This window comes from Camellia sinensis, chromosome 5 (genome assembly GCF_055761805.1).
Source record: "Camellia sinensis isolate YWXY chromosome 5, ASM5576180v1, whole genome shotgun sequence".
In the NCBI taxonomy this organism is placed as follows: Eukaryota; Viridiplantae; Streptophyta; class Magnoliopsida; order Ericales; family Theaceae; genus Camellia; species Camellia sinensis.
Genome location: NC_138965.1, coordinates 200,183,963 through 200,256,051, shown reverse-complemented (window position 1 = coordinate 200,256,051; position 72,089 = coordinate 200,183,963). Strand labels below are relative to the sequence as shown.

Below are 72,089 nucleotides of genomic sequence, written 5' to 3'. Positions count from 1 at the left end.
AAGTTAGAGTTTGATTTGAGGTTATAAAAAATAGGGGTTTTTAAATATTAAACCTATGTGTGTACGAGATATTGAAAAATGAAATTGTCGTTGTCAAATCGATGAAATTGAGCCTTTGGGCTAATATTGAGAAAAGGGGAAAAGTGCCCTAATTATGTTGAATAATTAGTTTGAATAATTAATTTGGGAAATGTGAAATTGAAGTGAAACTCATGAAATTGGAAAATTGTGGGAGTAAATGGTGTAGTTGGATAATTTAATCACTCACCTATGAAAATGTCGATATTTTATCTGTTGATAAATTTATTATCTATTTAGAGATAACTGCTTTGGGCTATCGATAGAGGACAGTCTTGATTGTTGTAGACATTGTATAATGATTAGCGAAAACTGAAACTAATCACATTGAATATGTTATTGAATATGACGGTTAGAATAATACAGCAAATGTGTGTATTGATTGATCGTTGTATATGATAAGTGTTTAAATACATTGTATATGTATATTGTTTGGGAGGAGATAGGGGATGTACTCCATGGTTTGAGAGGAGATAGGGGATGGACTCTCAAACCTGTTTGGAAAGAGATAGGGGATGAACTCCACTGATACAACAAATCTGTGTATCACTTGAAATATGGAAGTGTTTTAATATGTGTTATATTCTCATGTGAGTTGTGAAGTATGGAAGTGTTTTAATATGTGTTATAGTCTCATTGAATTGTTTGGTCAGGTTCTGAGCCATAATTATGAATCGAAACTGTATAAGTGAAGAAAACTGAAATGAAAAAAGTGGATATACTTGATGTTGAATTGGAAAGTGTTGTAAGTTGGTTTATAAGTGTCAACCACATATCAAATGCTATTGCTTTAGTTATTTCTCATACTTGGTTTAGTATATCTCTACTGGGTATTGGCTCTCCCTATATGAGACATCATTTTCAGATTCAGGTGATATGCCACCTCCAAGGACATAGCTTGGGAGGCTTAGAGGCTGAAGATCCCTTTTTGTTGTTTACCTTTTTGTGTATTACATGTAAATTCAAGTCGAGGGCTTAATGTGTATGAGTTAGTATTCTTTTTTTTTATAACTAAGTGTTGGCTTGGAAAGTTGTAAGCCCGTAGGGCATTTACTTTTGTTGTCAACGTGTAATACTTTTGTGATAAATACTCTGGTAAGTAGATGTACACTTTATTCTCTTGAATATATTGTCAATTTTCTTGTATCATGAATGTATGAATTATGGATTTATTTTGAGGGCATTACAGTTGATGTTTAGCTTTAGCTTGTAGCTTGATGTTTAGCTTTTGGGATGGTGAAACAACTTTCAAAAGAGTTCACGAAATCCCCTCTTACAAAATAATAATGTTACAACAACCCTTAAACACACACACCATGACAAAATTAAAATGAAATCACAATATAGGCAAAAATGTAAACTCCATACACAATACATCAAAAAAATATATCACACCAAAAATAAAAAAGACTAAATGGTTTAAGAAAAAACACTCAGGATTAACTAGAACTACATTTACCAAAATAGAATTTATGAGTAATTTTTCGTTATATTATTATATGTGTTTAAATATGTCTAAAATACACTTTTTCATTAAGTTTAAAATATATTTTTTACGTTAGTTTTACTTAACAAAAATAGACAAATAATTTATATTAAAAACAAATAAAAAAAATTAAAATTAATAAAATTTAAAACTCATGATTTATTTTGTTGAAATACTTAAACCCTAGTTTTTGGACCAAAAGCTAGCTCTCTATATGGGCCTTTCATACATTGAAGAAAAAATTGTAATCAAACAATTATGTAAATTTTTTTTTTTTTTTTTTTTTTGGGGCATAAAATTTATTTAGGTATATAACAAAGTTCACAGTTTAAAAAGAATTAAAATAACCTAAACTTAAGTATCAAATAAAAAGTAAATAAATTATAATGAAATATCACTTAAACATCAATTGATAATCAAACTTACATATTCCAACTTATCAATTAAATCTTTTTCAATAAATAAAATTGTTAATTCATTCAATATTTCTTGTAACATAGTTAATTGGAGATAAGATTTAATCAACTGTAAACTTGAATTTTTTTTTTCATAAGCAACTGTAACTTATATAATTAATCATATTCTATACACAATACATATATTTGGAAAATCCATTAATCTCAAATAATTCACAATATTATTAAGTTTCTGATTTTCTTCTAGTAATTATCTATTAATTTTAAATAATTCATCACATTAACTATTTGTTATTTTTCAATATTCACTAAACTTTGTTTGGGCATTTTAAATATAGTTGTTTTTTTTTTTTTTCTCTTGTGAACAAATATAATAGTTAAAAACATTTCGAGGCTCATTTTTTTAATCAATTTTTGAAGGTCCAAAGTTGGCCTCGGATAGTATTGATAAGATTTCAGTTTAGAAAATATTTATTACTTTTAAAAAATGTGAAAACTATTTTTTTTTGGTCTAAATAAATTTATTTTTTATTAACAAAAAAAATAAGCTTTGAGATTTGGGCATAATAGAGAAACAAACTATTTTCTAAAAGTTCTGATAATCGAATGGTACAAATGAACGGGGCCTGCTAGCTCAGTTGTTACGGTGTCGTACAAATAACGCGAAAGTCGCAGGTTCGAAACTGCATGAGTTAATTAATTAAATGTTTTTGCTTTTTTGAATGGATTAATGTGCTAACGGTCTTTATCAGTTGAGGGTTGCGTAATTTTGATTTTTGACTTTTCAATTATGATATATTTAATTTTAGATTTTAAATATTATTTTAAATAAAAATAATTAAAAATATCATTGCTTATTTTTAAGGGTAATATTGTTCATTTGATAAAATATAAACTAATCTGAAAAATAAATATCAAAAAAATATTTTAAAATTTTTAAAAATTATTTTTACCAACTAAAAATAAAATTATATAAAATTGATAAATCTTTTAAACTTTTATTTATTTATTTATTTTTATCAAATTAATTTTTATTATGTGTTTGGAGGATGATCATGGGTGGCTATTTTTATTTTCATTAAATTAGTTTCTATTTAAAAATAAATAAATATGGTGACTACTTTGATATCATTATTAAATCAATCCATTAACTCAAAAAAATTGAAAACTAAAAACATTTCATATATTAAATATACCGATTACATATTAAAATCTTAACAATCACTAATTAAATGATCATCATTCAAACACATAATAAAAATTAATTTGGTAAAATAAATAAATAAATAAATAAATGAATGTCTAAAAGATTTATCAATTTTACATAATTTTATTTTTGGTGGGTAGAAATAATTTTTAAAAATTTAAAAATATTTTTTTAACATTTATATTTATCAAACTAGTTTATGTTTTATCAAATTGAATATTTTGCCTTTGAAATTAAATAATAGTATTTTCAATTATCCTTATTTAAAATAAGATTCAAAATTTAATATTAAAGGGTTGTTTGGAATGACCTAAATAAGTGCACTTTTTATTTTTTTACGAAAAGATATACAGAAAAGTAGAGAGGTGATGTGATGGAAAAAAGATAAAAAAATGGATTATTTTTGAGTTGCCAAACTTGGCTTTATAATTGAAAAATCAGATACTAGAATAAGCCTCTGTTTAGGAAGTGGGTTGACTTTTTGGTTTTTTTGGCTATTTTAGCCTGGGCTAAAAAGTTTAGTTTGAGAAATACTTTTTGACTTTTTTTGTGAGAGAATAATGTAGGGTTGTTTTGGGAAGATGGTAAAAAGTGGCTTTTTGGCTTTTAACCAAGCTTTTGGCTTTTTTAGACAAATGATTTGGGAAGTTGGAAAAAGTGACTTTTGACTTTTTTGATTAATATTTGTTTATGATGTCAAATCATAATAAAATGACTAAACTACCCCTATTTATTTAAAATATTTACAACTGAACCTATGTAACACATTGTGACCCATGAGGGGTAAAATTGTAATTTCACCGTTGGCTAAAAACCAACTTGCCAAATGAAAAAAAAGCCAAAAAAGCCAACTTTTGGCTTTTGCTACTAACCAAAAAAAGTGACTCTTAGCCAAGTTCCCAAAATAGCCCGTAATAATTATGGATTGGATGTGATGTTTTGTTTGTTGTAACTAAAATAATCTATTTTATCTTTTATGACTAAAATAACCACAAACCAACTTGCCAAATGGAGTGGTTTCAAATAATAGCAACGGTTAGCGTAATTCATTATTTTTGAATTTAAATTCGAAAGCTGCGTAGGCCTCTTACTGCAATTAATACTTTGGATAAATTACAAACACACCATTTGAGATTTATTTAAATTATAAATTATTATTTTTATTCTAGAAATTATATTATGCCTTCTAAAGTTTCAAATTTCAAAACAAATAGGTCATTTTATTAATAAATTATCAAGCTAATTAATAATTTTTAATAATGTTAAAAAAAATTTCCAATTAATAATTTAAATAATTTTAATATTATATAAGTGAACAGTTAGAAATTTCACTTTTTCAATTAGTTTTGTCAAATAAAAAATTTTAATAAAAAAATATTTATAATTTTTTAAATCACAAAAAATAACTCATATTTTAAACAAATCTCAAAATATTTATAATTTATCCTAATACTTTTCTTGATTGTCTTTTGACCCCCACTTTATCTTTTGAACTCCACTGGGTACTTCCCCGAGGAATATTCAACAATACGGTACTATGCATTTATTCTCTTTTGAAAAGACTATTATGGTAGACATATGTATCTTAGTAAAAACAATAATGATAGAGATCATTAAGGGATTATTTAGAATGAGTTAAATAAGTATATTTTTTATCTTTTTATGAAAAGATATATAAAAAAGTAGAGAGGTGATGTGATGAAAAAAAGATAAAAAGATGGATTATTTTAAAGATGCCAAACTTGGCCTAATTTTGGAGTTTTAAAAAGATCACTAATGACATGGCACTCAATAAAAAAAAAATACAATACTAAGGCCAAAATATCAAATCATTCATGGTGGGACCTACTGCCACATCATTAGTGGTAGCACTAGTTAGTGTTCCCACTCATTTTCCTAGCAAAAAATAACCCCGCTACAGACTCCCAGTGAATTCCGACCCGCAGTGACCCCCAGTGACATGGCAGATGAGGTGGCAGCTGATGTGTAAACATAGCTGTGGAAAAAAAAAATCTGGAAAAAGAATTTTTGATCATTGAAAGAATTTTTGTAGACAAGATCGAGAGAGAGAGCACTGCGATCAACCAATTTCCTTCCTCTCCTCCATCTCCAGCGTCTCTCTCTCCTCCATCTCCGGCGACTTCCTCCATCTCTGGTTTCTCTCTCTCACGAGCACTGCGATCAAGATCGAGATCGCCTGAAAGGGTTTAAAGTGTCTCCGCCTAAAGGGGTTATGAGACTTATTTCCCATAAATTGTTGCAATTTAAATCTCAAATGCATCTTATACTTGGTTTGGGGTATCCTAAAAAAGTGCACTTTTTGTCTTTTTACGAAAAGATGTGCAGAAAAGTAAAGAGGTGATGTGATGAAAAAAAGATAAAAAGATGGATTATATAGTCTATGCCAAACCAACCCTAATCCTTAGTATTTTTATTAGATTATTTTGAAATTGCTATACATTGGCAAATGGGTTTGCTATAATACACTGGTATATAATATTAATGAGTTTTTGATCTGGCTATTGTTGATTGAATTTGTTGAACTAGTGAAGAAAATAAAAGGAGAAAGAGAAGCATAGAAAAAAAGAAGACAAAATCAAAATCAAAATCAAAATCAATTCGCCGAAAGTCATGGTATTGCCGACATTTATGTTGACTGTGTTTGTTAGTTGGATCAACTGGTGAGTGTTGAAATTATGGACAGGGCTTCCATGGTGGTGGCAGTGGGTCTTGAGTCAAGGGAGAGAGAGAGAGAGCCGGGCGTCCTTTGTAGGAGTCAAGGGAAGGAGAGAGTCGAGTGTCCTTCGTCGGAGTCAAGGAATGGAGGGAGAGAGAGAGATAAGAGACCTGTAATGAAATCAAATTTTGAATGACTTTTGAATGATGAGAGAGAAAGAGAAGGTGCGTGTGCTGAAGGTGCATGTGAATATCACATGATTATCCACGTCAGCTGGGGGTGGGTGGAGGTCGGCCTTACTGGCGGTCCGAAGCATTAGTCAGAAAAAATGGCATACTTTTATAATTAAATATTAAAAAGTCATAATTAAATATTTTAAAATAATATTATAATTAAAAATAAATTAATTATAACTAAATAAAAAAATGACATAACTAAAAATACATATAATATAAAATGTGTATAATAAAATTCTCCCATATTTCTTACTTATGTTTTAGTTCGGCTTGTTTGTCTCCAAGAACAACTCTGTTTTTTTTTTCGGACTCAAAACCAGCTCGAGGTCCTTCTATATGTTTTTTTTTTACAAATTGTAATTAAAAGATTATACATCTATTTTTTTTTAACATAAAATTTATTTAAATATATAACAAAGTTTACAATAAGAAAAATGACTAAAATATTCTAAACTTAAGTACCAAATAAAAGTATACAAATTGTAACAAAATATCACCTTTCTCGCATTTTTAGCTGCAAAATTTTTAATTAAACATAAATAATCTAATTTATAAATATTTTTCAATGAATAAAATTACTAATTCATTCCATCTTTGTTGTGATATAGTTTACCAAAAATAAGATGTACCTCCGTTTGGGAAGTGGGTTGATTTTTTAGTTTTTTTGGCTATTTTAACCTAGGCTAAAAAGCCTAGTTTGGAAAGGATTTTTTTATTTTTTAACTTTTTGGTGAGGTGTCTTCATGGTAAATTATCAAACTGCACTTCACGTGCGTTTTACATGTCAACTCATTTCTTTTGATCCTCTCTGTCAGCAATAAATTGGATCGAAATTATTTTGTTTTTTGGTTTTTTTTTTCTTTTGGGTTTGGATTTGGCGTATTTTGATTTTTTTTTAAAATTTATTTTTTTGTCATTTTTCTTTTTTTATACATTAATTAGTTCTTGTTCTTTAATTTACGTTTTTTTTCTTTTTTATTTTTATTGGTAAACAATAACTTTTTTTATTTTTCAAAAATGAGTTTTCATGTGTTTTATTTATTTCTAAATTACGTCGCGAATGGTAATTTATATATATATATATATTTTAAAAATATTTTTGAATGAGGCGTATTTTTCTCGTTATTTTTTTTAATTTACGTTTTTGTCATTTTTTAATTTGTACACATTAATGTTTTCATTTTTTTTTGTGGGATTAGGCGTATTTTTATGTTTTTTTTTTTAATTTATGTTTTTGTCATTTTTCTTTTTGTATACATTAATTTGTTCTTTTTCTTTAATTTCCGTTTTTGTCTTATTTATTTTTATTGGTATACAATAATTTGTTTTTATTTTTCAAAAATGGGTTTTCATGTGTTTTATTTATTTGTAAATTACGTGACAAATGGTAATTTCTGTTTTTATTTATTTATTTTTGGATGAGGGGTATTTTTCTGATCCTTTTTTTTAATTTACGTTTTTGTCATTTTTATTTTTATTTGTAGACATTAATTTGTTTTTATTTTTTAAAAATAATTTTTCATGTGTTTTATTTATTTTAAAATTACATGGCAGCTTCTAATTTCTGTTTTTAAATTTATTTATTTATTTATTTATTTTTGGTTGGATGAGGCGTATTTTTGTGGTTTTTTTTTCATTTACGATTTTGTCATTTTTTTTTATTTTTTTCAATTTGCTTTTTTTTTTTTGGGTTTGGAAAAAGCTTTTTTATGTTTTGTGTTTTTTTAACACGACGTTGAAAATGTAAATTTGGGTGTTATGTTGTTGTCTTCTTTTATATATATATTAATTTGTTTTTTTATTTTGGAAAAGGCTTTTTCGTTTTTTTTTTTGAAATGACGTGGAAACTGCTAATTTTGGTTTCATTTTATTGGCTTTTTATTTTGTTTAATTTTTTTTTTTGAAAAGATTTTTTCTTGTTTTTTAATTTTAAATAACGTTGACAATACTTATTTCAGTTTCATTTTAATGTGTTTTTTTGTTGTTGTTGTTTATTTATTTATTTTTGTTGGAAAAGGCTTTATTATGTTGTTTTTTTTTTTTCAAATGACCTGAAAAATGATAATTTCGGTTTTTTTTGTTTTAATTTGTTTTTTTTTTGGAAAGGGATTTTTTTTTATGTTTTTTTTAAATGACGTGAAAAATGCTAATTTTTGGATGAGACGTATTTTTGTGGTTTTTTTTTTTCATTTACATTTTTGTCTTTTTTTTTTATTTGTATACATTAATTTGTTTTTATTTTTCAAAAATAGGTTTTCATATGTTTTATTTTTTTTAAAATTACATGGCAAATGCTAATTTCTATTTTTAATTTTTTTTTTGTGTTTTTTTTTTAATTTACGTTGTTGTCATTTTCATTTTTATTTCTATACATTAATTTGTTTTTATTTGTGATTTTTCATGAGGGGGTAGTTTGGTAAATTTACCTTGAAGTGGGTTGTTGCCAGTCAATTGCAGTGGCTTTTTCTCCATTTGGCTACTTTAGCCTCTTTTATCCCGTAGTGGCTATTTTAGCCCCAATTTGCATTGCCAAACGGAGGCTGAATCAATTTTAAAATCTGTTTTTCTCAGGAAACAATTGTAATTGTTATAATTAATTATATTCTACATAAAATTCATAAATTTAGAAAATAATCATTCATTAATTTCAAATAATTTATCATATAAATAGGCTTTTTGAAAAAAAATTTCCTAAGTAAAAATAATCATCTATTAATTTTAAATAATTCACCATATCAATAATTTATTTATTTTGAATTTCCATCGAATTTTGCCAGGCCCTTTTAAATTTAGGTAAATTTTTTTATGGACGGATATAATAACTGTAAGGTAAACTACAAATATTTCAGTGCCATTTTTTGATCAATTTTCAGGAGTCGAAAGCAACGATTTTGTGACTTTGGGCCAAAGCCAGCCCTGACTCCCATCACGTTTGACTAACCCCCACTGTTATTGTAAGTAGGGGTGTGCGCGGTGCGGGTCGGTGCGATTTGAGAGAAAATAAAAATCGTATGGTGGGCGGCGGATTGATAAAAGTGTCACTAGAATTTGCGATTTTCCTTATCAAAAACCGGCGATTTGGTTGGCAAATAATGACGGATTTGCCTTGGCGGTTCGGGCGGATTGGTGGTTTATAAAAAATATAATTCAAATTACAAAACTTAAATCAAAGAGTAAAAAAAAGACGAGAGATACTGTGATGTTAAGTATCTTGCGAAGCTTTCTTTTGATGCAGCAAATGTAGCAACAACATGATAATATCAACAACTATGCCATCAGTTCATTACAAGCATTTGTGAAAGTTACAATGATCAAATACAATACATATCATTCAGGGTTTACAATATTTTGAAAATGTTTACTGTTGAAAAGTATTTAGATTGAAAAGTGAGCTGATTCAAGTTTGCAACATGGCCAGAAAAAAATAAGATTAAAAAGTGAATTGGAATTCAACTTTATTTTGGATTACTGACATCTTGAATTTCCCCCGAGCAGTAATGAAATACTATATTCTAAGGTATAGAACAACAAACAAAAGTAAAAAAGAATTTTTAGAATCTTATAAAACATGATTTAATAGCGGTGCGGGTCGGTGCGTTTTGGAAGAAAAATAAAAACCGACGGATTGATAAAAGTGTTACTAGAATTTGCCATTTTTCTTACCAAAAACCGGCGGTTCGATTGACAAATAATAACGAATTTGCCTTGGCGGTGCGATTCGATGCAATTTTAACGATTTCGACGATTTTGACGGTATTATGTACACCCCTAATTGTAAGCCAATCGCCATCACGAACCATTAACGATCTTCTAATGAGCTATGATTACTTGCTAACGAGCTGTAGTGATTGAAGCCGATTTTGGAAACGTAAATTAGAAGTTAAAAAGTTAATTTTTAATTCATTTTAAGTTATTTTATCTCACATAAAATAATAAAAAAATTAAAAATATTAAAAAAATAATTTTTAATCAACTTTTCAAAATATTTCTAAACAATTGCCATACATAACCTCCAACCACGTTCAGCAGCCCTTCAACCGTCGTGCAACTTCTGGCCACACTTTGGCCACTAACTGTTGCCCCCACTGCCAATCACCACATTCATTCATCATGGCCACCACCTCTATCAATTCACCAAATAAATTTTTCAAAAAAATATATTGTTTGATTTTGATTTTGATTTTATTTTTTAAATTTTACTTTTTTATTTTTCATATATTTTTTTATTTTCAATGAATTTTTTTAAATATTTTAAGTAATTTTTGAATTTTTATACACACCTAACATAAATATATTTAAAAAGTATAATATTTATGAAGAAATCTTTAAAAAATTACTAAATACCAAGAATACAAAAAAAAAAAAATGAAAATTCAGTATTTTTTTCGTATTTTTGTGAATTTATTAATTTTTTAAAATATTTTTTTACAAATATTTTACTATTTAGATACATCTAAGTAAGGTGCATCTAAAAAAGTAAAAAAAATTACTTAAAGTTTTAAAAATATTCACTAAAAATAAAAAAATACGAAAAATAAAAAATTTAATTTCTAAAAAACTTAAAGCAAACACACTGATACATTTTTTTGCTTTTTACACACATCTCTTTTTTTGATTTTTTTGTAAACAGAGTATAATTGACAATGTTATCAAATGGAACCTAGATTTTTTCCATTTCTTGTGTTGTTACCTTTCCTTTTGAGCATTCACCCAAAAACCTTTCCTTTTGAGGCCCACCGAGTAGAATAGGCTCAACTCAAGTTGAGAGCTGGGACAAGTTTGTTTTTATTTTCATGCCTTCCACTCTTAGGCCCACTAAAGAGAACAGGCCCAGGTTGGGCTGGGTGATATTTTTCCTTCATGATTTTCCTTTTAAGGCCCACTAAAGACAGCAGGCCCATGTTGGGGGGGGGGGGAGAGGTTCCAATTGGTCTCAAAATATGTTTATGTTTTAAGTCAAAAAATTTAGTCCAAAAGTATATATAGTAATTTATCGCTAAATGTTTAATTTTATCTCGACAAATATAATAATAACACTTCTCGGTAATAAAAATACTTTGTTCTTAAAAAGCTATTTTGTTCCTAAACTTTTGTCTTTGGAACAGTAATTTTTTGTTGTGAAAATATGTGAATTCTCAAATCTGTAATGGAGGTTTACAAGTTTATTGATTAATCTTAATTTTTATAGAAATTGGAATAGCTAAGAAAAAAGAGAAAGGAAAAGTTGGAAAAAAATAGAGAATTTTAGCTTAAGTCCAAATTTAAATACTACTTGAATTAGGAATTGTGTTAAAACAAGTGATGCTTAAACTAAAATTATAAACAAAATTACGAAGAAAACAAAAATTTCCCCCCCAAATATAGGAAGAATTGGCATTCGGCACAAAATGACATGAATATTTAGCATGTCGCGTAAGATCAAACAATCAAGTTTTAAGTAATTTCGAGCACATTTCAATTTCGCCAAGTCAACATCAACAATCATATTTCAACTTCTATATTTTTTAACATTTTTTTTTAAACTTTGCTCGTTCTAACTATCTTAAAATGTCATTCGACTACTTATCTTACATTAAAAAAGAAATTACATTGTGATTTGACCGGCCTCTTTTGTACCCAAAAAAAAAAAAAAAAAAAAATTGCATCACATAATTACGTGTGATTCTAATCTAAGTATCACATTTAATAAAAAACAATTACTCATCCGACAAGCCAACTCTTGACTTCAAGCAAGACCCCCAATTATTCCATCCACTATTTCATCGATCTATGTTGAGTGCTCCTACAACTCAAAAAGGAGACATTCGAATTTCAAGTCTATCTCTAATGTCTCAGTTACAGAGAACAAGAAAATTTAATTTCTTGATCAATCTAAGAGGAGGGAACAAAAAAAATGAAATGACATGTTGATTAGCTCCTCAATTCCCATCATCCTCTCTCTCATAAAGCTAATTATACAGACACACAATGATAGCCTTTTGAGGGGAGATAAGATGTAGTTCAATCTTTAAGAGAGAGAGAGAGACAGAGAGATGGAACAACACATAAATAGAGATAAGACACTTTATGATCTGTATAATTCCTTAGAACTCATTAAGATAATAGAGCACTCTGTGTGTACCTAGTTTAGCCACGTTGGATAACTTAAGTCAAATGTTTTTTTTTTCTTTTCCTCTCATTCGGTGATTGATCACCTACTTGACAATAATAAATAAAATACATTGATGATATTACTATGATTATCCAATTAATATAATTTTTTACTTAAGTCATATACTCAAAAGATTTGAAGTGAATTCTATAATAAGTCAATAATAACATGATTTAGTTAGGTCTCGAACTTAAGACAAATGTTTTTTTTTTCTTTTCCTCTCTCATTCGGTGATTGATCACCTACAAATACATTGATGATATTACTATGATTATCCAATTAATATAATTTTTTACTTAGGTCATATACTCAAAAGATTTGAAGTGAATTCTATGATAAGTCAATAATAACATGATTTAGTTAGGTCTCGAACTTAAGACAATCCTACATCAATTTAAATTTTTACCATACATTTAAATTTTGAAAAACTTTTTAAAATATTTTTCTATATCAATAAAATTGATTTTTAACTTTTAATTTTTTTTTGTCTTTTTTAGAGTTGCGATCCAAGCATATCCCCAACTTCCCTCATGTTCAAGTACTAATTCCATCTTCTCATTCATGAGCCCTAAATGGGGGGCACCCCATTAGAGATTGCATGTGTGTAAATGACCATTATGCCTTTTTTTTTTTTTTTTTTTTTTCCTCAATCTAACAAAGAAATAACAAAACATATATAGTGAGTGTTTGAGAAGTTATTATTTTATAAGGCTATTTTAATTTTTAACTATTTTAGTATGATAAAATTTTTGTATTTGGGAAGATAATTGTATTTTTTTGTAGTTGAATGCGATATTTATGAGAGAAAAAATCAAATGATTATAGATTTAATGTTACATTTTATTTTATTAACTATTTTAGCATATTTCATCTTTTTATAAATTTTAATATAAAAAAAGTTAAAATTTCACTTCCCAAACATGACCATAATGACACCCTTCAAAAGCTCTTTCTGTTTTATTTTTTTTTAGATTCATAAAGCTCTTTCTCTTCGTATCTTCCTGAATAAGCTAAAAGAGACACGATTTGATGGCCTTTTTGGGATAAGATGTACCTAGTTTGTTGTTTGATTCATTAAACATCACATGTATGCAGCTCACAAATGCATTATGAACTATTTGGTTCTTTTAATGCCCATAAAATGGTTTTTCTCAAGAGATATACTTGGGTCGTAGAGCACTATGTGTGTAGCTTGCATAGCCACGTCTCCATAACTTGGTCACATATAATCTAATCTAATTTTAAATTGTAAAACAAAAGTGGTTTTTCAGTCCCCATCTCTCTCCATCTCTCTCCATCTCTCTCTGTCTCTAAGTTTTAAATATCTGTGGATAATGATTTTAGACATTTGATGTGAATTTTCATCTATATATCAGTCAATATTGTGTGCGTTTGATATAATTTCTTATAAGTTAAAAATTAATAATCAGAATGTAAAAGTTAAAAATACTAGTCTCATTACTTTTTAATGATCTTTTTTTTATCTACACATTTGAGTTATTTCTACATTATATAAACATAAAATGCATCAAAAATTCTGACACGGAATTCAAAAAAAAAAAGAAAAGAAACTATAATTAACCCCATAAAATACACCAAACAAAGCCACTGTCCAATATTAATAAATATATAATTATTATTTCAATATCAATATATATATTTAAAATCATGCTCACTTCACCATGGACTACATATTTCAGTTCTGATTTGATCTTCTTGTTTGAAAAGAAACTAGTGGCTCACAAACCTTAATGGAGGGCACCTCAAATAGAAATGACTTGTAATGGCTTCAAATGGGTGACAATATTGGTGGACAGTTTAGGGAATTGTCAAATACTGTCTCAACATGAGGCACAAGGTTGGGGCCCTTGGTACCCTAATCAACACCAATTTTAAGTGATAAATTTAGCCAAAGTTGTAACATTCTAAGCTAGCCACACACAAGCAGTGGTGGTGGACTTTTCTTCTTCTGGTTCACATCTCTCTCAAAAGGAAAAAAATAATTAAATATTTTTAAAAAATATCTTAAATTGTCTAGGATCCACTTTTATTTATGAAAAATTCCCTTATAAATCTTATCTTGAGGAATGGTAATCCATTTAGTCCTAAGGATTTTCTTATAGACCAATTAGTCTTATTGATTTTAGAAATGTAGATTTAATATATTATTTAAAAATTAAATTTTACGATTATATCCTTATTTCTATTATTTTTTATTTTTTGTGTTTTTGCTGCTAGAAAAGTAACGTACACAATATATGAGAATCAAATTTTAGATGAATTTTTATATAATTTTTTTTTATTCGGAAAACATTTCAAAAGGAATACAAAAATGACTTAAAATATGAGATTCTTCAAACATTTCAAAAAGAGTACATAAACTACTTGGTAAATTTTGGCCAAATGTATAATTTTAAATTGTAATACTCTAATATAACACTCAAACGTAACACTCTAATGTAACACTCAAAAAAATAAATAAAATCTTAGTGCAATACCCTAATGTAACACACAAAAAAACTCCTTACTGTACTTTTCCCAGGCGTAACACTCCAATATAACACTCCGAAAAAACTCCTTAGCTTAACACTCTAATGTAACACATAAAAATTCCTTATTGTAACACTCTAATGTAACACACAAAAAAACTTCTTAGTGTATTTTTTTTCAAACGTAACACTCTAATATATCACTCCAAAAAAAAACTCCTTAGTGTAGCACTCTAATGTAACACAAAAAAAAAAAAAAAAAATCTTAATGTATTTTTTCCAAATATAACACTCTAATATAATACTCTAAGGCCATATTTGATTCACAAGATTAATAGTGAAGGTATTAATAATCTCATCAAATCAATGTGGCATTCACTATGGATTAGTAGGATAAATTATCCCATATCCATTGTTTGATTTGCATTGGATAAGAAAACATATGAATATAAGATTACAACTATATTTATTTTCTTTTCTAATCTTACTCTCCATCAATATTTCTTCACAATCTTTACTTTATCAGAATTTCTTCATAAACGTAGTTTTGAAAAAAATTATAAATAAATAAATAAATAAATAAAAGCAAAATAAAAATACAAAGGCCATGTTTGGTTTTTCTTTTTTGTAATTTTTTTTTAAAAATATAAACTAATTTGATAAAATAAATATCAAAAAATATTTTTAAATTTTTAAAAATTATTTTTAGCTTTCTAAAATATAAAATTATATAAAAATAGTAAGTGTTTTAATTTTTAGTTGAGTGTAAAAGAGTCTTTTTATTTTTTTCCTAGCTCAGGATATATAATCTCACCCCTACCCCATTACTAATAATCTTACAAATTTATTGGATTAATTATCCATTGGATTAATAATTCTGAAACAAAAATTTAAAACAAACACAGGATTATTGGACCCACGAATTAATAAGTTCAATCTTATGCTCTAATCCTGTCAATCAAACATGCCCTACAAAACTTCTTTAGTATAACACTCTAATGTAACACACAAAAACTCATTAGTGTAACATTAATGTAACACACACAAAAATTTCTTAGTGTAACATTTTAATGTAACACACAAAAAAAAACTCTTCAGTGTAATTTTTTTAATGTAATGCTCTAATGTAACACACACACACACACAAATCTTAGTATATTTTTCATAAACGTAACACTCTAATGTAATATTAAAAAAGAAAAAATGTGAAATTCTTCAAACCATTCCAAAAGGAGTACAAATATCCCTTAGTAAATTTTTGGCAAATGTATAATTTCAAACTATGAGAGTTATATTTGGAAAAAGTACACTAAAGAATTTTTTTAGTGTTATTATGTATTACATTGGAGTGTTACATTTGGGATTACACTGATTGGAGTGTGTTAGTCATAGAATGATTTTGATGATTTTGTTGTGATTATGTTTTGATTTATTTTGAGGAATTGATTATAATAGAAAACCTTATTGTTTGATTAAATATTTGTAATCTACATTCTCTCTATGTTAACAAGGCTTTTGGAGGCTAAAATGAGCTTAAATAGGTCAAAGGGTCGACAATAAGACAGCAAGGATTGACACCAGATTTCAGTATACAATGCTTAAGTGTTACAACAACCAAGGGTCGACACCAAGCCTTGTAAGGGTCGACACCAAATTTCAAAATGTTAAGGGTCGATACCAAGACAAGAAAAGGTCAACACCAAAAGACAGCAAGCAAAGTTTAACCACTTCCAACAACAAATGGTTGACACCAAATTTTAGTGTACCAAGGGCCGAGACTCATTTATGCAAGGGTCGACACCAAGAACACCAGGAAGTTAAAGCAAAAAAGAAAAGAGACAAATCTTATTCAAGTCAAAAAGGATTTTGGGACAGCAACTTTGGACTTAGTAGGAGAAGAATTTTCTACCTATACCATTCCCAAAGCATGGAAAAGCAAAAAAACATGGAGACAACGTTATCTCCACCCACCAAGATTTGAATTTCAAGCATGGGCATCACATCTTTTGAGGAGGCTCCACCTCCAACAGTTAAATGACAACCTGTACACACCCATGCTCTGCTCCAACAACTAGAAGTCTTCTCTTATGCCCAACTCCAATGGCTAGAAGACCCATTTGTGCTTCTTCTCCAACGGATAGAACATTGAAGGCTATAAAGGGAAAACTTCTCCAGATTTGAAGAATTAGAGAACACCACTGTAATATTCTAAGCATTCAAGTATCATTCTCAATCTCTAATGTTCTATTGTACTTTCACTTTCATATATGAGTGTATCTCAAGACCCTCTCTACTCTTACACTTTCATATCTATCTTTTGAGAGAGAAATCTTGTAAAAGAGGACAATTATACCTCTTGTTCTTATTCCTTATTTTATGAGTGAAACACTTGTGAAGTAAGGTATTTAGTTAAGAGATCCTCAACAGATAAGAGTAAGTCATTTTTAAAAATCCACAAGCTATGTAAAGCTTGGTGGTGTGTTGATTCGATTTATAGTGAAGGAATTCTCAAGGAGGTACCTTGAGAAGTGGACGTAGGCCGATGAACCAAATCACTATAAATCCTTGTGTTTGAGCTCTTCTTCACTTCTCCTTTATTTTTTGTTTTATTGATTGCCTGCTAAAATTATTTACTTAATTAATTACAATCAATTTTCTGTCCATATTTTTTATTACCCAATTCACTTCCTCTTGGGTTGCCTACTTGGGGTAACAGAGTGTTACGTTTGGGAAAAGTACACTAAGGAATTTTTTTTATATTTTATATTTTAAATTTTTTTTGTTACATTAGAACGTTACGTTTGAGAAAAATATACCAAATAGTTTTTTTTGAGTATTACGTTATTACGTTTGAGAAAAGTACATAAAAATCCTAAGTGATTCGTGATTAGATTAGGATTTAAAATATTCCAATTCCCAAATATTTAAAACACTCAATCTAAATCATCAAGCACTTACGAAAGTGATTTAGATTGTTGCTTTAATAATAAACAATAAATCGACACAAACGATTTTTAAGTGGAAAAAAATCACAATTGAAGAACCTTCAATTGTAATAAAAAACCACGGGCGAAACGTCACTAATCAATCCACTACTGAAGAAAGAAATATTACAAACATAATACACAAATTACCCAACTCAGTCAATTTGCCTTCGAATCTTCTATAACTTTTTCACCAAGCCTTCGTCTTGAAACTGATCCACCTGAAGTTGAATCCACAACTTCACTTGTCGAATTAACGACTACGTACAGAATCAAACGCCTTTTGAAACTCTACGTTTGAATCTCCGGAATCCACCGAAGAACAACACTCTTGTATGTATTCGATCAACCTCCTTGATATCTGCTTCTCAATTCATGAGTTGAATACTCATTCAATGTTATCATGGAAAACTCACAAAAAACTCTCCAGAAGAAAACCTCAGAAAACCTCAAAGTAGATCTAGAAAAGTAATCCTAGTTTTTGGAGAAAACCAAGTACTTATAGAAATTCCGATTTTGAAGCTCGCTCGAGCGAAGCTTCTCTCGCTCGGGCGAGAAGCTTATCTCATGTGATTTCCATAAGTGCTTTCGCTCGAGTCACGAAACCTTTACTCGAGCGAACAATGAACACTTTTAGGTTTTTATGCAGACGCAGTTCTTTGCTCGAGCCACCAACTCTTTGCTCGAGCGCACATTCAACTCTCTCAGGTTTTTGCCAGACGCAGTCCTTCGCTCGAGCGAGGACTTCGTCGCTCAAGCGAGCAACATAAAACAATACAGAAATTACAACTCAACCACACAAGTTTGTTCGCGGGTTTGACAAGTCTTAGAGACCTAACAATCTCCCCCTTTGTCAATACCCGGACAAAACTTTCTAACACAATTTCTTAAACAACTGCACTAGCTAAAGCAATTACAACTCAAAGAGCTTGCTAAAACACATGAACTAGCTAAACCAACTATGAAACCAATCTGGATAATAAACTAATTTGCACAAGATAACCAAAACACCCAATCTGCACAACAGAAATTTTAAAAAAATTATCATATAGATCATAAACAAAAACTAATCCATGGAGTTGCAAAGACATATCCCAAAAACATATAAACATCATCATGATTATAAGAAGATATCATGTGGCATCAAAACATATGATAAACCCCGACAAATCATAGCCCATATACAAAACTCATATACTCCCCCTTTTTGTCCGGGAGTGACAAATAAAAAAACAGTCAGATACACCTGTAAAGAAAACTATCCATGAGAAGAAACCAAGACTGTACAAGAAAAGACAACGGTCCAACAAAAAACACCAAAACTGTCCAAGAGAAGCTTATGCAAAAAAAAAACTAAGAAGGAGACGAAGATGGTTGCTGCAACTGAAGGATGGAAAGGATCTGGGCCAGTATGGAACTCTGCTCATCAAGTCTGTTATCAAGAGCATCAAGGCGTGCATCCAAAATATCAAGGCGTCGAGTGACGGACTGCTCAAAGTGCTGGAGCTGGCCACGAAAGGATCTAGGACGCAGCTCAGGAAGATCATGGGCACCGCCTGGACCTGCATGAGCAGCATCAACCTCCTCCTCCTCGGTGAGGGGATCATCACCTGCACCACCTGTACCAGAACCCCCAACCCCTGACACACTCCCCCTCACATGGGCCTGACTCTGGGAAACAGTGAGCTTGGTAATGGGTTTGACAAGATGGGCAAACTCATTATCATCAGAGACAGGAATATCAAGAGAAGTGAGAAAACGGGTAAGAAAACACCCATAAAGAAGACCCAAAGATTTACGACCCTCATAAACAGCAATCATTTTCGAAACGAGCATGGCCGGAAGATCTATGGGTAGCCTATGGTCAATACAATACAACACATACCCCTGCTCCTGGGTAATGTGTGAAGAATGGGAGGTGACATGAATATTCGCACATACAATCAGATTAAGGAGACGAAACCGAGGAACAAGCTCATTCTGCTGAATGAATGCCCCAGCGATCCAAGTCCTGTCATAACCACAAAGTTCAGATGCTACCTGATCAAAATCAATCCTGGAACGGGTAAGAAGAGGATACCTAAAATCCGGAACCTCAGGAAGTCCAAGAAATAACCGAAAAACCTCACAAGTGATCTCTATAGGGCTCCTCCTAACCCAAGTACGAAAGTAACAAGTTTCTTTCTGAATAAAATGGATGTTGCAATAGAATTCACGAACTAGACTCAGATTTTGAGGCCTGGAAAAATCCAACACTTGATCACCTCCTAAAGAGTCAAACAAGGAGCGAATAGGAAGTAACTCAAATGCGCTAGACAAAACATTTCTCTCAAGATGGACTTTTCTAGAAATATAAAACTCCCTAAACTGTTTGGATTTTTCTTTGGACTCAAATTTGTCGGTATTGAAACTTGGGCGAGACATGGTAGATTTATGACGCTTGGAAGGAACGGAAGATTCAACCATGACTAAAACCCCCCATAACAGAAGAAGCCAACAACCCAAACCCAAAACCACCAAGATAGTCATAAAACCCAGTCCAAGACACCCAACAAAATAACAAGAACAGAAAAACCCCAAAACAGAAAATAGAAGAAGCCAACACAAAATATATTTGTCCATTTGTCCAACAAAGTAGCAAAGTAAGCAGAAACAAAGCCAAGACACCAACAATTCCCAAATCCAAAGAACAGAGCAACGCCACAACATTAGTAATCCATCAGAAAACAAAACTCAAAACCATAACAGAATATAAAAATGATGAACAGTCTAAGCACTAAACAATGTACTATGACCACAAAGAAAGCATGAAAATGGTAAACAAGAAATAAACACATTAGTCCAACAGGGTGAGAAGATCAGTAATGCAAATAAAAAATAGTATCACAGGACAATGTATTCAGAAATAAAAATCCCTAATTTAAACCCAATCAAACAAAACCGACTTAAACCCTAGCAAAAATAGACAAATTAGAAACCCTAGATGCAAGAGTGAGACTCGAAAACTGGAGGAAAGAACCAAAATCAACAATAAGAAAACCTCTAGTCTAACAGAGCATACTTACAACCACATCTCAACCCAAAAAACTTACCAGAAACTGAGAAAGCAAATGAAGACCAGGAAAATGCTCCAGAATCAAGAGAAAAAACAACAGATGATTGTAGCTAAGCTGACCACGAAAACCCTAGGGGAAAGAAAGAGAGAGGAAAAACGAAGAGGGGGGAAAAAATATGAACCGAAAAGACACAGGATGAGAATTTGAACCTCGACAGGTCGCTCGAGCGAATCCTTTCTCGCTTGAGCGAGGTCAATAATGCCCAAGGGTTCGCTCGAACTAAGAACTTGTCGCTCGAGCCAGAAACACACGCTCTCAGGTCTAATGGAGTAGCAGAAACACGCTCGAGCGAGGAACTCGTCACTCGAGCCAAGCAAAAAAAACAAAACCCAAAAAAACATTTTTTTTTTTTAACAACAAAAAAAAACACAAGAAGCTCAATATCATGAAGTGAGACCTGGAACACAAGGAGATGATCACATTGGGCCAAAAAATGACACTAAGATGAAATAATCCGTACATCATGAATCCTGGAAACTTGCAATTTTTTTAAAAAATGACACTGGAAATCATGAGCAAGGCAGATAAAATATAATCAGTGATCATAAGCTACATGAGAATGTACAACTCAAAATCCAACATGAGATCTCACAAAATAAAGTGTGTGTGTGCAATCCATGAGAGTCCATTGAGCTAGAGTTAATCCTCATAGTGATCAGATGGCTGGACCTCCAGCAAGAGTAACTGAACATCACAGAGAAAAGTCAAACCACTAGGAATCACAGGGTATTTGTTGAGTAAATGCGGAGGCTCCCCCTCAATCAATGAGTCCGTTTTTTTTTTTTTTATACTTTTTCTTTCTTGTGGGCACTCACTGGTGGCATCACGCTCAAGAGTATGGAAACCAAACCAGAGAAGAATGAAATCAATAATGATGGCCTGGTTGGTGCCTCTGAGGTAGCCTTTTCCTAATGCCCGGACTCCAATGAACTGAGGGAGAAACCGTGGAAGTGAAAAATGATGGTAGATGGTTAAGAGACTCAACATCATCCATGATATACTAGTATCGGTCAATTCCACTGTAAAAGTACAAGAAACACTATTAGTGGTCCATAGAGACTTTGATCACTTGTGCGGAAACCCCTGCAACAATTTATCTCAAGGATGTGTATAGAATGAGTTCATGAGGTTAATGAGCATGGGCATTCAAAATGAGCTATGAACAAAGAACAATGCGATCTTGTAAGCAGCATGAGTAGTGTACATAAAAAGTTGGATGCAAGAAAAACAGATATCAATGACAATAAGATTATAGCATCCAAGCACACATAAAGCCAAACACTCACACCCACTCAAGAAACAAGTAACACTCTAGTGATCGAGCATGACACCTAAAGTCTTTCTAAGGAACTCAAACCGAAGAAGATCAAGGGGTTTTGTAAAAATATCAACTTTTTGATGCTCTGTGGGAACATGCTCAAGAACAACAAGGCCCTCTTCTACTAACTCTCGAATAAAATGATGACAAATAAAAATAGGTTTTACCTCCCTTTTGTTGATCTTACCCACTTTCAGTAGATAAAGAGAGGAATCATCCTGGTCTACCTTCAACTTTCCCTTTGCTTGAGTCTTCAGGTAGTGTGAGGTAGAGGCCTGTCCCTTATGAGCTGTTGCACCATAGCCTAGCCCACTTTTATCACAACCCATTTGTTGAGGCCCGAGGATGTCTTCTAGAGATTTGGAACCTTTGTTCCACATGGCAATTGTTGCTCTAGCAATACGGAGTTCATCTTTCTGACTGACTATCTCTTCCAATGCAGCTTGCGACATCTCAAAGCTTTCAAGCTTTTCTTCATATGTGGAATACACTTTCAGAAGTTCATTCCTTTCAGTTTCACAGAATAGAAGTTTTCCACATAAGTCTTGTCTGTCGCTTGAGATCTTGATGACATTCTGTTTTGCTGCTACAAGTTCTCCTTTTAGCTTGACATTCTCACTCTCACATGTTTTGAGCTTGAGAGAGAGTTTGTCGTTGATTTTGGACAAATTTAGAGATTCCTCATACAGCTTTTCGTAAGCTTGTTGTAGTTCATCGCCATTGATCTCATCTGTTTTCAGATGTTTCATCATCCTCTTTTTGCTCTTCATTCTCCTTGACCTCATCCAATCTAGCAACTAAGACAGGAAAGTTGCTGGATGGTGGGGAAAGTGAATCTCCTCTTTCATGGAATTGGCTCAAAATTTCCCATGCATCTTTAGCCTTTGTGCAGTGAACAACTCATTGTTGTTCTTCATTAGAAATTGTTCAACGAATAGTAATCAGGGCTCTCTGATTGCCCGGATTGTCTGCACTTTCTGTATCTTCTTCAATGGCTTGCCAACCTTTGGGGTCAAAAGCTCTCAGAAAAGCTCTCATTCTGATCTTTCAATACAGGTAGTTACTCCCATCAAAGGTGGGAGCATGATGCAGGTTCTGACCACGAGCTAGTTCCGCTAGCTTTGGAAGAGGTTGAGTGAAAGTGGACCAAAATGCCATGAAAGCACTATCCCCGTCTTTTCCGGATTCAGGTTCTTCGGGTTCTTGCTCCGACCCGCTTTCATCATCCCAAGTCACAGTATAGACTTTCTTTCGATTCTTTTTCGAAGGGCATTCAAGGGCAATATGACCAAACCCTTGACATTCATAGCACTTGACCCCTTTGCCCCTTTACAATCTTTTTTTTTTAGTTTTTGGAGCAAATTTTGGTGAAAAAGTTTTGGGTTTTTCATTACTCTTGTCTTTTGAAATAGGGTCTCCGAAATTAGGTTTCTTTTCCTTCAATTTTTTTTTAAACTGTTTAGTGAACATAACCGTCATCTCAGACTCTAAATCAAATTCAGTCTCCGGAGTTTTTGCAGTCTCATGAGCACTAGTGAAAGCCACACTATCTTTTTGTTTTTTCTTGGATATCCGGTGGGTTTCATAAGTCTGCAAGTTTCCAACCAATTAATCAAGCTTGAGGGTATCAACATTCTGAGCCTCCTCAATAGCTGTCACTTTTGATTGGAACCTTTCGGGTAAAGACCTCAAAATTTTTCCAACAACTTTAGCTTCTGGGATTTTTTCACCGAGTGTGAAACAGAAATTTACGATATCACTAAGTTTTGCATAAAAATCATCAAACGTCTCATCATCCCGCATAAAAAGGGTTTCAAAGGCGGAGGTGAGACGTTGAAGTTTTGACCTTTTGATAGAGGTAGTACCTTCGTGAATCATTTCAAGAATGTCCCAAGCCTCTTTTGCTACCTCACACGTACAGATACGACGAAATTCTTCAGGTGTGACGGAGTAAAACAGGGAGTTGAGAGCCTTACTGTTCCAACTCGAGTTCTGGTAATCAGTTGTGTCCCATTTATCAAGGGGTTTAGGAATATTAACACCATCAATGGTGACAGTAGGTTCACTCCACCCATAGATCACGCAGTGCCAAACTTTCTCATCGATGGATTTTAAAAACGCTCTCATACGAGCTTTCCAATAAGAATAGTTTGTACCATCAAGTAAAGGAGGTCTATGATTCGAGTTACCTTCACGAATACAATCCATATTGCAAGTCACACAAAATCACACTCCTATAGTTTTGATAAAAACAAAGAGTGACGTGCTCTGATACCAATTAAAAATCCTAAGTGATTCGTGATTAGATCAGGATTTAAAATATTCCAATTCCCAAATATTTAAAACACTCAATCTAAATCATCAAGCACTTACGAAAGTGATTTAGATTGTTGTTTTAATAATAAACAATAAATCGACACAAACGATTTTTACGTGGAAAAAATCACAATTGAAGAACCTTTAATTGTAATAAAAAACCACTGGTGAAATGCCACTAATCAATCTATTACTCAAGAAAGAAAGATTACAAAGATAATACACAAATTACCCAACTCAGTCAATTTGCCTTCGAATCTTCTGTAACTCTTTCACCAAGCCTTCGTCTCAGAACTAATCCACTTGAAGTTGAATCCACAACTTCACTTGTCGAATTAACGACTACGTACAGAATCAAACGCCTTTTGAAACTCTACGTTTGAATCTTTGGAATCCACCGAAGAAAAACACTCTTGTATGTATTCGATCAACCTCCTTGATATCTGCTTCTCAATTCATGAGTTGAATACTCATTCAATGTTATCAAGGAATGTTAAAATGTTAAAACTTATCACCTACTTCACCCACTTAAACCTACTCCACTAAACCTAACCCACTACACCACTACCACCTCACCTACTCCACTAAACCTAACCCACTACACCACTACCACCTCCACTTCACCTACTCCTTACCTACTACACACTCACCCTCTTCTATATATAGGAATCATGAATCATTGTAATTTAAAAAAAAATCAATATAAATCAATCAATAATACAATTCTCTATTTCTCTTTATACATTAAATTTCTGCATGGTATCAGAGCAAGGTTAAGCACTTAGTATTTTTCGTTTCACCGGCGGGTGGCAACCTCGCCTTGGCCGCCCGCCGGACCTCAACCTATTCCGCTTATTTTCTACACATACCTTCCCATCACTGCCTAAATCCTCTCTCTTGAGGCCAATGTGAATTCCTCTTCTTCATAATCTGCACTAACTGCAGCAAAAAGGGGAGAGAGATTTCTTGGGTTTGAATTCTAAGGATTCTGTAGTTGTTGTGAAGGAAGAGGCTGTTGAAGGATGTAAAGACTCAGCATTTTCAACGGGCTCCTCCTCAATTGACCATCTTCTATGCGGGAACAGTGAACGTGTATAATGATATCTCTCCTGAGAAGGCTCAGGCTATTATGTTCTTGGCTGGAAATGGGGCTTCTAACAAGGCACAACCAAGAACTCAGGTTCAGGTCCCTACCTCCAAGCAGATTGGGGGAGATGGTGTTCTTGGCAATCAGCCCACTAATAATACTCCACCTAACTCTGGCCTTTCCAGCCCTATCTCTGTTTCTTCACATCCAGTTGGTCAGTCTGGTAATGGGCTTACTGCCAATGGTGAAATGATGGCAGCCAAACCAAATGGGGTTTCAACCACTCCGCTTAGCAAAATTGTCCCCTCTCTCCGCCGTTTGATTTCAAAATCCATTATTTTTATTTATTTTCTCCAAACTACTTTCCTTATTTCCCCATCTTTCATTTTGATTTCAAATATATTTTTATTATTTCTTTCTTTATTTTTCTTTCACATTATTTTTAATCTTTTTCACATTCCATTCATACCATATAGCTTTGCACACCAAACCATAATTTATTCATCTCAGGGATCAACCCCGATCACAATTTTACAAAAAAAAAAAAACAAAAAAAAAAACAAAACAACAACAACAAAAAACCAAAACACAACACCAAAAGATTTGTTTTCTTTTCTGCAGACGGCCTCCCACCGACCTCACTTCTTCGCCTATTCCGCCGGTCTTTTCTTCTTGCCTCCGTCCTGGGCGGCCCTTGACGGTGTTGCCTCCGTGTTTCCCACTCCACTGGGCACGATCACTACTCCCTGATCCTCCACTGCAGCATATGGCGGACCTCCAAATCGGAACATCACGGTGGCCTTCCGCTTCAGCTCCTTGTTTTCTACCTTTAGCACACTTATCTCTGCTCGCGCATCCTTATACATGCGTTGGAGCAGAGCCAGTTGGGCGTTTAAATGCTGCACCTCATTTGTCCTACTCTGCAGTCGGTTCGACAAGTTTGTGACCGCCGTCATGCTTTCCACACATGCCTTCAAAGTATATTGATTGGCCTCCACATCCGACTGCACTGCCATTCTTTGCTCCACAGACCGCATCGGAAAGTTCAGCGGAGTAAACTCCGGGGCACTCGGTTGAGGTTCCAGTGCCACCGCTCCAGTTCTCTCTCTTGTTGACTCGTTGAGGTCGGGAAAGAGAGTGAGCAGACTCCGGGAAGATGAAGCCATTTTCTGGGCTACAAAGTGTTCCACAGTTTCTCTCTCCGAAGAGGCAGAGTTTTTCAGAGAAGGGTTGGTTTCAGAGGTTTCAGAATGGTATGCCTCAGCCTCAGCCTTCGTCTTGGTTAAATAGCCGAGGCAGCCACGCGTATCGCGCGCCACTTGCCGCCAGACGACACACGGGCACGCCAACCAAGGCACTCACGTGCCTCGCCATCATGTCCGGCACACCTTTTGATGAATTGGGCACGCCTTTTGAGGGCGCGACTTTTGAGGGCTCACTATATATATCCATATATATATATATTTGGGCAGCCTATATACACCATCATACAGTGTATTTTTTAAAGGGTCCGACAAGACTCTGTAAACTGTCCCGACATTGATTCCGGTTAGCTCCTTTATGGGTCCGACAAGACTCTGTAAACTGTCCCAACATTAATTTCGGTTAGCTCCTTTATGGGTCCGACAAGACTCTGTAAACTGTCCCGACATTGATTCCGGTTAGCTCCTTTATGGGTCCGACAAGACTCTGTAAACTGTCCCGACATTGATTCCGGTTAGTTTCTACAAGGGTCCAGCATGACTCAGTAAACTGTCACAACAACTATCAGAACATTGTCTGCTACAACGGTCCGACATGACCCCATAAACTGTCTTCTACATCGGTCTGACACCGCCATCCAGTGTCCTCTACACCGTTATGACACCACCATACAGTGTCCTCTACAACGTTATGACACCCCCATACAGTGTCTTCTATAACGTTATGACACCACCATCCAGTGTCTTCACCAACGGTCTGACACGACCATACAGTGTCTCCTATCCTTTTTTATTTTATGTATTCGTCTATTTTCTTGTTTTGTTAGTCTCTCCAAACTCAAGTTGGTTAGTTCCTATCCCCCTTGAGTTTGCGGGGGGCTGTTAAAATGTTAAAACCTATCACCTACTTCACCCACTTAAACCTACTCCACTAAACCTAACCCACTACACCACTACCACCTCACCTACTCCACTAAACCTAACCCACTACACCACTACCACCTCCACTTCACCTACTCCTTACCTACTACACACTCACCCTCTTCTATATATAGGAATCATGAATCATTGTAATTTAAAAAAAATCAATATAAATCAATCAATAATACAATTCTCTATTTCTCTTTATACATTAAATTTCTGCAAGGAAAACTCACAAAAAACTCTCCAAAAGAAAACCTCAGAAAACCTCAAAGTAGATCTAGAAAAGTAATCCTAGTTTTTGGAGAAAACTAAGTACTTATAGAAATCCGGATTTTGAAGCTCCCTCGAGCAAAGCTTCTCTTGCTCGAGCGAGGAGCTTATCTCGCGTGATTTCCATAAGTGCCTTCGCTCGAGCCACGAAACCTTCGCTCGAGCGAACAATGAACACTTTCAGGTTTTTATGCAGACGCAGTTCTTCGCTCAAGCCATCAACTCTTCGCTCGAGCGCATATTCAACTCTCTCAGGTTTTTGCCAGATGCAGTCCTTCGCTCGAGCAAGGACTTCGTCGCTCGAGCAAGAAACATAAAACAGTACAGAAATTGTAACTCAACCACACAAGTTTGTTCGCGGGTTTGACAAGTCTTAGGGACCTAACAGTACACTAAGAAATTTTTTAGTGTGTTATATTGAAATATTACGTTATTGAAATGTTATATTACAGTGTTAGGTTTTTGTTCATAATGTGAGATTTATTCTAGAATGAGGAAAAATTCAAAACTTCTATAGTGTAAATTGTCTAAATGTGTAATTTTATGTTTTGAGAAACCCACTTTTATCTCTAAAAAATTAAACCTAAACATGTAAGTGACTATATTTTTATTTAATTTCCACTTAATGAGACATTGGATTCATAAGGAAAAAGGGACTAAACAACTTATAAGATCACATTTTAGCATTTATTAGTGTTTCATCCTTTATTTATTTCTATCTTTTTCGTATATTTGTTTGTGTTTTTTAATGGAGGAATTCACTATTTGATGTAGATATTTTTAAATATGTATATATATATATATATATATTTGTGTGCGTGTGTGTTGTTGTGAGTATATAAAACAAGTCTTATTAACAACTGCCTTAATTAAGTCACAATAATATTAAAAAAAGAAAAAGAAAAAGTGAATAACATGAGACACTTTTTATTAAAATCAAAACTGTTTTATGCTTTTTCACATTTTCTAATACATTTTTAAGTTAAATCCCAATACTAAACAATGTCCAAAGGATACTCACTACAACAAATTAAGACTTCACAGACAAATTTTAATTGCCAAAAGTATCATTGTTATATTTTTAATGACGAAATTGGTCATTCAGCAAGGAATATTATATTTTTTAGACGAAAATTTTTATTTCAAAAAGTAAATATTTTGGTATGAATTTCTTTTGTTCCTAAAAGTGTACGTGTTACTAACATTTTCAAAATTCTACCTACATGTAATTTTTTTAACTTTTTGAAAAAAGTTTTTTTGTGATGACTCACATGATAACTGTAATTGGTCACCTAATTTTTTTAAATAAAAAATTCATTTTTAATAACAAACTTTTTTAATCCTAACTCAATAACGTTTTCAGTATAAAATTACTCTTTTAATAGTACACACCCCACCTTCTTTGTCTTAATCGTTGAAGTCATTGTGAAAATGGCACAATAAATAACTGAAACATTGGGCAACAGATGGGACTATTGGGAGAGCCATGACCATGAATTGTTGCTTTAATTAGAAAGTAACCCAACATGTTTCTCTAAAATACAAGATTACAAAATTTGATAGACAGTTGTAGACACTAGCTAGGGTTTGCCACTTAATTGTGTGCATTGTGACAAGTTTTCAATGTCCATTGTCATGGCATTGTTAGCAGCCTAATGGCCCAAATACATGAATCCGGCATCAAATCAAGTTCTTCATGCATGATGTGGGCCTTTCATGGACCTAAGATATGAGACCTATGATATAGGAACAACTACGTATTACAGTATTTGATCAAACTTAATTACAAATATATGCGTAAAAAGCAAAGTTAAGGACCGCAAAGATTAACTTGGTAATTATTGTCCCAACTTTCACTATTTTGTAGATGTATATATTCAACACAGACTTATTTTGAACTCATCTTTATAGGATAATTTTAAATATTTTTAATCACTTAAAAGCGACATGAATAGAGTAAGGAGAGATATCATAAGCAAAGATTGATCACAAAACCTTCAAGTTTAAGGTTGGTCTCAGTAACATCCTTAAATGGCTATACTAATCTAAAGGGTTAATGAATATGTTTTTGCTTCCTACTATGTGGTGATTTGATTTAGATTTCCTGCCCAAGGTTGGCAATCTTTATCACTTCTCGTATCCATTGTTATGATTGAAAACCAGAAAACAAAAGGAGAAATTACAATTCAGTACATGGGAAATGATAGAGAGCTCTAAATATAGAGCTCTAATGATGTGTCAAAGCAAAAAAAAAAAAAAAAAAACAAAACAAGGCATAAACATCACATCAGGGTGGGACTCACCTTCTCATTAGAGCTATTAGAGCTCCTATATTAGAGCTCTAAAGCATTTTTGTTCAGTACATTTTTAAAAAAATAATTACAGATTTATAAAAAAAAAATTATAATTTTAATTATTAATATTTATAAAATTTATCATTGATTTATAATTATTTTTGTAAATATCACTAATTTGATATTTTTTCAAAATAAAATAAAGTAATTATATAAGAATAAAATGTTATATATGGTTCGGCTATAATTTTACATTCACGAGAGAACACAAAAGATTTCATTATTAAAGAGGGAAAAAATTACAAGGAGCGGTTGTCTATCTCAAAGATACCAGTAAAATGAGTTTAATCTCATTATCCTAATTCCTAAAATAATCACTTCAATTTTTATTTTATTTTTTTTGAGTATATACCAAATTGTTTAGTGCATTTTTTTACAACTTATTAAATAAGTAACCAGTAAGAAGTTTTTGGTTTTTTCTTTCTAATTATTAATTTTTAATTTACAAAAAAAAAAATTATACCAAACAAATCTAATATAGGAAGATAGCCTTTAACCCATTATAGATCACATCATCTTTCACATTTTTTATACATTTTTCAAAAAAAAATTAAAAAAAACAAAAAATTAACTTTTAACAATCTCCTTAAAATATTGAAATCCGAATATAATGACGGTCCATTATTTGATTGGTGAGAGTTACAAACGGGTCATAAATACAAATCGAACAAATACGCACGCACCCAGAACACCTATCAATCATGAAATCACTTCGTTTGATTCAAGTTTTGCAGTAAAATCTTTTTTGGTTTTGGAAGTTTTGCTGTTGATGAGTTTCATGTTCATGTGGTTGGGCCTCATTCAACACAATACTTTGGTCCACTCAAATTGACGAGCCGAACAGGCCCTTTTAAACCGTTTAGAACACAATGCTAATAATACCTTTATATTTAGGAATGGTAAAAAAAACAAATTATTTAATTTTGATTCATCGGTTAAACTCTCATTTAAAATCGAGATAGTTAGAAACAAGTTAATCTTAAATACATTTTGAGAAAAGTTAGGGATCATTAAAAAAATTTCATGAAAATGATCATAAAAAATTTATGATCCTTGAATTACCTTGATTAGTATGTGATGCTTTATTCTAAGTATAATCCAAGGCTCACAAAACTTTCATGATTATTTTCATGAAAGATTTTTCATGATACCTACCATTGCTGATACATTTTTGTGGGAACTCAAATGGATTTATCTCATATCGATCTGAGAGGCATCCACAATCTACTTAATAAGTTGACTAACTCCTCCTAACTAGTATGAGACATTTTCTAAAGAAGAGCAAAACCATGAGGCTCCAACCAAAGTGGACAACATTGTGCTAGTCGGGTTAGGTTAGCAGCTTTATTTGGTACCGTCTGTGGGAATTAAACCCACAACCACATGTGAGAACCTGAAATGGGTTTGTCCCACATCGGTCTGAGAGGTATTCGCAATCTACTTAATAAGTTGACTAACTCCTAACTAGCATGAGGCATTTTCTAAAGAAGAACAAACCATGAGGCTTCGACTAAAGCAGACAATATTGTGTTAGTCGGGTTGGGTTGGCAGCTTCATTTGGCGCTATTTGTGGGAATTCCATCCGATGTGAGTCCCTTGGCATTCGGAGCCAGTCAATAGGGGACTTATGTGGGAGCCCGAAATGGGTTTGTCCCACATCGGTCTGAGAGGCATCCACAACCCACTTAATAAGTTGACTAACTCCTCCCTCTAATGTGATCCTTGGCGTTCGGAGCCAGTCAACTGGGGACTTATGTAGAAGCCCGAAATGGGTTTGTCCCACATCGGTGGGAGAGGCATCCACAACCCACTTAATAAGTTGACTAACTTCTCTTAGCTAGCATGAGACATTTTCTAAAGAAGAACAAAATTGTGAGGTTTCGAAGCCAGACAAGCACAATATTGTCCACTTTGACTGGAACATCACGATTTTGCTTTTCTTTTGAAAAAGCCTCATCCGGAGCCTCATGATCTTGTTCTTCTTTAGAAAAGGTCTCGCCCTAGTTAAGAGGAGTTAGTCAACTTATTAAGTGGATTGTGGATGCCTCTTAGACCGATGTGGGACAAACCCATTTTGGGCTTCCACAAATTTTAAAATTAATAATAGGCTTATATACAAAGAATTATATAAATGGTTAGATTGGTTCGGCGTGAACCAATGGCCTTATTACATATTCTATTTTAATGATTCAATTCACAAAATTGTAAACCTAATGTATCGATGATCAGTACACACAAAAAAATTGATCTGATAATTATAACCACATGTCTTCAAAAAAATAAATGACAAAAATAATTTTGAAAACAAATCCGTCCATGATTTTAAAAACAAATGTGATTAAAATTATTGAATCAATCTACTTTTATTTTATAATCTCTTATAAATAAATTACACGTAAATATCTAAATAAATCACTAGATGAGCTCAACTGGATAGTTTAGTCATCTAAAAGGACTGGAAAATGATATATCCCTCTAATTTAGGAGTTTTAAAATAGCACTAATGATGTGAAAAAGAAAAAAAATAATAAAAAAATCAAAGCCAAAACATCACATCACATGAGATTCATACACCAATTAAAGCTATTAAAACTCTTAATTTAGAACTGCCAATCTTTTTTCAAAATGACTAAAGAGAGCTGTATATGTATTCATATAAAAATACTAATTATTTAAGTTGGACCGATAATTAACTCGGTTGAATATTGTTTAAGAATAGCTCAAAATCTTAAAAATTAGGATACTCGGGTAAGAATAGCTCAAAATCTTGACAAACAATATCATCAAACTAGAGGTGCCTCTATTTACACACCACATTTCATCTCAAGACACACTATTAATTAGTTTATTTTTTATTACAATATTACCCTAATGCAAAATGACCACAAAGAACTATCCCTTTCATCCATGAACCCTAACCTAACCTATTGATAACTACCACCACTGGTTAACCATCACCGATTGGCCAACAACCACACTTTACCACCACCTTTGCCACGACCACTGCAACCGCCGCCACCTTTCCTCACCGTCGCTACTCTGTTACCATCTTCTTCAAATCCTATCGCCACAGAGGCTCGCAACCAGCACCATTGTAGCTCTCTGTTGGGAAAACCTACTCATATTACATAATTTCACATTGCATATCGCAAAATTATGAGATGAACAAAACAAACCTTCAATCCCAGGAAAAATAAAATGCTGAATAAAATACAGATAAAATATAAAATGGTTAAAGGAAGCAAACCGAAACCTGTGTGATACCACAGTCTCCTTAAAATAGATTCGCCGCCTCACCGTTGGGTGCTGGAAGTACGCCGGCGTCTACTTCCTAGGATACGACGGTTTTTACCAGCTATAATAGAAGCACCTTCTGATTAGCTTAGCGAACGGACAACGGCAGCACTCTCTCTCAGGAAGAAAATTATAGGAGAAGTAGACTGACAGTGTATAGATGTCAAGGAAAATTCTATATCTCTTTTCAAGGAATAGAGCCTCCTTTTATACACCATGGGGGAGAGGGGAGGAGCCTCTAGCCATCAAGGCTGGCAACTAATGCTAGCAAAACTGCCCAATCAATTTTGTAAAATTGATGAGCCTTAAATGTGTGAGTTATATACACATTTATGAGGCAATTTCTTATTCAACCATTTTTCTCCAACACTCTCTTCAACGACCTCCACATCATCGACCTACTATCCTTCTTTTTCTTCTTCTATCACGGCTGCTGGTTGTGAGTAGGGTTAGGGTTGAACAAGAATGAGAAATGAAAAAGGGTTACAGTAGTGCGCCGGCGGTAAGGTTTGTAGCGGCTGCTGGCAAAAACGAAGGTTTGCAATGGTGTGTCGGTGGTCAAATTTTGCAGCAGCTGTCAACGACGGAGAGGTTTGGATTGTTGTTTCTTAAACAGTGGTGGTAGGGGCGAAGATGAGGGTTGCGACGAGAAAGGGAGATGGGTAGAGGTCGATGGCTGACGGATGACGATGGCAAGGGTTTGGGTTAGAGTCAGAGTTAGTTGGAGAAGATTGTTGGTGAGGTATGTGAGTTAGAGTAAAGATGGAAGATTGTGGTGTGTATTGAGTAAATTTTTTATTTATCAAATTACTAAAGATGTGCCTTCAGTAGTGGTGTATTTTAAGATGAAAGGTGGTGTGTAAATACGGACATCCTCAAACTAAGGCACTTGGGTGATATTAAAAAACATTATATTAAAATTAAAAATATACATATTAAAAATTTTAAAATCTCTAAAACAAAACTGAGTGAATAATAGCGCCGAAAATCACTCACCAAACATTCTCGCTCAGCTTTATGAAAAACAAGTGGCATTAAAAATTGACAATTATATGATCTATTGGGGTGTTCCGAAAGAAAAATTATTTTGTGAGGCATCACGCGGTTACGTCTTTAATCAAATCATTATGTTTGTTGTTATTTTAAAATTATTTAATATAAAATCGTAAATTTTATTTACTTTATTAATCACAATATAAGTGTCATCATTTGGGAACAAAGATAAAAGTTGTGTTTTGCAGCTTAGGTAAAAAGCTAAAAGCTTATTTTTTTGACATTAAAATTATAGATAAATTACAAATACACTTCTTGAGATTTGATAAAAATACAAATAACCTCCTGTAGTGTTGGAAATTACATTCTACTTCATGAGATTTCTAATTTCATAACAAATTGCTCATTTTACTAATAAATTATGAAATCAATTAACAGTTTTAATGATATTAAAAATATGTTTCAATTAATAATTTAGGTAATTTTATTATTATTTAGGAGAACAATTATGAATTTCATTTTTTTAGTTAATTCTGTTAAATAAAAAATTGTAACAATGGAGTATTTGTAATTTTCTAAATCACAGGAAATAATTTGTATTTTAAGCAAATTTCAAGGATGAATTTATAATTTACCCTAAAATCATTTGGAAAGGTAGCTGAAAGCTATTTATAAAATTACAACTATACCCTTTAGTTGCAAAATGAGCCACATGCATGAAAATATAAATTTCCTAAATTGGATGAGGGTATTTTGATAATTTGATTGTGATGTGACATTATAAACAAATATTAAGTAAAAAAGTCAAAAAATAATTTTTTACCAACTTTTCAAATGACTTTCTGAAAAAGTTAAAAAATTTGATTAAAACTTAAAAATTAATTTTTAACTATCCTCTTAAAATGCCTCATACTATGCGTAGGACAGCATGAGACCATCAAACAACTTCTCACTAGAGAGAGATTGGTACACACATATCTTGAAGTTGACATATCCAACGAGAGACCATTTAATTGGCATCTTACATGTCGTGTGTCTTCTCTTCCAAAAATTAGGTGGTGGGTCATAATTTCAACCTGACTATATACCTGTTTGATGATATGCAATTACATAATTACCTTTTGAAGTTTGATTTCTTTACGATTATAATCTAAATTGGAGGGTGTTATTTGAGTTTGTAAAAATTATTGTAAATTTTATTTTGATAATTTAATTTGTTTATTTTGTAAGAATTTTTTGTATATATAATTTATAAAAAAAAGTTATGCCAATTTAATAATCGTGACTTATTCAATTTATTATATTTGTTATCAAAAAAATTAATGATTTATTTAAAAAAAAATAGATGATCTATTTTTTTTAACAAAAATAATAAATTAAATAGGTCACGATTATTAAATTAATTTTTTTTATAAATTAATATACATAAAATATTTCACAAAATGAACGATTCAAATTATCGAAATGAATCTTATTTGTCACCCAGGGCCTGGACAGAATCCTCCCGTCCAACTTATTATTACTATTATTATTATTATTATTATTATTATTATTATTTTAGTCACATGTCCCAATGTTTTATTAGAATTGTAAAATGTCTCAAACCTTGCGTTTAATTCCATCAATTTATTATAAGAGTTTTATAAACTAAATTATTCATCATCAAAACTAAATTTTGATACAAAAAATCTATTTAGTGACAAAATTTTAAAAATATCAGAAATAACTATATTTTTAAGGACCAAGATTCCTGCCAAAAATAATTTAGTCTTAAAAGAATAGTTATTCATTATTAAATGTCTATTTTTGTCGTTAAAATTTGAATAATGCTAATTTTTGCAATAAAATATTTTGTTACTACATTTTTGTCTCTAAAATTTTAATTTGTTGTAGTATCATTATGTAAATAAGCCAATATTAAATCCATTTTAAAAATCATTAAATTTTTAAGCTAAATTTAAATAACATACTACTCAGCGTTACGTGATTATATATGTATTATAAAAGGCAAGCTATGCAAGTTCGACTCATGACTAACACAATTAAAAGTAAATTGAAATCAGTTTCGAAAGATAAACTGTTAATATTAAAAAAATTTTGAAATTTATTCAGTGTGTTTGGTTTGAGTTTTCTGGATTAAATTTTTTGAAAACTGACTTTTTTGATTTTCGTATTTTTTTGTTTTTAGTGAATATTTTTTAAATTTTAAACATTTTTTTTTACTTTTTTAGATGCACCTTACTTAGAGGTATCTAAAAAGTAAAAAAATTATGAAAAAATATTTTAAAAAATTAATAAATACATAAAAATACAAAAAAAAGTACTGAATTCTTGTATTTTTTTATATTTTTGGTATTTAGTGAATTTTTAAAAGATTTTTTTTACTTTTTAGGTGTATTTATGTTAGGTTTATCTAAAAAGTAAAAAAATTATTTAAAATATTAAAAAAATTCAGTAAAAATAAAAAAATACGAAAAATAAGAAAGTAAAATTTTTTAAAAAGTGTTTTTTGAAAAATAGAAACAAAATGTTTCAAACTTTGTCTGCGAATTTACTTTTTAGTGATGTTTTAAATTTTTTAACCTTTTTATAATATGAAAAAAAGTTAAATGTATTTGGAAATGATTTTTTTTTAATTATATCAAAAATCATAAATTACTGAGATGTTCGACTTATTTTTTAGTATTTTTTTGACTTTTTAATGACTTTGCCCTCGTTTGGCATCCCAATTTTGGGTTAAAATAGTTACAAAATGACAAAATAAACTCAAAAATCAATAAGATAAAATGTCACATCCAAACTATAATCATTTAATTTTTTCTTTCACAAAAGTCAAAAAAAATAAAAAAGTCCATCTCAAATGAGGTTTTATAACTCAGGCTAAAATAGCCAAAAAATTAAAATGTCAAAAATTCAATCCTCATTCCAAACGAGCTATTTAAGTTAAGTGCATTTTGTTTTGTTTTGTTTTTTTTTTTTTAACTTTTTAACTATTTTAAATAAAAAAATAAAATTACCAAATGGAACCTAACATGCTTGTGTGCAACCCCATTTCTTTTGGTGTTTATTACCCTTTCTATTCTTAAACTATCATCAAATTGTCTATTCCGTCCATGAGCTATTGATTGAGTCTACTCAATTCCTAAAATATATATAAATCAAAGTCTATTTAGCCCATAAACTATCGATTAAATCTATTAAGTACTTAAAATATTTAATTCAAACCTATTTAATTTTTTAAAAAAATTATAAAAATAAAATATATGTCCATACACTACAGGAAAATACACTTTTGGCGATCACTTTTGCCGACTAAAAATATTTTGGTCACCAAAAGTTGTGGAATTGGAGACAAAAAATTATGTTAGTCGGCAAAAGTATTATATTTAGCTACTAAATTTTTTTAGTCGGGATGTATTGATTATTGGTGACTAAAAAAAAAATTGGTCACTAAAAATGCCACAATTGGCTACTAAAAAAAATTTAGTCGCTAAATTTGCCACAACTGGCGACTAAAAAAATATTTTAGTCGTTATATAGTTAGTTTTGGCTACTAAAATTATTTAGTCATCGAATGAAAATCAAAAAATTACTTTTCATCTTTGGCGACCAAAAGTTTGGTCACCAAAAAGTTATTTTCAAAGACTAAATATTTTTTTAGTGGCCAAATTATTAGTTTTGGCTACTAAAATTATTTAGTCGCCGAATTAATATAAGTATTAAAAATTTGTAAACGACCCTACCCAATTAAAATTTTATTACAGAAAAACCTTAAATTTGTACTTTGTCTTTAAAAAATGTTTTATTTCGTTATGTATTTAAGTCACAAATTCTGATTTCTCAATTTTGCTAATAAAATTATATAAATATTACATATACTGCAAAAGCAGAATTCAATAATTTAAATAATAATATTTCGCTAATAATAGACCAAAATAATGCATTACTTATGTAATAGAAAGAACTTATCGAAATTTTTTAAATCTTTTTGGTGAAATAAAAAAGACGAATTATATTAACAGTCCCTATAGTTTGGGACTCGTGTCAATTTGGTCCCTAATTTTTTAATTGTGGCATATTTGATCCTAAATTTTGAATCTTGTTCTAAATAAAGACAATTAAAGATATCATTGCACAATTTCAACGATAAAATCGTCAATTTGATAAAATATAGACTAATTTGACAAAAATAAATGTCAAAAAAATATTTTTGAACTTTTAGAAATTATTTCTACCCACCAAAAATAATTGTGTAAAATTGATAAATGTTTTACACATTTATTTATTTATTCCAAATTAATTTTTATTTTATGTTTGGATAATGATCATGTAGTGGTTGGTTTTTTATTGATGCTTTTCGATGGTTATCATGTAACAGATGGTTGTATTTGTTGTTAATAGATATTTTTAGATGATTATCATGAAATGATGGTTATTATGCTTTTAATGTGTAATCGATATATTGAACATATGAAATGTTTTTAGTTTTGAATTTTTTGATTTAATGGATTGGTTTAAAATCGATATCAAAGTTGTCGCCATATTTGACTTTTAAAAAAATAGAAACTAATTTAATGAAAATAAAAACAACCATCATTACATGATTATCATCCAAACATATATTAAAATTAATTTGTTAAAAATAAATAAATAAATATGTAAAAGATTTATCAATTTGATATAAATTTATCTTTGGTGGGTATAAATAATTTTTTGATATTTATTTTTGTCAAACTAGTTTATATTTTATCAAATTGACCACTTTGCTATTGAAATTGAGCAATGAATTTTCAATTGTCCTTATCTGAAACAAGATTCAAAATTAAGGGTCAATTGTGTTATAACTGAAAAGTCAAGAACTAAAGTGACACAAACCCAAAACTATAACGACTGTTAGTGTAATTTGTTCTAAAAAGAACTTACCAAATTTTTTTAAAAAACCAATTAGAAATTATAAACGAAATTTGACATATAAATACTAGGGGTGTGTTTGGTAACGTTTACGTTTTCAGTTTTTATTTACAAAAATTTTATAAACTAGTTTTTGTTTATTTTTAGAAAAACATAAACTATAAATGCACTTGGTAATTGATAAAATATTTAAAAAAATTTAAAAATATTAAAAAGAGTGAGAAATGGCAAGTGACGGTGGAAGACGGTAGTAGAAAGTGGTGATGGTGGGTGGTGGGTAGCTGGTGGTGGCAGGTAGGTGGGTGACGGTGGCGAGTGGTGGGTGGTAGCGAGTGGGTGGTGGTAGTGGTGGTGGCGGGTAGTGGTGGCAGGTGGGTGGTGGATGGCGGGTGGTGGTGGTAGGTGGGTAGGTGACGGTGGCAGGTGGTGGGTGGTGGTGGTAGCGGGTGGTCGTGGCAGGTGGGTGGCGCATGGCGGGTGGTGGTGGGTGGTGGGTGGTGGATGGTGATGGTGGGTGGGTGGGTGAGTGATGGTGGCGGGTGGTAGCGAGTGGGTGGTGATGGTGGTACCGGGTGGTGGTGACAAGTGGGTGGCGGTGACAGGTGGGTGGCGGATGGCGGATGGCGGGTGGTGGTGATGGGTGGTGGCGGGTGGTGGTGGTGGTGGGTGGTTGGGTGACGATGGCGGGTGGTAGGTAGTAGCGACAGGTAGATGGCGGGTGGGTGGTGGGTGATGGTGGCGGTGGTGGGTGGTGGTGGCGGGTGAGTGACAAGTGGCTGGTGGTGGTGGGTGGGTGGTGGTGGCAGGTGGGTGGTGAGTGGTGATGGCAAGTAGGTGGTGGCGGGCAGTAGATGGTAGTGGCGGGTGGATGACAGGTGGGTGGTGGGTGGTGGTGGTGACGGTGGTGAAAAATGGTGGCGGGTGGTGGCTAGTGTTGGGTGGTAAAAAAAAAAAAATACAAAACTCAAAACGGAAACATATTTTTTGTGTTTTTATTTTTTAGCCAAATTTATAAACTGAGACCACTGATTTATAAATCAAAAGTTTTACCAAACAAGTTTTTATTTAAATTTTTAAAATTTTTATAAATATAAATAAGAAACTGAAAATGTAAGTGTTACCAAACGGCACCTAAATAAAGGCAATCACAAAGTTATTATAGAAGATAAGTAAAAAAATATTATAGATAATTTTTTGTTTACCCTTATAAAAGAATTCACCACAAGGACTAACACCTATTTTTCAAAGATAATATAAAATTTTAACTAAATAGGATCTTTTACTAATTTATAATATTTATGAACTTATATTTTATTTTTATAATATTTTTAAAAATTAAATAAGTTTGAATAAAATATTTTAAAAACTTAATAGCTTTAATTGATAGTTTAAGAATTAAATAAATTTTAATTTATATGTTTTAAAATTTTTAATAAATTTAATCAATAATTTAAAAATTAAATAAACAATTTAAGAATAGATTTAAAAATTAAATAAACAATTTAAGAATAGATTAATATTATAAAGGGTAATAAACCCTTTTTTTTCTATAGGTTTGGCATGCACGTGTGGTCTCACACACACCTACACTTTAATACAAGCATTTAGCATTCCCAACATTGAGTAATGGGGTTTGAGGTTTGATGGGCCAAATCCATTGACAAACCCAACATCTCGAAAGGCTAAAAAGTTGTACGAAATTATTAGTTTAATTATATAGATCTACCCCACCCTTTTTTTTAGATGCCACAATCATTTTTTTTTTTTGTTTTTTTTTGGTTGGTCACCACAAAATTATTCACAGTTCTGTAAAACATTTTACAGCTTTGCTGGAGTAATTTAACCCACAAATCAAAGGCATATCTAATGTACAATCTTCAACAATACACATACATAAAACATAGAATCTGAATTCAATAGGTCCAATTAATTCAATAGCTCCAATGTACAACTATATACATATATAGAAGTTGTTTTGTTTGATTTTGTGTTTGTTTGGGCATATTTTGTATTTGGGGCTTTTGCTGCACCAAGAAATGGTGTTGTGTGAGTTCTTTTGGTTATTGGGGGGTTCGTTTTAAATTGAATCCAAGTTCTTTACATTGCATTGCTTATAATGCATCTTGCATTGTCTCAAAAAACAAACAAATAAATAAATTACATTAACGACCCTTATAGTTTGGGACTTATATCACTTTGATTTTTGACATTTTAATTGTAATACATTTAACTCTAAATTTTAAATCTCGTTTCAAACAAGGACAATTGAAGACATTATTGCTCCAATTCAAGGGTAAAATTATTAATTTGATACAATATAAATTAGTTTCACAAAAATAAATATCAAAAAAATATTTTTAAATTTTTAAAAATTATTTCTACTCATCAAAGATAAAATTATATAAAAATGATAACTATTTTATTTTTTTACCAAATTAATTTTTAATATATGTTTGGATGATGATCATGCAATGAGTGATTGTTTATGTTGATATTTTTTGATGGTTATCATGTAATGAATGATTATTAGGCTTTTAATATATAATCGATGTTTAATATATGAAATATTTTTAATTTTAGATTTTTTGATTTAATAGATTGGTTTAATAATGATATCAAAGTTATTGCAATGCTTGACTTTTGAAAAAATAAAAACTAATTAATGAAAATAAATATCAAAAAAAATTATTTTAAAAAATTATTTCTACCCTCTCAAAAATAAAATTATATAAAAATGATGTGTTTTTTTTTTTTAATTTTTCCCCCAATTTAATTTTTAGTTTCTTTGAAAAAAATTTCTAAAAATAGATTCTGAAAACCTAATCAAATAGAAGTTTATAACCAAAAAAATTCTAACATTATTCATTAAAAAAAAAGACTATTATATTTCAAACAACATGTAAGTTAACCAATACAAAATAAGTTGTATGACGACTTTGCCCTTTAAATGGAGCAACGATGTCTTTAATTGTCTTTATTTAGAACAAAATTCAAAATTCAGAATCAAATGTATTACAATTGAAAGGTCAGAGACCAAAATGACACAAGGTCTAAATTCTACGGACTATTAGTGTAATTCACAAAAAAAAAAAAAGAAAAAAACAAAAAAACAAAACAAAATTCATTCATTTCCTCTTATCCTCCTCCTAAAACGATGTGACTTTGGACATTTGTTTGGGGTGATGTCACTTTGGACATTATAGGGTATTTTGACATTTTTTTTACAGTGAATTCAAATTTTTTAAAATTTTGTTTGGCATTCTGACATTTTTTTTTTTTTTTTAAAGTGTTGGATTTGCACATGATTGGGTGAGATTGTATCAAAATAGTTGGGATGTGCTCTTTTCCCTAGCATTTTCTTCTTAATTTATATTTGATGTATTTGTACTTAGAAATTTTATTTTGTGAAGTCATATGAACAAAGACCTTTCAAAAGAAAACTCAAGTAACTAGTTGACTAGAATGGAAACCTTGTTGGTTTAGACATCATTGAAACTTAGTTTTACTTTTAAATGCTTTTGCTATCATAATCATATGAATTTAGAAAATTACTACATATAATCTTATTTTTTATTGTATTTTATCACCTTTAAATACAATTATGTAAGTTACATGTACATGAAACTGTTGAGTTTCATTGTCGTGTGTAAGAATGAAAAAATAGTATAAGAAATAAAAAAGTTTACAAACATTGTACCATATGTTTTTAGCTAGTTCTCAACTCTACAAGTTTAAAATGAAGATTCTCTCTTAAAACTGTCAGATCTAATTTTATGACTTTAATTTTCAAAATAAACCATAATATATATACTATAATTTGAATACAACGAAACAATATTTATATACTTGCAAGCAAAAAAGATATGCCCTGGCATGGAACAACTCCACGGGGAACACCACTTGAAAGCCATTCCCCACTAGAACAGACTACAAGTCTGAGAATCCAAGAGGAAGCACAGCACTTTGCCCCCCATAACACACAACACAAACCTCTGGATTTCACAGAGCATATGAGAAAGGATAACAAAAGCTTTGTTCCCTTCTCTACTTCACTTTCCTCTCTCTCTCTCTCTCTCTCTCTCTCTATATATATATATATATACATATATTGACTAAAGCACACGCATTCACATAATCACATCCTAGTGGGTCTCCCCCAAAACCTCCAAATATGCATCTTCATTATTCAATATTTGCATACACTGCAATGGATAATTATAAAAAGTATCTCTCTCTCCCTCTCTCTCCGCTTCTTTAAATAATTTAAAATACAATAATGTTACTTACACAAAATTAAAAGAATTAATTACTCATCAAATGATTAAATATCATTCATTTCTCATTTATAAATTTATACATAAATATATCTTTTTCAAAGATAATTTAAATAGAATTAAAATGATACATTTTTATAGCTGAGGTGGTCAAATTATACATATTTATAAATGAGCTAGATTATTTGATATTCATTAATAATTAAAGAAGTGTTCGCATAATTAATTCAAATTAAAACACAAAAAATAAAAAAAAAATATAATATATAATTTAAATTTATTTTAAACATGACTAACTCTCAAAATGAATTCTTAACCACAAATTATACCTTCTGTGTATTATTTTAATAGTGTACAAGTATCTTTTCTCTTTTTAAATACCCATTCCACCTGCAACCTCACAAATCTCCCCTTTTGTGCTTTCTTCTCCAAGACTTATCTCCCTATATATCCACTTCACACCTACTTCATAACTTCCAAAACAACTTTCATACCAAATTAACCCTAAACTTTGAGTCTTTGCCCTAGCCATGTCCATTGCCGGAATTCCAGACCCAGATAGAATCCACAAGAAACCATTCCACCGGAGGAACGACTCCGGTGAGCTCGACGTCTTCGAGGCCTCAAGGTACTTCTCCGGCGCCACGGAAGTTTCCGGCTACAATGGTGCAAGTTTTACACACAAAACCAATAGAGAAGATCAAAACCACGGTTGGAGAGGCGGCGGTGCTAGACGAATTAGCCTAGATATGCCATTGACAAGCTCAGTTTCTTCTCAGACTCATCATGTGGTGGAGAAACAAATGAAGGAGAAGAAGAACAAGCAACCGAGCTCTCCGGGAGGTAGACTTGCTAGTTTCTTGAATTTTCTCGTCAACCAAACAACTTCCAAGAAAAAGAAACCAAAGTCCTCCTCCACCACCCAGTCTTTGAAGGATGAAGATGAGAGCTCCGGCGGGCGGAGGAAGCGGCGGAGCAGCATTAGCCACTTCCGGAGCGCCTCCGCCGCCGATTCGAAGTCGGTTTATTCATCATCTGGTTCTGGGTTTAGGACACCACCTCCATATCCACACACTCCTGCAAAACATGTGGTGTTCTTGAGAAAATACAATGGTGGTGGTGATGATGAGAAGCCAGTTTCTTTACAAAATGGTGTGTGTGATGTTAAAAAAAGCGCCATCTATGCTGGGTTGGATGAGGAGTTCCAGTTCTCTAATGGATTTTCCGAGAAAATCAAGAATAATTCTTGTTGCAATGGATTTTCCGAGAAAGATAGGAAGTTTAATGAAGTGGTTGATGATGATGATGATGATGATGGTGGAGAGAGTGATTCAAGTTCTGATTTGTTTGAATTGGAAAATTATGATTTGGGTTTCTATTCAAGTGGTCTACCAGTTTATGAGACTACCCATATGGACAATATCAAGAGAGGTGCACCAATTTCCAATGGCGCATAATGGCATTACTGTAATTTTCTTTTTTTTACCTTTGGCTTTTGTTTCTTTCTTTGTTGTGGATGTTTGGTATTGTGGAAAAGAAAATATTAGTGGGTTTTTTTTTGTGTCTAGATGTGGCCTTAGATTTTGCTTTTTTTTCTTCTTTGAATGTTCTTCACAACTTTTCTCTGTATGTACAGTTCGGAATGTTGGTCTGTCTGTTGTTGTTTTTTTTTTTTTTTTTTTTGGGGGGGTTGGAATTTAGCAATGCCTCATTTGGGAAGTAGCTTAACAGTCGCTTTTAACTTTTAATTTATTTTGAGTCATATCATTTCTCATATTTTTTATATATTATTTTTAAAAAGTTAAAAGAAATTAAAAAATTAACTTTTAACCATCTTCTCAAAACACTCTAATATCAGTACCTGCTCAATTTTTATTTTTATTTTTAAAAATGAAATGTATAAACAACTGAGTACTAGCATAGCACACTACAGGAAATATTAGATTTGGCGACGTATTTTTAACGGCGTTTTTAAAAACGCTACTGTTTATAATATTTAATGGCGTTTCATAAACGTCGCATTTTTTTCTAATCAAAACGGCGCCGTTTCATGAATAGAAGACGTTTATCAACGCCTTGAAATGGTTTTGTCCCGCACGCTCCTCTCCCTGTTTCACCTTTATTTTGAATCTGACTCTGACTCTCACTCTCACTCTCGCTCTCACTCTCGCTCTCTCTCTCTCTCAAAATCGAAATCGTTTCGGATCGGTGATCTTACATCGGTGATTCATCAGAAATCTTTCAAAATCGAAGTCAGAGCTTCGAAGATCTTACATCCCCTCTCCCTGTTTCACCTTTATTTTGAATCTGACTCTCACTCGCCCTCTCGCTCTCTCTCTCTCTCAAAATCGAAATCGTTTCGGATCGGTGATCTTACATCGGTGATTCATCAGAAATCTTTCAAAATCGAAGTCAGAGCTTCGAAGATCTTACATCGGTGATTCATCAGAGCCATTTCGAAGTTCTCTCTCAAAATCGATTCAGATCGGTGAATCGATTCGGATCGGTGAGCTACTCTCTCTCTCTCTCTCTGTTGTACAGGTGCCATAATGTAGCGAGTAGTGACAGCAAACTCCTGCTTAGAGTAGACAATGTGAATGTTGCTCTTGGATTTGAGGAATATAAGATTCTTGTGACAGATGATAACCTTTAATTTGTAGCACCGAATGGCCATTTTATCTAATTTTAAGGGCCATGAATGTTATAAGCTTAAAAGCAATCAAAGACACAAAGATTACTTAACACAACATAATGGAAAGAAGTTAAAACCGAACATCTGATGGATTTTTTTATTTTTTATATCGTCATTGACATCATTTTTGCTACTACATTGAATACTTTTGTTAGATTTACCTTCTCTAAATACGTCTAAACCTTTCAGATGCTGAGGGATTGATTTTTTGTTTTTCCTTATTGAATTATAAGTTTGTCTCTCTATTGAGAACTACTGTTTTTAGTATAAATTTCTGCTACTTGGCTGAACCTTTGCTAAATACATTAGTGTTGTTGTTGTTCCTATTTTAGCATTTTAGCCAAATCTGCTAATGCATGAACATCTTTATTATATTCAGAAGTGTGTAGATTTTTTTCCTAATTGATGGTAATTGTTTAGTAATCAAGTAACATGAAGTTCATATAGGAGATAGAAGTTCATGGGATTTAATTTTTTACTATTTTATATTACCAATAGAAGTTGGAACATGCATTGTTTTTCATAAATGATTTAGAGATACATGTTCGAACAAAACTAGTTATCCTTTTTTTTTTATATATATAAAATTTTATATGACTATATTAAAATCATAACTTTTTGTTGTTCATGGTTGGTTTCCAGATGACTCCATTGTAAAATAGATTCTGATTCAGTGGAGCTCAAAACTTTGATTTTCGTAAAATGTATCTAGTTTTTTTAATAACATCTTATATATATATATATATATATATTGAATGCCATAGGAATTCCGATGTTCAAATTCCTTTAGAACATCAAAAGCAAGTATCAGCTTGAGCAAGCATTATATTTTGGTTAATATCACTATGATAGGAAAAACTATACCATTTCAGAATGATACTCTACTCTGGTTCATTGATTTGTTTACTCTATTACTTAGTTAATGCTTGTGATGTAGACAAAGACGGTAATAATTGTACAATGCTTCTTTTGCAATGTAAAGAACTCTGCCACTATGATATGTCTTAGTATATTGGGTATATGTGCATACATGTGAATGCGCACAAAAGATACACACGCAGACACGAAAATGCAGGCTTTTGGTACTGAAACTTCATAGACACTTTTTATTGTTGGAATTGTGTTTTTGCATATTCAGGATCCAGAGGAAGCTCATGCGAGAAGGGGAGGTGAGCTTCCTTCGTCTGGTAATTTTTTGTTTTAGATCTTGTTAGTGTTTGAAATCGTTGCTTGTTCCATTGGTTAACCAGCTCCATGGACATTTGATCCTGAACTACTGCTAAAATGTCTCAAGACTTTGAAGAATCAGGTGAGTAGCTATTTATGTTGAAATTGTAGATTTAGTTCATAGACTTATGGAAATTCTTTTACGGCTCTCTTCTATAGTACTTTGGAATTTATTGCTTATAGGCAAGAATAGCATGTATGCTTTCTTTCCTCATATTGAGTTCTGATGGTTATTTCTCTTTCAGGGATCAGTTTACGCTCCTTCATTTGACCATGGTGTTGGAGATCCAATTGAAGATGATATTTTTGTGAACCTTCAGTAAGTATTTTTCTTCGTTTGGATATACAATTTTTTCTTCGTTTATTCACAATTCTCCCACTTTAGGCAATGGACTGATATTTACTTCAATGCCATAGAAATTGCAATGGGGCAGGTCAAGTTCAAGGGTACAATGGTTAAACAAGCCTTCAATTTGGAATTTCATGCTTATCTAAGCCAACAGAATTCCCTTAATGCTTTACTCATACACATTAATCCTTTCTGGTTTTAGATCCTTGAGAAGGTAAAGGTTGCATATGATATTCCCATAGTGACTGATGTTCATGAAAGCATCCAGGTAACTTTTTTCTTCCTCTTTCAAATGCCAATGTTCTATTGGTATTTATATGTTCTTCTATGTTTGATTTTTATGTGACTATAGAAAATCACGGAGCATATAGTATGTAGTTATCGAACACCATGCAACAACCTTGTTTTTGCTTTTTTGTTTTTGTTTTCACCACTCATGCCTTTACGTTTTCTAGTTTCCAAGAACAGTGCATTTGATATAGCTCCCCGTTAATATTAACTGAGAATATAGGGAATCAACACACATTTTGATCCAGTCAATAATAAGTTTTAAGGGGAACCTTATCAACTCGTGTCCTATTAGAAATCCCATTTTATTGTCATAAGCCATCATCAAGTCAACTTTAACAGCACATTTTTTGGGACCTTGCCAACCCGATGATAATTTCTCATTAATTTCTGAGCCAAAAATACACTGCCACTTATCCTCCTACCCTACACAAAAGCTGACTGAGTCTCATCAGTAACCTTGGGAAATACTTTCTTAACTTTCTCAGCTAATAACTTGGTAAGATATTCGTATATGGTGTTACAGCATGATATAATGACATTGGACCCCTCTCAACTTAACTTCTCATTAATTGTTTCTTTAAGGATGTCATCAAATGGTATTGACATCACTTAAAAGTCATAAGCTTTTAAGATGATATATTTTTGTTCCTTCTATACCATTGACAAATGGACTGTTTACCTAATGGGCTCCCATTGCGGACATATATTCCCATACTCCGTGCCATTATTTGCATAGGCAAGCTTGTTACCAGTTCTTCTGTTGCTGCACCATTATTTATGTAGGTGGGTTTATTTTCACTCATCATTTTGTTCTTCTGAAGGAGAAGCTGATGAAGTGGAAAGTGGAAAGTCGAAAGTGTTAAGATGTACTGTTTTATTGACAAAAATCTTGGGTGATGTACTCAATTTTGTTAACCTTTTTATGTTCTGTTTTTATAAATGACTTTTTCCATATATTATTTGAGGAACTTGCATTGGCACAACATCTTCAGGTGAAATCTTTGTTTCCATGTTCGTTTCTTTAGTGCATATTGTCCGTTAGTATTTTTAATATTCTTATTCCTCTTGTCATGCCAATGCTAACTTCAACAACTAAATGATGATGAAGGGATGGTGTAGTACCAATGTTCAACATGGCATGAACTGTTTCTGACACTTTTTTTCTCAGTGTGAAGCAGTTGGCAAAGTTGCAGATATTATTCAGATCCCAGCCTTCTTATGCCGACAGGTTGAATTAATAGGTTTTAGTTGCCACTATGAAATTTTTTTGCAATTTAGATATGAAGATGCCTAATATATATCTATCAATTCATCTTGTTGACAACCTCTTGAAATGACAGACAGATCTCCTAGTTGCAGCTGCCAAGACTGGAAAAATTATCAATATTAAGAAAGGCCAATTCTGTGCCCCCTCTGTGAGTTTAAGATTTTTAACCTCATCCGCAATCAGTTAGAACCTTCATTAATAAGTTCAAAGGCCTTGGATATATACATTTGTCCCTTTCTGGTCCCATTTGTATAATTAATGATGCATATCTGCAGGTCATGGTAAATTCTGCTGAAAAGATTAGATTGGCTGGAAATGAAAATGTTATGGTTTGTGAGAGAGGGACTATGTTTGGCTATAGTAAGTCATCTTAAATTTCTTGTCCAGTGCTATCTGCCTCAGGCTTCTGAACAGTTATATTTGGCGTTTACTGTAGTATATTGATATAAGAATAATGGATATTAACTTGTATAATTATTTTTACTTGAGTGCCTAAGGCCTTTAGGGATCAATACAAACTGTAACACCATAACAACTTAAACATGTGGCAGAGATATGGCGCTCTTTTCTTCTTTTGGTTGCCATCTGTCACCCCATTTCCATGGATCAGTGACCACTGCTCACTTGGATTCAAATTAGAAACTTTTGTATAATTTACAGTGGTGTCTTCCATTTCAATTTCCACAAATTGAAGCTGGTAATTTATTAGCTGAAGTTGATCTGAAGTAAAGCTATATTCTTGCTATAAGTGTTCCATGATTAAAGTCGTTGATGCATTATTGATGTCATTTTTTTTTATTGAGCTAATATATTGGTTATGTTTCACAGATGATTTGATTGTTGATCCGCGCAACTTGGAATGGATGAGGGAAGCTAATTGTCCCATTGTGAGTAAATTATTTATGCAGTTTATTTTATGATATATTTCTGTTTAAGGAATAGTTCTTTGTATGGTTGCACCCTGCCTGCGGTCACATTACTATTTCTGAAGGATCTGATAATTTGGTTCTGACTACAGGTGGCTGATATCACCCATTCTTTGCAACAGCCTGCTGGAAGACAGGTGTGGATCATTTCTGAAATATATTAAAGAGCTTATACTGGGAGAGCTTATAAGAGATTGTGCTGTAAGCTCTTTAATCTCATTATACTGGGAGAGCTCATATGTTTCTCCCAGTATGAAACATATTTAATAAGCTCTTTAATCTCATTCCCACTTAATAAGAGATTGTGCCACTTTCATTTCAGATTTGGCTGATGCTGTGATTGAAAGTCTTCCATACGTTGGAGCGATGGCAGTCTCAAATCTTGAAGCTTGACAGGTCCGACTTTGGACATTTATATTTAAAACATGGAACTAATGTGGAATGCTAGTTATAATGTTGAACTAATAAGATCTTGTCTTTACTGATGTGCCATATTTTATTTATTTATTTTGTTCTGACTGGAGGTTGTGGGTATGCCTTTTGCAGTCTCTAGTTCCTCTTGGAAGCGTTGAAGAACTATTGGCAGCGTATGATTCGCAGCGTCGGGAGCTTCCACCACCGGTCACGGTGTGGGAATGGGGATGGACAAAAAGTTCTGAAACTTGGAATAATTGTAGTGTAGTGATATGAAGAAAATAATACATTTTTTTTGCAGTTATTTTATTCCTTGGTGCCTGCACAAAGCCTCCTCGGCTGTCCATGGTGACTGAATACGTGGAAATGGGATCATTGTATCATTTAATCCATGTGAGTGGGCTGAAAAAGAGACTCAGCTGGAGAAGGAGAGTGAAAATGATATGTGATATATGCAGGTGCATTTGACCATCAACTTTTCCATTGCACTACCTCATTGACATTGCACATTTATGTTGGTACTACTGCTAAATAAGTAACTTATGGTTGCTTTTGGAGCTCAGTATATTTTTTTATGTTGGTATATTTGCTTTTGCATTAATGAATGAGCATTCCTTCACTACAGGAAATATCAGTTTTGTGGAAAATGATTACTCTTTTTTTTATATTTACCATAGGCCTATATTATTCAATTAAATGTTGAAGGTGTATTTCCTCGTTAAGTATTTTGTAATTTTTCAGCTGAGTTTAAAATGAAAAGGTTATTATTCCTTTTGTCATTTGCAATGACTACTTGTTCAAGCTTTTGCTGATTGGAGATTCTGGAGTTGGAAAATCATGTCTTCTTCTGAGATTTGCTGTAAGTGCTTTGGAATGTTTTTCACTCTCTCCTATATTTCTTCTTTTTAATGAAAATCTAGTTGTAGTGATAGACAAATTTGTAGTTTATCTGATTTTCCCTTTTGTAGTTTATCTGTGTTGCATCTATAATATATATAAATGTTGACATATATTTGTTTCTGTTTGTCTTTACATACATATATTAGGTTTGTGGATACCATATTCTGAATCTGAGTAAACAAAATTTGAATCTTACCTACTTTATAGTTGATTCTGTTATGGGAAAGAATGCAGAGTATGTGGGTTATTTATTGGGAATTTGAATCCCAAATGAAAGGCCCACAGTTTTGAATCAAATATAAGATATTTATTGGGTATTTGTGCATGTGCCTTCAGAAATTGCTGTTCTGTTGTTTGATTCTCCTCTTGAGCTCTGTTCTGTTCCTCACTGTCACTGCGAGATCGCCGATCTTCAAGGTATGTTTCGTTTCTCTACTTTCTTTTTGATCTATACAAATTGCATATATATATATATGTGTGTGTGTGTGTGTGTGTGTGTATGTATATGATTGTGTTTATGAAGTTTAATTTGATTGTTGATTGTTTGTTATTTGAGCTTCAAATATGTGATTCTGTCTGTTTAGTTACTGAAAAACAGTTTAATCTGTGATTTTGTAGCTTATGTTGACTTTACAGGCACTTCCATCAATTGAAAAGGACAACATGCCTATACTGAAGGTATGGTATTTGATTAATTCTGAGTGTTTAGATGTTCATTCTGCAGTCAATTCAGGTAATGGGTTAGATGCTATTAAATTCAGTTTTTGTGTTATTCAAAAAAAGGTACTCGAATTTCTTCCTGAGCGAACTTTTTGTGTTATTTTTTTCTTTTTTTATCTTGATTTTTTGCATTCTTATTAGTGAACTTTTTTGCAGTATTTCCCAGCCAAGCTGAGATGGTGAATATTCCAAATTGAAGACATTGATTTGAGAAATCACAGATTTTATTTTATTTTTCTTTTTGTGATTGATTCATGCACTTGTATAAAATACAACAGGGATTTGTGGGTTCTTTGTAAATCCTCTGATGTGTTCTAGAAATGTTCTATCAATAAACAATTTAAATGCATTTGGTTAAGATAAAACATACACAGGTAGAATGATGTTGGGATTGAAATTATTGGATTTTTTTCTTGAAGGATGTATTGGGTACTATTATAGATGTGAGGGAATAGTAATCTCACAGAAATATATGTCTATACAAAGTTTTATTCATTATTGCTATTTTTACAGGAAAATCTTACAAAATTAATAGTTAAAAAAAAAAAAAATCTATTGCGGCGTTTTTCAAAACGCCACTGTAGTTATATATTTAAAATAGCTAAAAAGCTATTACAACGTTTTTGAAGCGTCGCTGAAGGCCTGTGTGACGTCATGTTACCGTTGATTATCACATTTAGCGGCGTTTTTTTAAACGCCGCCTATACTAATTTAACGACGTTTTTAAAGCGTCATAAACTTACAGCGACGGCCGCGTCTTCGGCGTTTGGTGATAAGCGTCACTAAAGGAATTAGCGGCGTTTTTCAGACATATAGCGGCGTTTTTAAAACGCCGCTAAAAGCCTTTTTTCCAGCAGTGGCAGTAGCAAATTTGAATTTTACTTCATGCACACAAATCCAAAAATTATGAATGAAAGTGAATCACATATTTCATATGCGTCAATGAATCACGAAAAATAATCACTTTATTTCCAAGATAAGGTATAGTTCAACTAAAAATTAATTTCATCCATATTATATGAGTCAATGGTATTATTTTATTTCCTCGGACTTGAGTGTATGGATTTATAGCTGAGCACCTATGGATGAGTTTAATTTTTGCCCACGTACCCAAATCTTGGTGATAAAATGATTACATTATTCCAAACTCATGTAATAACCATAGGTGTTTGATGTAATCACTTTATCACCGTAGACATTTGGATTTGGATCCAAATCTGTCAAAATGTGTAGACTATATTTATTCTAGCCATTGACATATCAAATTTAAATTTATATTTTACGCTTTGTTTTCAGAGAACATAATTTTTCTATTTGAAATTATCATTTAAGAAAAAATTTTGAACCTGATTTTTTTTGTTATTTTGCTGTCTTTAATGACTTTTTAAATTTTTTTGTCAAAATCTTTTTATTTTTATTTTTAAGAGCTTCTATAATTAAAAATATTTAAAATAAAACAAAAATGTAATAATTAAATTTTAAAATTGATTTTTTTTTTTTTATAAAAAAAAAACCAAGTTTAGAGGCTTTTTTCAATCAATTTTTTAATTTTTATTTTAAACCCAAGTGAGTGCTATAAAATCCAATTCCACAACTTAAACAAACTTGATTAGATTGTGAATGATTAATAGAGATCCTCCATGATTATTGGGGAACAAATCCATGATCACTCCGAGCGTGTGGTGTGGGCATCATTTAATCTTTTTGACTTAATGTGACACCAATAATAGATCATATATTATATTCATTCTAATATATAATTAACAAATAGTTTATACTTTCTTATGTCATCTAATTAAATTGATTCAAATCTTAAATGAGAAATTTGTGACCATCTAATTAGCAACTTAAATAGAGATATAACAGGATTAATTCAAGGGAAATGATGGAATTCACTTCAAAAGTAATGTATGCTTTAAATTTCAATTTGATGTTGTGTGGGCCACTAAAAAATGATTGTAATCTAAATATTTTTAATTTTAAATATTTTTAGAATATCTAGCATCGTTGTTAATTCAAACCAATCATAGAAAAGTCATATAATAGAGCCAAGGTTAAGCATGTAGACCCCATGGGCATTATATTGTTTTGTGTTTATTCTGTAACTTTATTCTGTGACTTTTATATGATTTATTTTTATATTTATAACAAAATTGACAGACATGTTACACATGCAAGGGTATTGAAAGATTTATGGGGTACCAAAACAATCTCAACTGTTAGATTTGGATAGAAAGAAAATTCAACCATTGATCAGTAATGTGTAAAATTAAACAATAATATGTTAGGAATATTGAGACCAAATACAGAATGAAATACAAATGTCACACAAGTGATAATCCTCTCTCCTTATAAGACATTTGTATCTTATTCTATATATGTTTGATCCCCTGTATACTTAGACTTACTGAAAATTGAACGTAAAAGGTAGATGACTTTCTTAAAAATAATAATAATGAAGTAATTTTCATGGCCATGTTTATTACTGAAAATTAATATTAATTATTGCACAATATGAATATACCTACCCCACATAATACTATGTTGTTTATCAAATTTGTTGACGGACTTTTTAAGGCTAGGTTGGTGTGTGATGTAATGAAACATAATTTTGTCTAATCAAAGGATCAACTTAGAAAAGGATGCAACTCTTATTCTAATATAGTGATCACACACATAAATAATGCCAAACTAGATAGCTTGGTCCAAACAAGATTAGATTAGGCTAAACTTAGGCCCAACTTTCTCATCGATTTATTTATAAAGAAAAAGGAAAATCTTATGTTATTATGATTATGCATGCGTAGCCATGTATTTTATTTATTCTTAGCGCGAATTTTACTATCTTTATATTTAAGTAATCAGAAAATTAAATAAAAATTGTTTACTTAGGCCTCGTTTGGAAATGTGCTATTTTAGTAATTTTTTGACTTTTTAACTAAAATATAAGATAAAAAAAACTAGTATGTTTAGAAATATACTATTTTATTTATTCATTAAATATAAATAGTGTTATGTGATACAATTTTTTTCTCCTATTCAACCCATATCAATTAAAAAAATGTTACTTGAAAATTAATTTTATGCCTAATAATGTTTGACATATCTATGCTATATATATATATATATATATATATATAAATGTAGTAAGTCTTCAAAAACTTCCAGAGTTTTAATCCTGCCTTCTCATTTAAAGTTACATTTCTCTTTCTTATATGGCAAGTCCTCTAGCCTCATTTAGGGGTGCAACTCGGGTGAGTTTGGTCGGATTGAGAGGTTATTCAAGCTTAACCCAAGTTGTGTTGGAATCTGTCCAGGTCCGCCCAAGCCCGAATCCTAACTCGAGGTTGCTTGTCCAAACCCGACTTGTGTTAAACCCGAATTGCCTGAATTCTATTTTTTTTTTTGCAGCTACATTATTAAATTATTAAAATTTGATTCTATTTACATTTTTTATATATATATAGAAAATCATTAATATCATCAAAACAAATAATTTATATAATGTAAGAGAGATGCTGCTATAGTAGTTTTTACAATTTATGAGTGAAAATAAAAAAAGTAAGATTTTATGTTATTTGTATATATAATATATATTCAATATGATTTAATAATCTAAATTACTTTAATATCATGTAATGACTAATAATTTATATATATATATATATATAATATTTTTATATATTTATAGATGTATAATTCGGGTTTCGAGTTGCTCGGGTTGTTTGATATCTTTGTCCAAGCCCGTCCAAATTTAATTTGGGCTTCTGAATTTTTGCCCAAACCTGTACCGAATTTAAAAATATCTTGTCTAAGCCCCAAAAAAATTCGGGCTGGATTTGGACTGCTCGAGTTAAGCTCGCCCAAGTTGCATCCCTAGTCTCATTTGTCTGTTTCCTAATTTCTAATTATTTATTTTTTTAAAAAAGATGACCAAAAAAAAAAAAAAATGAGATAGAAGATATTAAGTTAACATAAAAAAGATATAACCATAGAAGATAAATAAGAATATTTTTTTAACTAATTTATTTCTACTCACAACTAATCTATCTCCCCATATTCTTCTCATTTTGTAAAATAATAATAATAATAATAATAAAAATAATAAAAAATACATTTTTTATATGAACATAAATAAATAAATAAAGCTGTGGAAAGATAAATAAGAATATTTTTTAACCAATCTATTTCAGTATTACAATCAGATAAGTATAATATATAAGATAATATTGATTTTTAATTTTAAAAATACTAAAATGATGGCATATTCAATTTTTTGTTTGATCATATATCATTTTATTTAATAAAAAAAACAGACAATACTCTTTAAAAACCAAATAATTGATTGGCTATTAAAATAAAAACAAACAAGCAAATATTATCCTTAAAAGATTAAGTATTCAAATTTCAAATGATAAAAAATATTTTAGATAAAACAAAATCATATTATTATCATTTTAATATATCAGATAAGTACATATAATGTATCATTTTAATTTATGTCTCTTCACCCTAACTTTCCACAAATATCAACTCAAGAAAAAACAAAAATTGTAAAAACCTTCAAACTTTGGTGTATCTCTTAATCAAAACTTTCTTCTTCACCTAAACTTAATGTAATACCCCTGTTCCGTATTATGTTAATTAGTCCTTATTTTGAATATAAATATGCGTTTGACATGATTTTGTGTGCTATTATGTGGTTTTGAATTTCTATCTGTTCACCGTAGGAATATCTGTTTGATTTTTCCGCTTCGGAAATTAAATTGAAGGCCTTATCGGCCACAGAACTCGAAATTGATTGTGCCATTGTGATTGACAAAATTTTTAGAGCCTACGGTGAAATTTAATTGAAAATTGACTTAGATCAAATTAAGTTGATTAAATTGGTGAATTAGTGCCCAACTATTTAATATTATTAAATAAGCATTAGTGAGACTTTTTATATGGCCATATACACTCTCCTTGCTCCTTTTTGAGCTCAAAAATTTGAGATAGGCATGGAGAGGGTGTGAAGGCCGGCTATAGAGAGAGAGAGAGAGAGAGAGAGAGAGAGAGAAGAATTGTGCAAGTTTTGCTCTTGAACTTTGAAAGTCTTGAAGATAACTCAAGAATTTGCCATAGATTGTGAAGATTAAAACTCCTTGGTGAGTAATTCATATGTTTTTAGTTATCATCTTGTGAATTCAAGTTTCAATGAGGGTCAAGAACATGAATTAGTTTGATTTGGTTATATTAAAGACCCATGTGTGCATGCATGTATGTAATTGCTTGAATTTGCATGTTTGAGTTTAAAATACATGATCCATTTAGGATTTTGGTCAAAGCTCATGTATAATCACCAATTGTGTCATCTAAGTTGAACATGGGAGCAATGCATCACGTGCATGTACAATTTATGAAGATAAGAGCTTTGGATGCATGAATGTGTATATTGGAATTGAGTTTGGTGTCAATTTGGGGCATGCATGTGTTTGATTCATGAAATTGAGCTCCATGATGATGTGTTTTAGAGTTTATACCATGTTAGTACAAGAATATGTGAGGTTGGAGCCATAAAATGCGAGAAATGTTGGTTTGAATGTTGAGAGGGAGCTCAAGAACACATTCTGGATTTTTCAGAATTTTGAGGTCCGCTTGAGCGAGAGAACCTCCGCTCGAGCGTAAATTACGTGCTCCCAGTACTTTCTGCAGACTTGGTGTCCGCTCGAGCGGGGTATTTCACGCTCGAGCGGGGAGCTTTGTAGACAGGCCTTCCGCTCGAACGCCTTATTTCACGCTCGAGCTTATTTTTCATGCAACCAGTACTTTTGCAGGCCTTAAGGGTTCGCTCGAGCGGGGGAGTCCACGCTCGAGCGGGGACCCTGTTTTCTGAAGTTTTGTTTTCGCATTCTGTGTTTCGTTTTTCGTTCTCTTTCACTTGCAAACACTCTTAGGCATGCGTTAAACATTGTAAATGAGTTAAAGAGATAAGAATAAAGCCTAAAGAGGAAAATGTGAATTTAGAACAGATTGAATTGTTAGTGACCCTTTCGTGTTCATGGAATGTGTAGAGTCGAGCTCCAGGGCAAATCCACAAACCGATCACTGTGAGTAATATCTTAACAAGATATTTGAAATATACTGTTGTCCAATTGTTTACTTATATGTAAGCTTTGTAAGTTCATTAATCTGAATGGTGGACAACGATGGATACGAATGATTGGGCCGAAGGCCGATAGATACGAATGATTGGGCCGAAGGCCGATAGATACGAATGATTGGGTCGAAGACCGATTGATACGAACGGATGGGCCGAAGGCCGATTAACATGAATAATTGGGCCGAAGGCCGATTGACATGAATGACTGGGCCAAAGGCTGACTGACATAAACGATTGGGCCAAAGGCCGATAGATATAAACGATTGGGCTAAAGGCCGATAGATATAAACGATTGGGCCAAAGGCCAATAGATATAAATGATTGGGCCAAAGGCCGTTTGCTGTAACTGTTTCAATGATTGCTTATGTATCTTCTTTAATTGATATTATTCACTGGGCATTCGCTCACACTCATTCATGTACATGTAGGTGAGCCAAGCGACGTCCAAAACCAGCCCCGATGAAATTGTGAGAAACAGTCAGAGTTTTGAGGAGTCAGCTCAAACGTCTTACGCACGAGACTGTCTTCGCCCTTTTGTTCGCTGTTTATAGTTTTGTTTTGTTGGCGAAAACATCAGACCATTTTTGTATATAAGTCTTGGGTTTGACTGACTTAAATCTGTATGATCCTGTATGTACAGTGTTTTGTGCTAGTACATATTCTGATGTGAGTTATTAACATACAAATGTTTGGAATGTTATGGTGTGCACTTAAGCACAGCTCTATGGACAAAGTTTCAAATTTGCTTCCGTTTGGCCCCCATTAACTCTGTTAAAATACGTTTGGTTCGTTTTGAGGCCGTAGGTAGTCTCATGATTACTGGCCGGTCGTGTCCTTAACCCACGGGGGCGGGTTTGGGTCATGACACTTAAAGTTATATCAGGTATACAATTATTCTATAACTCTATTACATGTTTCATTTTTAGAGTTAATATATTTATAATGATGTTCAATAAAACTCCATTAGAATATGTGATATGTTTATGAATTTAGAGTAATTAAATTTAATGTATTTATAGTGATGCTCAATCAAACGCCGTTAGAATATATGATTTGTTCAGTAAAACTTTGTTAGAGTGTATGATTTGTTTATAAGCGTAGAATAATTTAATATTTTTATAGTGCTATTATTTTCACATTTTTACATTTCATCTTAATTTTTGTATGTTCATTGAAGGTGCACTCAAAGAAAGAAAGGATATTCATTACTTTTAATGAAAAACTCTATTCATACAAAATAGTATTACAAGTATGAAAAATTAATTTAGAATTTAGTTTAGGGTTAAAATTTGGAATAGCTTTAGTAATGAGTTTTTCAGGAATTGATACTTACATATTAATACTTAGAATATGATATAAAGTAAATTCTTTGCATTATAATTTGAATCATATATATATGTATATATATGAATAAAACTATGAGTTCTTTTTTTGAACATTGAAAATTAGCCCACGAAGTATGTAATTAAGGTCTCCTGTGCCTAAGGTTTTTTAAGTAATTTTTTCATTTTTTTTAGTTGAAAAAACCATTTTTTCATTTTTCAAATATCAACAATTCAAAAAAAGATAAAAACTTATTTCATAAAACAAGCTAAAAAGTGAAAATTTTAAAAATTGTTACAGTTTAGTACCCACACAAAAAGAAAATCTTATTCCTTTCACTCCTTGGCTTAGTTCTGATAAGATAAAGGACTACAACACAGTTCATGAGAATGAGTCACATACTAGTGTAAATAATCTGAAGTTGTTGTAACTATTTTAATTTAGTTGGAATAGTTAGATAGAATATAGATATAGAATTATCACTATATAAGGATGTACTGCGTTCATTTGTTTGATAAGAAAGAAAGTAATATCTTTTTCATTTTGTTCAATATGTCTTCATGGTATCAGAGCTTGATCTCCCACGGGTCAAGTTTCTAAGGTTCTTCAATGGCAGCTTCATTCTTCACTCTTCCACCAAATCTTGTTCTTCTCATTTCGAATCTAAATTCTTTCGTTACAGTCAAATTAGATATAACAAATTACATAGTTTGGAAGAATCAAATTCTCAATATACTGAAAGTAACAGATTTGGTTGGTCATGTTGATGGATCATCTGTATGTCCTGCATCAACAGTTAGAGATGCCTTTGGAAAACAAGTTGCAAATTCAGATTTCTTGGTTTGGAAATAGATTGATTCTCACATGTTGAGTTACATCACAGCAACTCTAATTCCTTCTGTGTTCGCAACTGTTCTTCAATGTTCAAACTGTTATGATGTGTGGTCTCAACCAACTAAACGATTTACATCTCTTTCTAGATCTCACATACATCAACTCAAGAACAAACTCAATACTATATCGAAGAAATCATCTTCGATGGATGACTATTTGCTTAAAATCAAGACTATTGCTGATCAATTAGCACTTGCTTCTTCTCCAGTTGATGAAGAAGATCTAGTTCTGATTACTCTGAATGGATTACCATCAGAATACAATGCATTGAAGACCATTGTTCGTGCAAAATCAGAACCTACTTCTATGTCTGATCTTTTCTCGCTACTTTGTTTTGAAGTAATGCATGTTGAATCCGAATTTCAGTCTATACTGTTACAAAAGATCAAAGCTCTTCTAAACCTCCATCTAGTTCTAATTTTCGAGGACATCGATGTCACTATTATCGAGGAGGTTCTTCTACTAGAGGTGATCGATGTTTTTCCAGAGGTGGATCTTATTGACGAGGTAGCGGCAGATCATTTGCTCAGCCTATGTCTTCTGTTATGTGCCAAATTTGTGGCAAACTAAATCACACAGCGTTGGAGTGCTGGTATATAATGGATTCTTCATATCATTCTTCTTCTTCTCCATCTTCCAAACCTACATTTGTTGCTTCCACAGTCTCATCTTCTTCGAATGCTAATTGGTATGTTGACTCTGCTGCAACAAATCATGTTACTCCTAATCTTCAACAAATGGAGCACTTTCAACCATACTATGGTTCTGATCAGGTAACTATTGGCATTGGTCATAACATTCCAATTCAGCATACCGACAGAGGTATTCTTCCTACTCCTTATTTTCCATTTAAAATGAATCACATCCTTCATGTTCCTTCTATTTCTTCAAATCTTCTCAGTGTTCATCAATTGACATCAGACAATAATTGTACCAATACTTTTAATGCCAATTCTTTTGTGATTCAGGACAAGAAAACCCAAACTCCTCTGTATGAAGGGATTCATAAAAATGGCTTCTATCAATTCACACCATCTCAGCAGTCATCTCAGCAGTCTTTCATCTCTCCTATTGCTTGTCTTGCAACCTCACCTATTTCTCCTACTATATGGCATAATCGGCTAGGCCATCCTTCTTCACAGAAGTTGCAAGTTGTTTTCAAACAATTTCATTTACCTATTTCCTCACAATGTAATAAGCATCTTTCTACACATTGTGATGTTGCTAAGAGTCATTGACTCCATTTCACTTTGTCAAATTTAACAATTAATAAACCATTGTCCCTCATCCATAGTGATGTTTGGAGTCTTTTCACTTCATCCACTTCTTCTTTTAAATATTACGTGTTGTTTGTGGATGAGTTTAGCAAATTCACTGAGGTGTTTCCTATGTTTTACAAAAGTGAAGTATTTTCTAAGTTTCAAAAATTTAATGTTTTTGTTGAAACTCAGTTTGAGACTAGTCTTAAGGTTTTTCAAACTGATGGTGGAGGTGAATTTACTGGTAATCAATTTGAATCTTTTCTTAAACAGGGAGGTATTATCCTTCAACTCTCATGCCCTCACACGCCTCCTCAAAATAGGGTTGCTGAGCGAAAACATAGGCACTTAATCACTACTACTATTGCTCTTCTTCATCAATATGCTTTTCCCTTGTCATTTTGGTTTGATGCATTAGCTACCTCTGTTTTCCTTATTAACCGATTGCCTAGTTCCAAGTTAAATAATAAAACTCTTTTTGAATTACTGTTCCATCAGTCTCCAGATTTTGGGTTTCTTAAGAGCTTTGGATGTCGGTGTTATCCTTGACTTAAGCCCTATGCTTCTCATAAGTTACAACCTCAGTCTTTGCCTTGTGTTTTCATTGCGTATCACCCCTCTATTAAAGGGTATAGATGTCTTGATCCATCAACAGGAAAAGTGTTTTTGTCTCGACATGTTTTTTATGAGAGTTTGTTTCTGTTGGTTTCACAATTTTCTCTTCCTTCAAACTCTATTCCCACTCTTCTTCAGCTTCATTCTTTCTTTTGGCCTGCTTCTAGTCTATCTATCTCGAGAGCTTCACCTGTAGTGCTTATCTCTGTTTTACCTGCCTCTGTTGTCCCTGTTGCTGCACCTGTTCCCGCAGTTTCTCCAGCTGTCTCTGCTGCTGCACCAGTTCAACAAGTTTTTCCTGCTGCCTCTGCTGCTGCACCTGTTCACACAGTTTTTCCTGCTACCTCTGTTGCTGCTCCACCTCAAATAGCTGTTCCTATTACCTCTACTATCGTGTCTCTCTCTCCTATTCCTATTACCACCCTAAATGTTGACCTCACATATTTTGATTTGTTTTCTACTTCACAGCCTCTTATTTCTTTTTCATCTGTCTCCAACCACCATCCAATGCTCACTCACTCTAAAACTTCCACATCTTCTTATGCTCTCATTTCCTCTTCCTCTTCCTCTTCTCTTCCTTCTTTGGATCCTACTCTCCATGAACCTCATGATTTTTCTGCTGCTCTTACCATTCTTGTTTGGTCTGCTGCTATGCAAGAAGAGTTTTAAGCTTTACAGAAGTAGAAGACTTGGGTTCTGGTTCCTCTTCCGCTCAATAAGCAAACTATTGGTTGTAAATGGGTCTTCAAGCTTAAAAGGAATTCTGTTGGGTCTGTTGCTCGTCATAAAGCTCGATTAGTTGCCAAGGGCTATCTCTAGGAAGAAGGTATTGACTATTATGAGACATTTAGTCCAGTGGCTAAGTAACCCACTATCCGGGTTTTTCTTAGTTTTGTTTTCCATTTTAATTGGAAAATTAAGTAATTGGATATATTTAATGCTTTTCTCGGTGTTCTTGATGAAGAGGTTTTCATAACTCAACCTCCAGGTTTTGAGAGTTCAGCCTATCCCACTCATGTGTGCAAATTGGTGAAGGCTTTATATGGTCTTAAACAGGTAGGGGTGTACACGGTCCAGATTGGTTCAGTTATGAGAAAATTCAAGAACCGAATCGATCCTAACGGTTCTGTGATTTTGAGAACCAGACCAAACCGTTACACTTGTAAAACCGGACCAGAACCAAACCGAAAAAACGGTTCGTTTCAGTTTGGTTTATGGTTCCAAAAATTTCTATTTACAAGAATAAATTGTTAATATTAGCAAAATAATTACTCAAACTAATTACATTTAACTCATAATAAAAACTAATAATATTAAGACATTACTTAATATTACATATCTATACCATCATAATATCATTAAAATTATAAAAAACCAATTAATAAAAATAAAACTTGATATTATATATATATCTTTTAAAATTCGGTTCAGTTCGAACCGCGGTTTTTTCATAAAATCCATTAACCGAACCGTTTTTACGGTTCTCATATTTCTTAATCCAAAACCGAACCAATTCTTAATAGAACCGAACCAAACCGTGCGATTCGGTCTGGTTCGGTCCGAATTACCGGTTTGAACGGATTTTTGAACAGCCCTATAAACAGGCACCAAAAGCCTAGTATTCTACATTCTCCACTTTCCTTCTCTCCTCTGGCTTTGTTAATAGTCAGTGTGACTCATCTCTTTTCATTCATCACTTAGCTTCTTCTATTAATCTCTTATTGGTCTATGTGGATGATATTCTTATTGCTGGAAATAATTCTATTCAAATTTCTGCTCTTATTAAGCATATGCATTTTGCTTTTTCCATGAAGGAGTTGGGTCTTATTTCCTATTTTCTTGGGATTTCTGTGGTTCGTACGTCTGAGGGTCTCTTTCTTTCTCAACAAAAATATGCTTCTGAGATTCTTGATAAGGCTGGCATGATTAATTGTAAATCTTATTCCTCTCCTATGTCTACTAAGTCTTCTTCTCCTGATGACCAACTGGTTCCATTTTCTCAACCTTCTCTTTATCGTAGTTTGGTTGGTGCTCTCCAATATCTCATTGTCACCAGGCTTGATCTTTCTTTTGCTGTGAATCATGCCTGTCAGTTTATGCATGCTTCTACTGTGGCTCACTTTAATGCTGTCAAGCGATTACTTTGGTATCTTAAAGGCACTTTGCACTATGGTTTGGTTTTCTCTTCCGGACCTTTAGATTTTCATACTTATTCCGATTCTAATTAGGCTGGCAGTGTCACTGATCGGAAACCTACTACCGGCTATTGTGCATTTTTGGGTAACAGTCTTGTGTCTTGGGCTACTAAGAAGCAATGCACTGTTTCTCGGTCCTCCACTAAGGCTGAATACCGGGCGTTGGCTCAGGCTGCTGCTGAACTCACTTGGGTTACCATGCTGCTTACTGAGTTGCACCTTTCTCCTACGGTGCCCACTTTGTGGTGTGACAAACTTTTTGCTATTAGTCTTGCTTTCAATCCCGTCTTTCATGCTCGTACTAAGCATATCGCTGTTGATTACCATTATATTTGCGAGCAGGTTGTGGCTAAGAAAGTCTTTGTCAAGCATGTGGCTTCTACTGACCAGTTAGCTGATATTCTCACCAAGCCTCTCTCTACTGTGCCGTTTTCTTATCTTCAAGACAAGCTCCTGGTTCGTCCCTCACCCTTTTGCTTGCGGGGGCCTGATAAGATAAAGGACTGCAGCACAGTTCATGAGGATGAGTCACACACTAGTGTAACTAATCTGAAGTTGATGTAACTGTTTTAATTCAGTTAGAGTAGTTAGATATAATATAGATATAGAATCATCACTATATAAGGATGTATTGCGTTCATTTGTTTGATAAGAAAGAAAGTAAAGGCTCTATTTGGTTGTTAATTCAAATCAATTTTCAACACGTGAGCTCGCGCATGACGTTTGGATACGACGTTCAAAAATTGATTCCGCGTGTTAATTCAAATTACATTTTGAAAATCTGTTTGGTAGCTTGTATCTCCCTTTCAACGTTTCTGCCTTCTTCATCGTCTCTGCAACTTTCACGTGAAGCTCATCTACATCAATCCTTCAGATTCATCACGGGTGGCTTCTCTATATCAAACATCCGTACTTCAAATTCATCCTTCATCTGTTATCTGAAAATGATTTTATTTGTTATTGTTTCAGACGAGTCGATAAATGATTTCATTCTTCATCCTGAACCGTTTCAATTTTTTTGTTCTTCAAGAATAGTCAGTAAATCAATCTTCATCTGTTATGTATAAATGATTTCGGAGAAGTTGAAATCAGTTCCTAAATGGCTTATGAGAATTTGTAGAGGCGTATTTTCCATTTCAGATTGGTTGTTCTTTTAAATTATGAACTGTTTGAACCTTTGAACCTGAAGCGGCAGTGCCTGGGACACCCGGCCGGTCGTCCCCCTGGTCATCCGGCCGGTCAACCACCCGGTCATCCCACTTTGTCTTCCGGTTTTTCATTTCTTCATTAATGGTTTGAACTGTTTGAACCTTTTATCAATTAGTTAATGATTCGAACTGTTTGAAGCGACAGTGCCTGGGACACCCGGCCGGTTGTCCCCCGGGTCATCCGGCCGGTCAACCACCCGGTCCTCCCACCTCTTCCGGTTTTGTCTTCCGGTTTTCCATTTCTTCGTCCGGTTTTCCATTTCTTCGTTAAAACCTACCGGTCTGTTTGAACCTACCGGGCTTTTTTACTGATTTTTTTCCTTAATTTTTCTTTTACTGATTTGTTTCCTCCTATTTAAACACAATGTTAACTGATTTTTTTTATTATTTGTGGTTATATATTACTGATTTGTTTCCTCCTATATAAACACAATGTTAATTGATTTTTTTTTATTTATTTGTGGTTATATTTCTGCTATCTGAATGTTTTTTTTGTGGTTATATTTCTGCTATGTAAATATTATTTGATTTTAATATTATTACTTTTTATGTATATATATTGCATCCGTGTACTGAGTACACAGCTGCAACCTCTCCTTTTTCTTTACCTCAGTGTTGAACACACAGTTATGAAACAATAGGGGGTAGGTAATAAGTAAGTGAAATTACTATCTTACCCTTTATATATTGTTCTATGTAATCACTTTCCATTTAAGTCAAGAAGGGCATAATAGTCATTTTGTATGTCAATCCCACAATTATATGAGCTCAACGGGTACAATAATGCATTGCATTTCTGTTGCCACATATGGACGAAATTCATAACATGTAATAAATGGAAAAAAAATTTGATAATGTTTTGAAAGATTTACGTTATGATTTGTATTTTAAAATATTAAATTTAGTGTATTTATTTCTTCTTTATTAATATGTATTTTCAAAAGTTGTTGACTTTAACAAAATGTTAGAAAAAAATTAAAAATGTATTTTACTAATGAATTGATAGAAAAATTAATTGGCAGAAAATAATTAACATAGGTTTATTTTAAAATGAAAAAATTATTTCGAAAAAACAATTATTCAAAAAAATTACAAAATAAAAAATTAATTGAAAAAAAAATCAATTTTTAATTTCAGCATTTTAAAAATAGTTTGGTTATTATTATTGATAAAAAATATAGATATCGATATATGAGTTGTGTGTTTGATGATAAATTATTGGTTGAATTAAGTTTTGAAAACTATTTTCAAAACACATCACCAAACAAATTTTCATCTTTCACATGTCGCATCAAACTTTCAAAACTTAATTCAAAATACATTTTCAAAACACAATTTAACACTTTATTTAAAAACCAAAACCAAACAAATTTTCTACACTCAAATCATAATTCTACAACCCACAAACTCAAAATATAACTCATACTTTCAAATCACATTTACAAAACACAACCAAACGCAGGCTAATATTTTTTTCATTTTGTTCAATATGTCTTCAAGTTCACCGTGTTGAAATTTTTTCAAAATCTATCTTTTTTAAATAAATAAATAAATAATTGTGTTACACAAAATTAAAATTAAAAATAAAAATTTCATTCAGTTTCCTTCTTTTTTTTAAAAAAAAATCATTAAAAATGAAAAATAGTAAAAGAAAAAAAAAAGAGATTATCCAATCCTTTTAATATATATTGTAAATGATTTTTTTTAACAAAGATGGTTCAAACTACAAATAAATAAATAAATAAATAAATAAATTTATTGTTTAGGCCATTCAATCTTAAATATTTGTAACTTAAAATTTTCATAATAGAAATACTTACCAATAGAATTTAAAAATAAATGTCTTATACTATTATTTTGTTCTTTATACAGTTCTTAAATTCTATTAATTTTAAAATTTTATTTAATTGTGCTCTTTTAATTAATATTTTTAATTTTTAAATGGAATGAACACATTTTATAAAATTATGTGTATTTTTTTTATTTTATTTTAGTAAATTGCACATATTATTTATACATTTTAAAGGAAAAAATACTGAATGTATGGGTTGGGGGAAAGAAAACTAATAAACTAAATTGTTTATTATTATTATACAGAAATGGTTGAGGGCTCGAAAGGGAGGGGCTCGAATGGCTCGAATGGGTATGCACCGGACGTCTGCCCAGACGACCGGGTGAAAAATTGTCTAATGCAGATGTCACCTTTGTTGACCGCAGTTGTGAGCCATCTCACCAAACATCCACCCGAATGACCAATGAGGAAAATTTCGAGCCATTCGAGCAAACCTCCATTTCGGACCACCTAGCATTGTTGATTATTCTATTTTCAAAAAAAATTAAAAACACATGTTGATTAACGAGTAAAATTTGTTTGGGTGGGGAGGGGAAGTAATTTATATACAACTTCTAAATTTATATTTAATTTTTTACTTATAAGCAGTAAAATGAAAAAAAAAGATTAAATATAAATAATATACATCTTATTGAAAAAATAATATATTATTTTATCTCGGTCATATATTAGTATGATACATAGATATGTGTTGTGTGTATTTTCATATATGGAAAAGAAATAGGAAACTTAGGTGTAAGTCTTAATAGATTGACTTATTATGTAATAGGTTCTATGATAATTAATGGTATTTTTTATTAAATATTATTAAAAAATGTTATTAATTGTTAATTTTTAGCGACAGTTTAAAATTTTTGTTAAAAAAAAAAATCACTAATTAGAAGTTTTAGCGACAATTTAAAAAAATTATCACAAAAAACATCACTAATTTTTAACTTTCAATGACAGTTTGAAAAATTTGTTACAGAAAAATGTTACTAATTGTAAATTTTAGCAACAATTTATAAAATCGTAGCAAAAAAGTCACTAATTATCAATTTTTAAAAATATATAAAAAAATCATCACAAAAAATTTATTTTTAATAATGATTTTATTAGAACTTATTTCAATAAGATTTTATAAAAATTAAATCCAATTATTAAGAAATATTGATATGGGTGATAGACTCTAATCATGCCCCCGTTTGTTTTCAGAGGTAGAATGGAAGAGATTCATAGTGAGGGGATTAATAGTGAGGGGGATTGTTAGTGAATGGATTGATAGTGAGAGGATTAAGTAAAATTGTGTTTCTTTTGATGATAGTTGATAGAGTAGGAATTGTTAAATTATTTTTATATAAAATAATAAAAAAAAAATACAAAAAATTAAACATTAATGTTAAAAAAAATACCTAACATGTAAAAAATAAAAAAAATAAAAAAATTTCTAAGCGGGGAGTCATCGCTCTCGACGAAAGCACGGGAGCAGGGGCGTCAAGGGTCGCCCAAGGTGATAAAAAGAAAAAGAAAACGATAGAAGAGGCGAGTAAGTAAGATCGGCGTATTGCTTGTAACTAGGCATTCTGGTGCCATGTAACCTATTGTTCCTGCCAAAATTGTTGTTTGTGACCCCTTATCGTGGTCGACAAGCCAACTAGCTAATCAAATCAGCTAAGTAAAGCGATAAATCAGGAGCCTTAAGGCGGGAAGTATATGCATCCTTAGTCTCCTTATTCGGAAATCCGTTGCAATGCCCCAACTTGCCTCTGTTATAATAATAACAAACATTCTTATATCAAGTCTTCCTTCATATAGCTCTTGAAGTTCATAAAAGATTAGCTAAGAAAAAGAACAGGGACACAAAACTATGATTTTGTAGGCTGAAATTGGTGTTTTGGGCCATTAAAGGTTAGGGGGTATATTACACTTCTTTATACCTTGCTTTTAAGGCTTTTACACCTTTGTTTCTCATATTCAAACCAACTTTTTGGGGCCTTTTAACAAAATGCAATGCACTAACAGGTGCATATGAGGTATGCAAAATAACGTGATGCGCAAAATAGCGCGAATGAAATGCAATGCACTGACAGGTGCATATGAGGTGCGCAAAATAGCGCGATGCAATGATCCTCTCATTATTTTTCTAATACTACCTCCACTCCACTCCCTCCATCCCAATCCCCCTTTCAACCTCCATCTTAATCCCCTCTTTTATCTTAATCCTTTCCCCAACTTTACAAATAAACACAATACTAAACGAGCCCTACCTCCATCCTAATCTTACCTCACCCTCTATACCCAAAACAAACGAGCCTAGGGGTACCGCCCTTAAAGAAGGAATGATGATACAAACCAACTGAATCATGATGGATGATGAGGAAAAGTATCCTGTGCGCAATGTCATAAACTAATAACTAATTTTTATTTTTATTTTGAAATAACGTTGGTTTTTTTTTTCTTCAAAATTACCATTTGGTGGTACTTACAAAAAATTATTACAAATTTTACAAAATCCTTTTTTTTTTCATGAATTATATGTAATACCTCTATCCCGTATTATGTTAATTAGTCCTTATTTTGAATATGAGTATGTGTTTGACATGATTTTGTGTGCTATTATGTGGTTTCGAATTTCTATTTGTTCACCGTAGGAATATCTGTTTGATTTTTCCTCTTCGAAAATTAAATTGAAGGCCTTATCGGCCACAAAACTCGAAATTAATTACGCCACTGTGATTGGCAGAATTTTTAGAGCCTACAGTGAAATTTAATTGAAAATTAATTTGGATCAAATTAAGTTGATTAAATTGGTGAATTAGTGCCCAACTATTTAATATTATTAAATAAGCATTAGTGGGACTTTTTATATGGCCATATACACTCTCCTTGTTCCTTTTTGAACTCAAAAATCTGAGATAGGCATGAAGAGGGTGTGATGGCCGGCTATAGAGAGAGAGAGAAGAATTGTACAAGTTTTGCTCTTGAACTTTGAAAGTCTTGAAGATAACTCAAGAATTTGCCATAGATTGTGAAGATTAAAGCTCCTTGGTGAGTAATTCATGTGTTTTTAGTTATCATCTTGTGAATTCAAGTTTGAATGAGGGTTAAGAACATGAATTAGTTTGATTTTGTTGCATTAAAGACCCATGTATGCATGCATGTATGTAATTGCTTGAATTTGCATATTTGAGTTTAAAATACATAATCCATGTAGGATTTTGGTTAAAGCTCATGTATAATCACCATTTGTGTCATCTAAGTTGAAAATGGGAGCAATACATCACATGCATGTACAATATATGAAGATAAGAGCTTTGGATGCATGAATGTGTATATTGGAATTGAGTTTGGTGTCAATTTGGGGCATGCATGTGTTTGATTCATGAAATTGAGCTCCATGATGATGTGTTTTAGTGTTTATACCATGTTAGTACAAGAATATGTGAGGTTGGAGCCATAAAATGCAAGAAATGTTGGTTTGAATATTGAGAGGGGGCTCAAGAACACATTCTGGATTTTCCAGAATTTTGAGGTCCGCTCAAGCGGGAGAACCTCCGCTCGAGCATAAATTACGTGCTCCTAGTACTTTTTGCAGACTCGGTGTCCGCTCGAGCGGGGTATTTCACGCTCGAGTGGGGAGCTTTGTAGATAGGCCTTCCGCTCGAGCGCTCTATTTCATGCTCGAGCTTATTTTTCATGCAACCAGTACTTTTGCAGGCCTTAAGGGTCCGCTCGAGCGGGGTAGTCCACACTCGAGCGGGGACCCTGTTTTCTGAAATTTTGTTTTCGCATTTTGTGCTTCGTTTTTCGTTCTCTTTCACTTGTAAGCACTCTTTGGCATGTGTTAAACATTGTAAATGAGTTAAAGAGATAAGAATAAAGCCTAAAGAGGAAAATGTGAATTTAGAACGGATTGAATTGTTAGTGACCCTTTTGTGTTCATGGAATGTGTAGGGTCGAGCTCCAGGGCAAATCCACAAACCGATCACTGTGAGTAATATCTTAACAAGATATTTGAAATATACTGTTGTCTAATTATTTACTTATATGTAA

The 72,089-nt window shown here is 32.2% G+C and overlaps 2 protein-coding genes and 1 long non-coding RNA gene across 3 annotated transcripts; all 3 read left to right on the top strand.

Moving 5' to 3' along the window:
- Positions 1–44,045: 44,045 nt before the first annotated feature.
- Positions 44,046–45,350, top strand: LOC145791137 (suppressor). Its single transcript, XM_082871141.1, has one exon. It carries the CDS (start codon positions 44,314–44,316, stop codon positions 45,238–45,240), a length of 927 nt encoding a protein of 308 aa, XP_082727267.1. The 5' UTR covers positions 44,046–44,313; the 3' UTR covers positions 45,241–45,350.
- Positions 45,351–45,893: 543 nt separating this feature from the next.
- On the top strand, positions 45,894–48,115 carry LOC145791138 (uncharacterized). The gene is made up of 4 exons (XR_014330852.1): positions 45,894–46,289; positions 47,614–47,644; positions 47,726–47,784; positions 47,948–48,115. It is a non-coding gene; the product is annotated as an uncharacterized LOC145791138 (long non-coding RNA).
- A 4-nt stretch (positions 48,116–48,119) lies between these two features.
- On the top strand, positions 48,120–52,934 carry LOC114311520 (2-dehydro-3-deoxyphosphooctonate aldolase 1-like; the record flags this gene model as incomplete). The annotated part of the gene is made up of 12 exons (XM_082872493.1): positions 48,120–48,149; positions 48,254–48,319; positions 49,511–49,570; positions 49,683–49,757; positions 49,885–49,969; positions 50,438–50,496; positions 50,628–50,736; positions 50,858–50,931; positions 51,082–51,808; positions 52,186–52,266; positions 52,468–52,527; positions 52,726–52,934. Coding segments are annotated over 7 exons (447 nt in total), but the record flags the coding sequence as incomplete, so codon positions are not given.
- Positions 52,935–72,089: the final 19,155 nt, after the last annotated feature.

Excerpts from the sequence above, each read along its gene's own strand:
- LOC145791137 (XM_082871141.1), top strand. The coding sequence starts at position 44,314 with ATGTCCATTGCCGGAATTCCAGACCCAGATAGAATCCACAAGAAACCA.